General features: G+C 40.1%; 1 protein-coding gene across 1 annotated transcript; it reads left to right on the top strand.

Moving 5' to 3' along the window:
* The first annotated feature begins 34,329 nt into the window (after positions 1 to 34,329).
* On the top strand, positions 34,330 to 68,285 carry LOC126175287 (39S ribosomal protein L21, mitochondrial). The gene is made up of 5 exons (XM_049921951.1): positions 34,330 to 34,657; positions 40,165 to 40,284; positions 63,037 to 63,200; positions 67,083 to 67,239; positions 68,118 to 68,285. The coding sequence occupies exons 1-5, from the start codon at positions 34,567 to 34,569 to the stop codon at positions 68,183 to 68,185; spliced, it is 600 nt and encodes a 199-aa protein (XP_049777908.1). The 5' UTR covers positions 34,330 to 34,566; the 3' UTR covers positions 68,186 to 68,285.
* Positions 68,286 to 72,089: the final 3,804 nt, after the last annotated feature.

Genomic DNA, 72,089 nt, shown 5'->3' with positions numbered 1-72,089 from the left:
ATCCATACATAAGTGTCGCTTCCTTACCTCCGATCAGCACTGTGTAATGTTAAATGAATCATTCACCTTGTGGGATTATATTCATCATTAATCTTTTTTGTGCCAACGGCCTTGCCGCAGTGGTAACACCGGTTCCCGTCATATCAACGAAGTTAAGCGCTGTCGGGCTGGGCTTGCACTTGGATGGGTGACCATCCGGTCTGCCGAGCGCTGTTGGCAAGCAGGGTGCTCTCAGCCCTTGTGAGGCAAACTGAGGAGCTACTTGATTGAAGAGTAGCGCGTCTGGTCTCGTAAACTGACATACGGCCGGGAGAGCAGTGTGCTGACCACGTGCTCCTCCATATCCACATCCGGTGACGCCTGTGGGCTAAGGATGATACGGCGGCGTTGGGCCTTCCAAGGCCTGTTAATATTTCTTGTGTACTGAATAATTAATTGAGCCAAAGTATGCTCATAGTATGTCAAGTTTGGTTCTCTTGGAGTAATAAAACAACTCAAATTGAATGAAGCCTATTTAGGTGCTAATTACCCCTAATCACTTCTTTCCTCATCATGTCCTCTATGTAAACAACTTCAGAGCACTATCTGTTATGACAAAAGTATTGTACTCATAACAGAAAAGGCCGATTACCTATATTAAGAGAATGTAGAGAATCTCGCACATTTATGACATCATATTTATGACTTATAACTATTATTCATGCAGATTAATAGAGTGTTATCCGTTGTGTAAATAAACGTTTTCTCTGCGGGGTACATCTGAAAAGTGAATTTGGCGGACGTACATGCAAAATGAGCGACCACCGACGGCCTTTGCAGCAAATATAGTAAAAATCAAAGAAAGACAGGAGTCATAACACACATCTAAGCGTACAGTCTAATCTGAAGGCAGGCACAGCAACCTTTCACATAAATGATACCACCTAGCAACACCTTCAACAGTGATTAGAGAAAATAAGCTCACGAAACTTGTATCGCTACTAAATTGGTTGAAATTCGGCAGACTTCGGGCCACTACGGGATGTTTGTGCTCGTTGTCATCTTTAGCTACGTAATAATATCGTGCACTGCAACAATAAAGAAGGCGTTGCAAAAATAGTGTTGATTCGTGTACGGTATTGTTTTGTGGTTACTATTACTATTACTCAGAAAAATATCCAGTATGAGGAGAGCTGGAGATCAGTATCCAAGTATCACAGGAATCATTAGTGGAAGCATATCAACTTTTCTGTTTGTCGGCACAGGAAAAAAACTGCCGAGATGTTGCTTCATTGCTGTGCACACATTATCAGATTTGATATCTTTCGAGACATTTGCTTAAACATTAGCAAAATTAAAGCTGCCAGTATTTGGTATCCCTAAAGCTGAAATTACAGTAAGTTATATCTCCAAGAAGAATATTCCCGTACAGTTTAATAATACCATCGGCAATATTGAATTAAAGCCCGCGTCATTTACGAAGTTTCAGCAGTTCTGCGCATCCCCCTCTATTGACTGATGTCAGCCAATAAGATTCGTTCTCTTTCCGAGCGGCTAGTAGCGAATTACAGCTAGACGACAAGAATCTCTCCCCTGCATGGTACAGTGTTACCGCATTACACAACAGCCAAATTTTTCATTCAGCTGTAGGCGTTATCTTTTTCGTGTAACAATATAGTTGCGAATATGTATCTGTAAATGTTTTAGTGCGATTAAAGAAAAAATATCAGATGACGGCAATAAACTTGAAGTGCTTCACAAGCAGGTGAGGAGGATTATTTACAGCACTAATAACCTTTTCAAATGTGAAAGTGGGACTCTCACTGTTGATATTTGACTGCAGAAGCATGTCGTGTTGGTAAGAGAAATGTAGAGAGAATAGTAAACGAATATGTTACAAATTTAGCACTGGAGGGCAGCGTGGAGGGTAAAACTCGCAGAGGGAGACGAAGAGATGAATACACTAAGCAGATTCAGAAGGATGTAGGATGCAGTAAGTACTGGGGGATGAAGAAGTTTGCACAGGATAGGGTAGCATGGAGAGCTGCATCAAACCAGTCTCAGGACTGAAGACCACCACAACAACAACAACAACAACAACATGTCAGAGCTGTAGAAACTTTGGCCCGGAAAGCATCGAAATCGCAAGAAACCTGTATAGTCCAGTAATGGGGTACTTTTTGCTTGCAAAAAACGAAGTAGAAGAATTAATTTTTTTATCTTGTGCCCATAGTTGACGGTATGTTGAATTCGAGATTTCGACCGCCAAAACCATTGGGACAACTTTTTGTGGCCAAAAAAAAACCAAAAAAATTGGCGCTTTTTTCAGGTTTTCGCCCATTACTATGCATCTTATTGAATATTTTGCTATTACTAAAATGACTGAGAATTAAATTTTGCGTTGAAAGACCTACTTAAGTGCCAAAATCGACATCTCGTTTCTCAGTTTTTGGCACTATTAGAGGTTCAAACACCTGAAAGCCAAAGTAATTCCATTTCGTTGTTCTTTGTTTTCTTCATTCATGTGTATTTTTATTAATTTTTATCAATGCCTTAGTTGGTAACAGTGGGTTCCCAGATAAAACTCAAGTACACAGTAATGGCCGATATGTGTATACGTATGACTAACATAAAAATTTGTACAAATGAACAAATAGAACGGTATGGCAATATTAAAAAACGAAATTTAAATATCAGGGATTCACATTTTATCAAATTTCAATTCCATCGACGTCGTTTGGGAGACTACAGCAAGTCCCTGTCCAATATCCGATTTTCAGGGTCCATTGCGCCACCGTCACCAACTTCTTCGACCTGGAATACCTCTTCGATCTCTTCCTCATCCTCGTGTAGCTTCTGGGGCGTTGTCGCAAGATATGCCACAAGTGTTTGCACCCCGAGGAGCGGTTCAGTCCAGACTTGTGACATCCATATACTGAGTACATCCTATTTTGCATCTTCAGTGGCGCGTGCGGGGCCGCATCTTTTGTCATATCACGGGAAACAAGCCTGACAAGTTTTTCTTCCAGCCTCACTGGTGTGGATTAGTTTTCTTCCCCAGCCAAGGTAGTACTTGATGGCAGGATCGCAATGAGTGCCACCTAGTTTATTTTGTGAGCACGTAATTTAAAAACTCATGTCCGTGAGATAAACTGCCTTTCATGTTCATCGTCTGCATTAAAGTTTGCTCTTTTGTCATATCAGACCATGCACCACATCAAGATTTATCACTTCGCCTAACAGTGAAATAGCCTGCAGTTGTAAATTTGTTGAATTCAGCTGCTTCTATGCAGTCTTCCAATGTGAGCATCTCTTGTAAGTAGAGATGAACACTTTCAGTGTACAAGAAATGACTTGCAACGTGTAAGTATGATAGTTTTTCATTAATGATGTTTCAATGCAGATTCCAGTTTCCATTGCGCTCAGCCTCAATGAACTGTTCTGTGAAAATAACCACATGATAATATTTCACCCATAATTTAGCTGTTTTGCCTCATGCTTTAATGCTGCAAATCGCATTTTCATACTTGGTTATCACATTGATGTAATCTTCGTTTTCATGCCATTTGAATACTGATGGTCTGTTATGGGAAAGCAACAATTTCTCAATTATTTTCATTTCATCTTCTTTGAACTCAGTCTCCTGAAAGATGTAATATGACAATACCACAAGAACCAGTGTATGAGCTTTTACTGCTCTAGAGTACGCATGCTCACTCTAAACTTTACCCAAACTGTTTTCAGCAAATACTGTGGATAGTAAGTCTCTCAAGCCACTTGCTGGCACTGTTACACCGATGCTCTCCAAGAAAGACATTAAAATGTAAATCCCACCTAATCGTACAGTGACATGTTCTAACTCACTGCCATCGCTTCTTACAATATACACTCCTGGAAACTGAAATAAGAACACCGTGAATTCATTGTCCCAGGAAGGGGAAACTTTATTGACACATTCCTGGGGTCAGATACATCACATGATCACACTGACAGAACCACAGGCACATAGACACAGGCAACAGAGCATGCACAATGTCGGCACTAGTACAGTGTATATCCACCTTTCGCAGCAATGCAGGCTGCTATTCTCCCATGGAGACGATCGTAGAGATGCTGGATGTAGTCCTGTGGAACGGCTTGCCATGCCATTTCCACCTGGCGCCTCAGTTGGACCAGCGTTCGTGCTGGACGTGCAGACCGCGTGAGACGACGCTTCATCCAGTCCCAAACATGCTCAATGGGGGACAGATCCGGAGATCTTGCTGGCCAGGGTAGTTGACTTACACCTTCTAGAGCACGTTGGGTGGCACGGGATACATGCGGACGTGCATTGTCCTGTTGGAACAGCACGTTCCCTTGCCGGTCTAGGAATGGTAGAACGATGGGTTCGATGACGGTTTGGATGTACCGTGCACTATTCAGTGTCCCCTCGACGATCACCAGTGGTGTACGGCCAGTGTAGGAGATCGCTCCCCACACCATGATGCCAGGTGTTGGCCCTGTGTGCCTCGGTCGTATGCAGTCCTGATTGTGGCGCTCACCTGCACGACGCCAAACACGCATACTACTATCATTGGCACCAAGGCAGAAGCGACTCTCATCGCTGAAGACGACACGTCTCCATTCGTCCCTCCATTCACGCCTGTCGCGACACCACTGGAGGCGGGCTGCACGATGTTGGGGCGTGAGCGGAAGACGGCCTAACGGTGTGCGGGACCGTAGCCCAGCTTCATGGAGACGGTTGCAAATAGTCCTCGCCGATACCCCAGGAGCAACAGTGTCCCTAATTTGCTGGGAAGTGGCGGTGCGGTCCCCTACGGCACTGCGTAGGATCCTACGGTCTTGGCGTGCATCCGTGCGTCGCTGCGGTCCGGTCCCAGGTCGACGGGCACGTGCACCTTCCGCCGACCACTGGCGACAACATCGATGTACTGTGGAGACCTCACGCCCCACGTGTTGAGCAATTCGGCGGTACGTCCACCCGGCCTCCCGCATGCCCACTATACGCCCTCGCTCAAAGTCCGTCAACTGCACATACGGTTCACGTCCACGCTGTCGCGGCATGCTACCAGTGTTAAAGACTGCGATGGAGCTCCGTATGCCACGGCAAACTGGCTGACACTGACGGCGGCGGTGCACAAATGCAGCGCAGCTAGCGCCATTCGACGGCCAACACCGCGGTTCCTGGTGTGTCCGCTGTGCCGTGCGTGTGTTCATTGCTTGTACAGCTCTCTCGCAGTGTCCGGAGCAAGTATGGTGGGTCTGACACACCGGTGTCAATGTGTTCTTTTTTCCATCTCCAGGAGTGTACATGGCTTTCAGGTAAAGTGACTGATCGAAAGTGACAAAACACCACGTTCGACAATGTTTTATGCATCTTTTCAATCTGTTAGAAGAGATGTATATATCGTGTCATAGAAAGTTGGAGGATAATTTAAGCATGGGAGGCTCATTATTTTTGAACGAACCGACTGCCGGTGATTTCAGACTTCTTCCATGAATACATTCCACTCTGGCACGTCAGTATATTCATTCCGCTTTCTGTAATGCCACCGAATCTCATATCCAGAGAATGCTACCTTCAAGCATTCAGGGTCGTCGGAACTGAGATCCTCTACAATAATACTGTTTAAGCCAAAATCATTCACTTTCTAATAGGTGATCAGCTGAGGTACACCAACTGTAGACAAAAATTCAGAAGTTGAACGTCTTCTTTCGCGATCAATGTTCTTGTCAGACTCCATAGCTCTTTAGGGAGTGAGTGCCATGATTCATCCCATGCGATGTATCATAGACCTGCGCACGGATGTCCTCAAGAAGTATATCTGCAGCAGCGTGTACAATTCTCAATCCTAGAATGCTATAGCTTACTTTGAAAGAAACTATCAGACAGTACATAGCAATAGTCTGGTTTCTGTTCGCACGAGATAAAAAACACAACTAGTGACAGTATGGGGTTTGTTCACAATACTGAACACTCACTCAAAACATCACTGTAGAAGAGACAAGGCGGCACATGGGGGGGGGGGGGGGGGGGGGAAGACTGCACCTCTTTTTTTCCCTTTATATATATTTTAATACCTTGTACAAAAGGTAGGCCGGCAGCGGCCTATCAACGCTGCTCTTCGGCCACAGAAAGCCAAACAACAGATAATATGTAGACAGATACACAGAAAATATGAATATGAAACAACAGGTGACACACATAATGATAAAAACGAAGACGTTCGAACCGATGACACTGAATTGCATAAGCAACTGCAAACGTACACGAAGGCACAATGAATACACTGTCGAACAGTGAAGGACACTGAAGAGACACAGTTCCACTGGAACGTAGAAACACTGCACAGAAAACACTGACGATGATCTTTGACACACTGCACACACTATTGCACGAAAAAAGGGGGGCTGCCACAGGGAATAGGGGAAGGTAGGAGGGAGGTGGGGAGGACGCCAGTGGGAGAGAGGAAGTGAAGGGGAGGGGAGAGGGGAGAGTTGGGTATGGAAGCCTGGGGGGTGGAGAGGGAGAGAGGAGGGAAAGGAAATTAGGAGGGAGAGGAGGGAAAGAGGGAGCCCTGGAGGAAAAGCTCAGGAGGAGGAAGATAAGGATCAAATCCAGTAGGAGGGGTAGATGGAGAGGACGAGGGCATCATCCAGGAGGGGGAGTTGGTGGAAGCTACCTTGGGCAAGGGTATGGAGGGTGGTAAGATGGAGAACTGGTGAGATGCAGGAGTACAGGCGTGGCAGCAGATTGGGGTGGGAAAGGACGGTAGAGACAAACGGGTGAGGGCGATCAAGTTTACGGGAGGTGTAAAGGATCCATATCTATTCAAGGAAGAGGAAGTGTGGGAAAGGGATTAAGTTGTAGAGGAGCTGCATGGGGGATGGGAGGCGGATGTGATAGGCGAGGCAGAGTGCGTGGCGTTCCAGGATTTGTAGGGACTTGTAGTAGGTAGGAGGGGTGGAGATCCAGGCGGGATGGGAATAACAGAGGATGGAGCAGATGAGAGATTTATAGGTGTGGAGGACAGTGGAGGGGCCCAAACCCAATGTGCGGCCAGAGAGGAGTTTGAGGAGGCAGAGTCGGGAGTGTGCCTTGGCTTGGATTGTCCGGAGATAACTATCTACCTGTGTCATGGTACAGCCTTTCCTAACATTAAGGAATTTACAACTTTAAACATAGTTGCCCAGAGTAATTTGTGGAAAGAATAAGCAAGATTTGTATGTATATCGCCCTTCAAGTTAGAATCTCAAGCAACTGAATGGAATAAAGTTAAATAATTGTTTTTCTAAGTGATAATTTTGTCTGATCAGTAATGAGATTTAAGTTTGCCTTAGCATAAGGATCTGTTACTGTGGAGTTTTTCAGTAGAATCAATTTTGCATTGGATAAGCAGAGCCGGTGTTTATTTATTAGTTAATGAGGTAATAATGAAATAATAAATCAATGAGTAATGTTAGGGTCTATATGGTTAGGGAGCCTGTATATGCAGTAGGGATATTTTTTGAGAATGCACACCACTGGCTAACAAGGTAAGAAAGGTAAATAAAATAATGGAGCTGATGGACATGATTAATCAAAAACATAAATGTGTACAAAGAAATGTGGTGTAACTGTATTGATGATCTAATTGTGAACTAGGCAACATTGAGTACTGTTTATATTGTGCAATTCATGACACTGCAGCTGGAATGAGAGATTAACAAAAAGAACAGTATTTACAAGTTACGTAATACTGCATCTTTGGATCAATATGTTATCTGAAAACTTCTGTTTGTGTTCTGAGGAATTATGAGCTTAAAGAAGTGGTAATACTGAAATAAAGAACAGTAAGTTTACTGATTAACTGATGTGAATATTCTGACAGATCAATTATTTTTTGACATTTAGTGATTTTGTGAGGATTTAATTTTCTGTTTCAATGAGAGCAGTGCTCAGATTGGAGTAGAGAAGTGGGGCAATGATCTGGTACAACTTCCATCCCCTTAATTTTGAGTTGAGTTGTAAGTAAGTTAGTAAATCTATGCTACTGCACGTCTTGAGCTTTTACTAGAGGTAATGTGCATATTTTAGAAACTAAGGTGATATTTTCCAAGTGGGAAAGAAACAAAAGACTTTCAAGTTCAACCAGTTTCAGACAGTTATGACTTTGAGTAATGTTTTGTAGTTTAATGTGTACTTGATTTTAAAAAATTTTCTAGTCACCACCTTTCGTACTATAGTAAATTTTAGTGCTAATTATTGTATTGTTATGAGAACTATCTCTTTATTTATGATGTAATGACTATCATTTGCTATTAGTGTTAAACATTATTTTCTTGTACTTAAGTTAGAAGTAAAAGTAAGTGTACTAAAGTAGGGTATTTTGTCTGACTTTTTCATGTACTGTGGAGGAGGAGAACCACCTCCAAGGGAAGTAATAGCAATGTGTTTCCTTACTAACTGCCACTTGGACCTGTAGAAGGCGTGGACAACTTGGTGAGAAAATGTGTAAATCCTCACTGAAAAGAGTAAAAGTGCTTGTGAAAAATACTAAACATTGAGCAAGTGAAATTTTCTGTCAGAAAAGAGAACAGTAATGTGCAGTGTAATTTAACTTTTTGCAACCCATGAGAATTTTATTTTTTTTAGCAAGACAGGACTTCTACAAAGTGATATGTATCTTTCAATATAGTCCTTGATTACACAAAAAGGACATCACTTATCATGAAGATACCTAATTTTTATAAAAGTATAACCTGTGGATATTGTGTGCAAATGTACATTACACTGTATGTATATATTTTGTATGGGGATTTTCATATGGCTTGTCCATACTAGTATAAAGTTTGAAAAACATATGTGCTGTGGTTTTGATAAGATTTCTCATGCAATATTTGTTTTGGTGTAGATTTTTAACCCACTGTCTGGGGTCACTCATGGTCATTGAATTGCCCAGTTACCTATTTGTAATATCTATCTGGTGATGGGGTGATGTGATGAAGTGAGCCGGAATAATTTTGCTCACCCTCTTGTTTTGCCATCTGCCTCCTTAAAGTTCATTTTTTCAGTTCTGACTAATTACCATTAACATATGCGAGTATAACCTGCATTTTCATAAAAGAGAACGGTTGGCCCTTAGTCTTAAAGAATATAACATCAGATTTAATTTTGTGCTTAGTTTTATGTATGTAATTGATTTTCTACTTTATTTTGACTGTGCCTAGATAGTATCTTTTGTTATAGGGTGAAATCAGTAATTCTTTCATAACTTAAATTCTATTGTTGACATATGAACAAATATAAATTCTATAATAATTATAGACATTTGCAAGATGAAACACTAGCATTCTTTAAGTATTTTTTGGCTCTATTTGAAAACATGTTAGCAAAGCCAGCCCTTAATTAATTCCAAAGCAATTAACAGTTTTGTCAAAAGTATTGTTTGCATAACTATATGTGTTAATTTCATGATTTAAACAAATAATTTGGCTTATCCTTGTAGTGGAAGAAACCATTAAAAAGATCCAAGTTTTCGATGTATTCAGTTAATTTAATGAGTTAACTTTTAATTGTAATTTCTGTAAATTTAACCTCTAACAATGTGTAATTTCAGTACCTATTATCGTGAGGATATATAAGGGCAGAAATTGTGGTCCCGGGACAGTCATTTCACGGCCGAGTTTCAGATGAGGAACCTGTATCACCATTTATTACCAGATCTTCGTCATTCACCAGCCATGGCTGGACAGACTGCGTCAAAATTACAATCAAGTGATTTACAATATAATGAATTACAGAATAACATCTAAACTTTATACAGGTAATGTATATAGACTATGCCATGTTCACTGTGTCCATTTGCTTTCTTCACAGTCAAAGAATTCTTGGACCAAGTATAGTGGGCGTTGTTTTAGACCTTCAGCAATTTGTTTCTTGAAGTTGTCCAGTGGCTGGGTCTGCAGTTCAACAGGTAGTTTGTTGTACATCCTCGGGTATTATGTTTATGGATGTTATGCCTCTTGCTGTAGGCGTCTAGGATTTCCCTTATGTGGATGAGGCATAATAATACATAGTGGTTACAATCATTATTCCCACTGTTCTGAATAACGGTCTGCAGTGTTCCTGGCTGCTGCTCGATGTAACAATTCTCATTACCTTCTTTTGCTGTAGCAGCACATCCTTGCAGTCTACCGAATGACACCATAGCTGTAATCCATACAGAATGTGGCTATGGAACAAAGCATATTAGACAGTTATCAGAAACTGGTCTGTAATCACTTTTATTAATCTTTGTAGGAGGTATATTACATGAGAGAGTTTCTTGCATACATGCACAGTGTTTCCATTCCATGAGAGTTTGTGGCCTATGGTGAAGCCTAACAGTTTCACAGATTCTATATGGTCAGAGTATGTGTTTGTTCCAAGGCTGCATACCATACGCTGGGTTTTTTCTTCGTTTACTTTCATCTTGCTGACGATGAACCATTTTTTAGCGTTTTCGAGCTGTACATCAGACTTCATAAGTGCTTTGGCAGAATTTTCCCCTTTGGCAATGAGAGTGGTGTTGTCCGCAAATTGTAGTGTCCCACCAACTCTACTTAGATCATTTACAAAAATGAGGAAGAGGAGTGGGGCTATGACCGAACGTTGTATGCCATGTTCTACCTTCTGTTCCTGGGACGTTGCTCCTTGGATTGAAACAATTTGCCTTCTGTTTTCCAAGTAAGACTGTACCTCCCAAAATATAGCATTTTAATTTTTTGAGCAAGATCTTGTGGGGGATGCAGTCGAAAGCTTTGCTTAGATTGCACAGTGTGAGTGCTACAAAGTCTCTCTCCTCAAATGCCTGCATTACTTCTCTTAATAAGTCTTATGCTGCTAGGACTTTCCCTTCTGGAACCCATGTTATGCGTCTTTGAAGAGATTGTTTTCTTCAAAATAAGTTAGGATCTGATCTTTCATGATCGATTCAAACACTTTTCCTAGTATAGGAATGATTGATATTGATCTAAAACTTGACACATTATCTGGGTTTCCTTTTTTGTGAACTGGTACTGTCCTTGCAAGTTTCAAGAAATCTGATAAAACTCCTGCAGATAGGCAATTGGTTATAGCTGTTGCTAATGGATGTGCTATTTCTCCAATAATTTTCTTTAGGACAGTACAGGGCATCCCATAGATATCTTGACTCTCAGAAGTTTTGTAAAATTTTACTATTTTCATTATGTCATTTGCATGTACTTTTTCCATGTTTCAAATTTACTGTGAGTATTATTTGGTAAGTAAACAACATGATCTATAACAGAGTCTGGGGTTTCAACAACAGTGTGTTCTATAAATTTGATAAAGTAGTCATTGAAGTCATCAGGACTGCAGGCATTAGAAGAAGAAGTAGGCTTCTTCCTATGTCCAGTTACTAGAGTCCAGGGTGCTTTGCACGGATTATAGTCTTCTCTTATGAATCTATCATTACCCCTCCTTTTAGCTTCTTCTACTTTTTTTCTGTAAAATCTCTTGGCCTCTTAGTAATTGCTGTGCAACAGTTGTTTACTATTTGGATCTGTGGCTGCTTTGGCACAGTCATTCCACATTAGAACAATGATTTTTAGGTTGGCTAGCTCAGGTGTGTACCATGTTTTTGCATTTTCATTTTCTGTTTTCCTTGTCCTTTACTTGTGTGGCTTTTCTTTGATATCAGTGGGAAAATCTCTTCAAATTTGGTTTTTAGTGTCTGGAAAGAACATTTAAGGCATCAATGTGTTTTACTTCTGTAATTAATTGCTGCCAGTTTATATAGGACAGTGAGGCATTGAAAGTGTCTAGTGTTTCTTTTGCCACTATTCTTCTGTGAAACACATAATTCGATTGCCATGTATTTGTCTGTTGGTTACCCAGAGTTTTCGTTTGTAGTTTCATGACTAATGCACTGTGGTCTGCTATCACTACATCAACTACATTTATTTTGTAACTACAGGTATCTATATTTGTAATAATGGTGTCGAGGCAGGCAGCACCTATAGTTGGAAGTCTGTTTGCTACAAAGAGACCATAACTATTTACTAAATTCAAGAATGCTCTCTCTTTTGGAGTATTTTCACCTATGTGTACATTAAGATCGCCACAAAGTGCAATTTTTGGCTTAAGGTGTGTTCTGTGACGTAAACAACTTTCCAAGTTAGTAATAAAGTTTTCGAAATTTCCATTTGGTGAACGGTACACTGAAACAATAATCATATTCGTGTCTACTAGTTCTTAGCTAGCCAGTTCTAAATCCATATCTGAGCAGTAATTTCTCAGGTCCACATACCTAATGTTGAGATTTTCATTGGCATACACAGACACGCCTCCATGAGTGGTAGTTTCTCGATACCATGTGCTCACCATCTTTAGGTATTCAATGCATTTGTAGTTTTCACCCTCTTCTTTGTCAACCAGTCCTCACATACACATATCACCTCTGGCTTTGCATCTTCTATAAATATAGATAACAGATCACATTTTGTTCGTAGACATTGAACGTTTACACTAGCTAAAACTATGGGTACATTATTTTGATTCCAGTTTTGTTGACCTGCAGTTGCAATAGTAGGTTAGATCAACAACATTGCATCCGTGAAATAAGTGTAACACAATTAGGCTGTGTGTTAAAACAACGACAGTGTTTGCTCCATATGTACCTTTCTATTCTACAAGAACTGTGAACTTTGTGATAGGTTTTTACTGTTCATAGGTGTTCAATAGTAAACTATTGCAGATGTATGTGGAGGTTTGCCTGCAAACTAGTAATGAGGCTTATCGACTGTTAAACAATAATGCGCTGGCCATTTATAACTGTATATTTTTGGGGGGTTGTGAACAGAGAAAGTAAACTCTGTGAACGCAGCTGTGCACCTGTCGTTTACATTATTTAAAGTAGTCAGTGTTGTGCTTCTACTCTCCATCTTACAGCCAGTATCACAACTGAGTACGTCGACACCGAGGACAACAAACGAAGAAATAAAGAAGGCGAACCGCCACAACTTCAAATACCATTTCTGCTTTGTGCAGACTTCAACGTGCAAAACTGTGTGTGGGGTTGTGAAATAAATGCCTTAGATGGCATAGATTTGCTTACACTTCTCGATAATCTCTGTTTATCACTTCTAAGTCATGGTTTTCCTACCATGATACATAACTCATACAGAGTACAGACGATCGTCAGCTGTTGATTTGACATTGTTCTCTGCTGACTTCCATTGTGTAACTGAATGGACGGCCAGACATGATGCTTTTGGCTCGGATCATTTCCCACTGGAAATTGCGATAGATTCTCCTATAAATCCAACTGGTTTTATATATCCAGACAACTGGCATATGAATGAAGCTGATTGGCTAAAGTATACTGTTACATGATACAAAGAAAAGGAAGGCACTAGCTGCCACTAGGCATTGAAATACACCAACGGAAAAGTTGAAAGGTTGCAGTGATATATATACTGCTGCAGTCCAGGAGAAGTGGCACTCCTTTAACAATTTATTAGGTCGGAAAGCTGCCCATCAACAGCTTTTTTCAATTATTGAAGAAGCTGCAAAAACCTCAATTCCAAGAAAAAAAGAAAGTCATTTTGAAGCAACAGCTCCCTGTCTGGTAGACAAAAGAGTGCTCTAGAGCTATAGAACAGCGAAAACTTGCGTACTGTTACTTTCGGAAACTAAGAACGGTAGAAAACTTCGTTGCATATCGGAAAATAGTTGCGATAGTCTGAAGACTGCTAACAGACTGTAAAAAGGACAGCTGAAAAAAGTCGTGAATCCTTAAATAATAATGTTAGCACCGCTAATGTATGGAAAAAATTGAAGTTTTTTTTTTAAAAAAACAAGAAGTCAACTAGTCGTCAGCTATTTAATGATGTCTGGTCTGAAGACTTTGTGAACTTAATATCGCCAGCTTCTGTAGCTGAGCAGCAATTTTGTCCCCAAAACACAGAGAACACATTCCTCCTCTAGTGATAACATTTTCATATTAAGAAATGATGAAGAACAGTAAAAAGGTGGCAAATGCCTCGCCTGACCAGGACGGCATCCAGTAGCATATGACGTAGCACTCAGAAAACTGCTACAGACATTCAACCAAATTTGGATGAATGATATACTGATAGTAAATCTGACTCAAATAATGCTACCTATACTGAAAGAAAGAAGAGGAGCGAACTACGTCATATCGACCTATTTCTCTGTCTTTCTACATGGTGAAGGGCCAGGTTAAAAATCGCTTGGAATGATGGTTGGAATCGAACCAGATTCTGCCGTCGAGTCAGTATGAGTGCAAGAAAGACAAGATACCTTAAATATTTTATTTCTTACATCTATGAGGCCACCACAAGGATACAGAATGTCACAGCTGTCTTTCTTGATTTAGTTGGTGCATGAGACAATGTTCGTAACATTTGTTGCTATGGAAGTTAGAAACCGCTGGAATGACGCCACATCTGATTTATGGAACAAGCACTTTTTCGCTGAAAGACGTGTACGGTTTAACTTCCAGAATGAATTCATTGGATCACGTCTATTTACAACAGTTCTCCAACAAAGAGCAATCATCAGCCCCATACTCTTTGTACTCTATTCTACAAAGGCGGAGAGAATTACCTCTCCTCCTGTAGCAATTCTCCAGTATGCAGATATTGTTTGTATGTATGTATCGACCAAGAGTCTGAATTAGGCAGCATGTGAACTGTCAAAGGCAATGGTGTACTGAATCAAACTTTCCATAACTGTGGGTTGCGAATATCTCTGGTAAGATTCGGTAATAGTACCTTTGAGGAAATGTACTACACCAAGCTGTTTGCTCAGTGTCCCCCTCTGCCACTAAAATACCAATAAAATCCCAGCTAGTTTCCTTGGCATTCTCTTTGATTATAGGTTGAGTTGGCGACCTCACATTCAAACTGTCGTCAGTACGTAAGAAATTGAATTGAACATTATCACATCAGTGACTAGAGCATGGAGGGGGATTCATGCCAACATTCTGTTGGCAGGCTGTTTGCTCAATGTCCCCCTCTGCCAATAAAATCCCGGCTAGGTTTCTTGGTGTTCTCGTTGGTTATAGATTGAGTTGGGGGCATCACATTCAAACTGTCATTAGTACGTAAGAAATTGCATTGAACCATATCACATCAGTGACTAGAGAATGGAGGGGGGGGGGGGAGGGTGGATTCGCTCCAACATTCTGCTGACTTTATATCATGCAACGATATGTTCCTGTGTAGATTGGAGATGTATCAGAATGTTGCTAAAATGAACATAGCGCTGTTGAACAAACTGCAGTACAAAGGCCTATGCAACTGCCTCAGAGCTATCCTTTCCTTCGCTCCTCCTCCACTAAACCCATTCTTCGAGAAGCAATAAGAAATTTCTTTACTTCTTTGCAGGACACAGCTGTGTGATTGTTATGTTTTACACAGTTTCTTATGTATGAACGGTACAAACACTGGAAATACCAGCAAACTAAAATTCACTGAACTGAAGTCCTTCCAACATCCCTATGTGATTATCATGGCTCTTCTCAATTCATTCCTGTCAAAATGTTGAGTGTTTCGCTCCTGGAAAAGAACACTGGCAGTTTTCACTTATGTCGTACCTGGTGGAGAAGTGGGCATGCTATACTCAAATTTGTACTGAAGGCTCAGAAATGCATTGGAACCTTATATGGGATATGCTTTCTTCTGCCCGCAAACTGAGGAAGAAGGGAAGTTTCAACAACCAGGCGATGCTTCCTTATTTCTCGTTGAAACTTTCGCTGTTCTGCAGGCAGTACAACATCTAAGCTCTCTCCAGATCCCCAAAACAGTAGTAAACAATGACTCGCAAAAAGTTCTGAAATCTATTAGGTGCCGGAATTGGAACAAAGGAACATGCAGGTATACCGTCCAACTGGCACAGCACTACTATTAAGCCATCAAGACTGTTCATGTTATAGAAGTCGTCTGGATTAAATCACATTCTGGCACTGGATATGTAGGATTTAGTGAGATGTACACCGATCCAGAATTGAAGACACATACAGCTTGTCAATAAACACTCTTAATACACCCAGAGTTTACAAAATATAATGTTGCTAGGTCATAAGACAACGCGCCAAACAGAATATAAAGACCTTATAAAAACAAAATACAGTATTTCCCCTTGTAACAGTCAATTTTTGCTGTGATCTGTGATTTCCCGGTCAATCTTGGTCGTCGTCCCCCCCCCCCCCCCCCCCCACTCCCCGCAATCTTGTTTCTTTCAAAAATGTTGAAATGTGTGTGAAATCTTACGGGACTTAACTGCTAAGGTCATCAGTCCCTAAGCTTACACACTACTTAACCTAAATTATCCTAAGGACAAACATACACACCCATGCTTGTTTCTTTGCCCCAGGAATGTCAGCTTGCCCTCGTCACAGTCAGTGGACGTCCTGGTGTAGATGACGGCGGTGTCCACTGCTGCTCATTTGTATATTCGACGTCCGTGTCTGGCGAATTTGTCATCTGAGATGAAGTGGTAAACGGGGTGACCCCATCCCGTAGACATGCTAGACATACGTTGGCCTCTGGTTGACTCTGTGTCGATTGTATCCTGTGTAAAAGTGCTTGATTGACCCCATCTACATTCTAAAAAGTTTTTACCGTGTTTGAAGCCATTTTACTATTTTTCGAGCGTGACTGTCTCAAGAAATATGTAAAGGTTTTTTAAATTACCGCTACCAGTCACAAACTTTGTCAACTATTGAAATACTTATTTATTTCGAGGGAATACCTATCTTCAGGCTAAATGGCATTACAAAAACAACTTTACAATAAGGTCATACTGATATTACTTAGTCTTTTCGTAAATGCTGTGGTCATCTTTGTCCTTCTGGCGTGGCAGTCTCGTTGTGATGCGCTGATGTCTTTCCATTTCCATGGCTCTCTTGGTTGCTGTTCACAAATAGCAGTAACTTGGAAATACGATCACAAACAGTTCTGTTTCACTATCCCGTTACTTATGGGATGGTAATTGGTGTTTCCAATGTGTGAGCAACCATGTAGGCAAAGCAAACCCTGGAATAATGATACCTCAATCGATGATAATCGTCTTGTGAGACAATCTACAATTGTGAGAAAGTAACAGTAATTGTCTGAATCCATGATAATCGTCTGCAGAGACCTGAATCATGAAATCCAGCCATTAACCAGCATCATTGCCACTGTAACTGCAGTAATGTCTGCAATAGGATACACCTCCGTCCATCTTGTGAGACAATCTACAATTGTGAGAAAGTAACAGTAATTGTCTGAATCTTGCAACAGCCCTACCATGTCAACATAATGTGCAAGAATCACGCCGTAGGCTTAATTATAGTGCCCCTAGGTGCTGATACATGCCTGCCTACTTTGCATTGCTGCCAACGTTGACACAGTTGACTCCACTTTCTACAATCCTCCTTTATCCTCCACCAAATCACTTTCTTTGTCAATAGTCGCACCATGGCAAGCATTCCTCGATAAAACAAATTATGAAACGCTGAAAGTGTTTAGGGACGAAGAGTCGAAGCGTATTACGAAATTTGCCACACCACAAAGATATGCCTATTTCCTGAACATGCGTCTTCACTTATTCCAGACTGGACTGCCATTGTTCATGCAGGAAACAAACCTCAGGGTTCAGTCGTTGGGCCTTAACAAGACTATCCCACTGTAGAGACATATGTTTGCACAGCATCTGGACAGAAAGTCTGCGACCACATTTCTGCTTCCACTAATTTCACGCACTTCTGTTATAAATTTGACACAAACGCTACATGTCTGCATTGTCTAGAAGACCCGTTGGAGAATCCTTTTGCGAAGGATGCCATTAGTGGAGAATGGTCAGCGTATATGGAGAAATGAGTCTCAAAGACGTTGAACGGCAGCTTACGTGGTATACAAATCTCTGTTGATGGTGCTCCAGTTCTTCTGCTAATGGTTGTCACGTGCCATCTATGAACTGCTTTAGTACCACCCCCACTACCACTTGACTAGCAACAACCATGAGCGCCGTAGGCGCGCTATGGTGTGGATGTGCAAGCAGTATAGTCCATGCTGCGTGTCCAAACTGAACTTTGCATCATAATCAGAATAACACAGGTCCCGCAGTATGGTATTTATCTGCCGATACTGGGCAAGCGACTTTCAAGTACAACATCTGACCTGTACGGGCATATACATAATGTATATATGAGTACAGGTCGTAGACACATGGTTGACGACATATGGAAGTTTGGGTCGTATAAGGCGACCGCACGCGATAAGCGGTAAATCCGGGTTCGAATCCCAGTCCGGTATAGATTTTCATTGTCGTCATTCCATTCTACAGCAGATGGTTCTCCTTATTCGCAATTGCGAATTCATTTAATGTCTGTCGAAAGCTGCCAGATACTCAATTTGCCGTTTTATCTCTCTTGTTCTGCCCAATTATTTTAATTTAGGAGTGTAGTCAGTGCCTCTAGCATTGCAGCAGCGCGGCAGGTGCCGATAGTGGTAACTCTTCATACCAAGAAAACTTCTCAAATCTCATGTTTTAGGAAGACACATATTATGGATAGCATACATGTGTCCCAACAAGAATGTGATTCTGCCCAGTAAATTTCAAAGCCTAGGAACTTGACACAGCTCTTTCCAAGAATGCATTTATTTTGGTTGACTACCACTCCATATTCCTGTAGACGCTGAAAAACTTGGAGCAGGTGGAGCTCGTGCTAAGTAATGGACTCCGAGAAAGCCAGCATGTCAAAAATGGTTCAGATGGCTCTGAGCATATGGGACTTAATTTCTGAGGTCATCAGTCCCCTAGAACTTAGAACTACTTAAACCTAACTAACCTAAGGACATCACACACATTCATGCCCGAGGCAGGATTCGAGCCTGCGACCGTAGCGGTTGCGCGGTTCCAGACTGAAGCGTCTAGAACCGCTCGGCCACTCCAGCCGGCGCCAGCATGTCATTTACATCATAAAAGAGGAATTCGAGGCCCCTGGACACTTGATGAATGTAGCATGCCAGGTCTGGGTGGCATTCTTTAACCCAGTGGCATATAATGGTACTTGAAAGATCCCGTTGGCCTGTTGAGGGCCGTCTTTCCAACATCAGTCGTCCCACAGGAATTTTTAAATGAGTTCAGGTGCAGTTAGTGACGCTAAAAACTTTATCTGTCATCAAGAGGTTGACACGAGATATAGGATACCTGTCAGGTACCATTCTACAGTTTAGCGCAAGGGAATCGCCACACAATTGCCAAATATGATTATGTTTTTGTACCATATGTAACAGAGAAACCCACTGGTTCTGAGATGGCCTCATCACACATTCCTGAATGGGCTTGTCAGTGTCGTTCATTGTCGCTGTGAACTTTTTAGGTGTGAGCCATCACGGTTTGTCTGCCACTGGTGGGCCTGGCTTGCTGCACATGAGGTGAGATGTAGATGAAGTGCATCATGTTGTGTTAGAGCTTGCTGTTTGCCTCTGTCATTAACCCTTGAGTGGGTGCATCTATGCATAAAGTGAGCCAACCACAAACAGCCTCTGTCATTAACCCTTGAGTGGGTTATGCATAAAGTGAGTCAACCACAAACAGCATTGTCTTCTACCATTCCATTGTTATTGAGCCTACATCTATTCCTTCATTATCACTTCAGTTACACAGTGATAAATTTTGTTGTCATAAATGAACAGCAGTAACAGGTGAAAAAAGTTACCATCCATGTAATAAAATTACCCAGATTCGAAGTTAACAGCACAATACCACACAGAAGCAGTCGTCTGCGAGAAAATTAGAGTCGTAACGCCTGTACATGGTAAGAGAGTGATATAATGTAAGTTATTTTTATTGTTTAATTAAACAATGATTTAACTCATATTATGCACGTTTATGTCATCGTTGTTTAATTAAACTAAGATTAAAGTGTGCTTTTGCTCATACATGTTTACCTTGCTAACGAAAAGAAGCTATTCTTTACATGTGCACAAGGTACGCCACATGCCCATGTTATAAAAACGGCATGTCCACTTGAGGGTTAATGTAATGCCAGGAAACTCGTCTAAAATATAACTTAAATCTCCTCCATACTCAGCAGTGCGGTCTCCACAGCTGTCTGCAGTGTTCCACTGTTGAGGTGCATGACCAATATGAAATGGAGTAAAATACATGGGGTCACTGACATCTGCTGCCAAAAAATCTCACTCGAATTGTCTGTTTAAGCCTCTGCTTAATTTCATGGTCTTCTTGCTATATGCTTCAATGACTGATTTGTTCACCACCATAAGATGTAGTGGAACCACTATACTGTTCAGTTCAAAACGACTTATCAGTAGCAAATTTAGGTCTGAACCTATTTCCATCAAACATTCTGTTTCTAAATCTGTGTATACCACAAAGAGCCACTGAGATACGCTGAGTGCACTCTAAAACCACTACTTTGAGGATACTGACCATGCTCATTAGGACTACTGGCCATGTCACGGAAACGATATCGTAACTCCTCAAAGCTGAGGTTCTCGCAGCCAGAAGTAAACACAGGCTCAAACTTATGACGTTGCACACCCGCATTTTGCTGTGCAGAAAAAAAGTCTTGTCCTGTTATTCAGTAGACTAGGGCTGAAAACCTCTTCCATTTCAGAAACCTGAGCCCTTCCAGAATTTGGCCAGTTCACCTGTTTAGTGCTCTGTGCAGGACACTGTAACAGTTCCTCTGTGTAAATTCTCTTGCGAGCCCTAGTGCACACTGAGGAGATTTCCAGTTATAGGCGTCTCCTGCATACTTGGCGTGGTAGTCGTAGCGTGGGAAGACGTGAAGAGGTGATTAAAAATTGCAGAATGATGGCTTGTAGTGCCCTTTATAGGTCGCCGAAACAGTTTCAGCAAGGAACTGCTCACTTGCATGCTCTGTCTCCAAAACGCTGGTGAAACCAACAACAATAATCATTATCCTTATTTACCCTGCCTTTATATTGCTTGTTCGGGGGCCTACGTCCTCCACTAATTTCCGGGTCCTGCTAATGTTGCCTATTCTGTAGTGCCACGACTTGTGCACTAAGTACTTGAATGCTGTTGGCCAGCTGCTCTATGGAATTCACCAGATCATACAACTGAATGCCTGGTCTGGGGCTGGTTCTTGTAACTGCTCCTGAAATGCTGGGTCTGGGCTTGCCAACCATGTCGATTCTAGTAGCTACAGTACCACCATCATTACTCTGCAAACAAGCAGCAATGGCTTCTACTTTTTCTCCGAACATCGTTAGAGGCAATTCCATGTCTGTGGCTGGTATCATTCTCATGTTATCAGCAAGCCTTCTTACGAAAGCATTCTCAGTGACCTCTCAGGCAACTGATCTGAGCCTGCCAGTGAACGAACCTCTAACAGGAGTTGTTTGGCTGACTTGCTTCCCAAGCGCTCATCTGTTAAGAACCTCTGTAACATAGACTCCGGAATAAGTGTGACCTGCTTCATTAAGCAGTTTTTTACTGTCTCATAACTCTTTGCATGTAAAACCACCTCCACCTGCACAGTCTGTGATTCATTTAAATGTGCAATGGCAGTGAAATTGTGTTGTGTTGTTGTGAACATGTTGGCAGAAAATGTGTGAAGCTGAGTTCTGGTCTAAATGTTCAGTACACTGGCTGTTTGACTTGATGTGCAGTTTTTCATTTTCAGAAAACGGATGAATCGATGGTTGCTGGACGGTGGGGGTACCAGCTGCAGTGAAGTGCGGTGTTTGCAGTACCTCGTTTGCGTTCTCTGTTTAACGCTGCCATTTCCAAGTTGATCTGTCATTTCTCCAAGTTCCTACTCGAATCACGATTCTAGGATTTCGTGAGTGATGCGTTGATCCAGAATGAAGGCACACACAGTTTGTTAATAAACACTTTTAATATACTCAAAGTTTACACTATACAGTGTCGCTAGGTTACCAGATACATGACAAACAGGATACAAAGAACTTGTAAAAGACAAAATATATCTCGCTGTAATAGTCAATTGTTGCTTGTGATTTCTCAGTCGATCTTCAGGTCGCTACAAATATAATGACAAAATAGATCAACTAGCAAGAGAAGCGATTAGCAGTGTTAGACTTATAGACATAAAATTCAAATACACAGATTACCTCTTGAAATAAAGCGACAAGCGATTCTTTTGTGGCAGGGAGAATGAACTGATAGTCAATAAAACATGGGCTAAAAGCTCACAGGTATGCAGCCTATTGTGCCAAAACAACCATAGTTCGTTAAGTCCAAACACACATGGAAAATAATGTTGTCTGTTGCGCAAATGCATCTCAATCATGGATCTTTCCTTGCTTACTTACATAAAATCAACATATCAGGGATACCCTACTGTCAGTGTGATGACGTCACAGTTTGTGATGTCAGTCATATTCTATTTCAATGCAACCATTATGAGACTGGTAGAGCCAAATACTTCTACATCTACATCCATATTCCGCAAGCCACCTGACGGTGTGTGGCAGAGGGTACCCTGAGTACCTCTATCGGTTCTCCCTTCTATTCCAGTCTCGTATTGTTTGTGGAAAGAAGGATTGTCGGTATGCTTCTGTGTGGGCTCTAATCTCTCTGTTTTAATCCTCATGGTCTCTTCGCGAGATATACGTAGGAGGGAGCAATATACTGCTTGACTCCTCGGTAAAGGTATGTTCCCGAAACTTTAACAAAAGGCCGCACCGAGCTACTGAGCGTCTCTCCTGCAGAGTCTTCCACTGGAGTTTATCTATCATCTCCGTAACGCTTTCGCGATTACTAAATGATCCTGTAACGAAGCGCGCTGCTCTCCGTTGGATCTTCTCTATATCTTCTATCAACCCTATCTGGTACGGATCCCACACTGCCGAGCAGTATTCAAGCAGTGGGCGAACAAGCGTACTGTAACCTACTTCCTTTGTTTTCGGATTGCATTTCCTTAGGATTCTTCCAATGAATCTCAATCTGGCATCTGCTTTACCGCCGATCAACTTTATATGATCATTCCATTTTAAATCACTCCTAATGCGTACTCCCAGATAATTTATGGAATTAACTGCTTCCAGTTCCTGACCTGCTATTTTGTAGCTAAATGGTAAGGGATCTATCTTTCTATGTATTCGCAGCACATTACACTTGTCTACATTAAGATTCAATTGCCATTCCCTGCACCATGCGTCGATTCGCTGCAGATCCCCCTGCATTTCAGTACAATTTTCCATTGTTACAACCTCTCGATACACCACAGCATCATCTGCAAAAAGCCTCAGTGAACTTCCGATGTCATCCACAAGGTCATTTATGTATATTGTGAATAGCAACGGTCCCATGGCACTCCCATGCTGCACACCTGAAATCACTCTTACTTCGAAAGACTTCTCTCCATTGAGAATGACATGCTACGTTCTGTTATCTAGGAACTCTTCAATCCAATCACACAACTGGTCCATATGCTCTTACTCTGTTCATTAAACGACTGTGGGTAACTGTATCGAACGCCTTGCGGAAGTCGAGAAACACGGCATCTATGGCCCTCTGAGTCTCGTGGACGAATAGCGCGAGCTGGGTTTCACACGACCGTCTTTTTCGAAACCCATGCTGATTCCTACAGAGTAGATTTCTAGTCTCTAGAAAAGTCATTATACTCGAACATAATACGTGTTCCAAAATTCTACAACTGATCGACGTTAGAGGTATAGGTCTATAGTTCTGCACATCTGTTCGACGTCCCTTCTTGAAAACAGGGATGACCTGTGCCCTATTCCAATCCTTTGGAACGCTACGCTCTTCTAGAGACCTACAGTACACCGCTGCAAGAAGAGGTGCAAGTTCCTTCACGTACTTTGTGTAAAATCGAACTGGTATCCCATCAGGTCCAGCGGCCTTTCCTCTTTTCAGCGATTTTAATTGTTTCTCTATCCCTCTGTCGTCTATTTCGATATCTACCATTTTGTCATCTGTGCGACAATCTAGAGAAGGAACTACAGTGCAATCTTCCTCTGTGAAACAACTTTGGAAAAAGACATTTAGTATCTCGGCCTTTAGTCTGTCATCCTCTGTTTCAGTACCATTTTGGTCACAGAGTGTCTGGACATTTTGTTTTGATCCACCTACCGTTTTGACATAAGACCAAAATTTCTTAGGATTTTCTGCCAAGTCAGTACATAGAACTTTACTTTCGAATTCATTGAACGCCTCTCGCATAGCCCTCCTAACACTACATTTCGCTTCGCGTAATTTTTGTTTGTCTGCAAGGCTTTGGCTATGTTTATGTTTGCTGTGAAGTTCCCTTTGCTTCCACAGCAGTTTTCTAACTCGGTTGTTGTACCACGGTGGCTCTTTTCCATCTCTTACAATCTTGCTTGGTACATACTCATCTAACGCATATTGTACGATGGTTTTGAACTTTGTCCACTGATCCTCAACACTATCTGTACTCGAGACAAAACTTTTGTGTTGAGCCGTCAGGTACTCTGTAATCTGCTTTTTGTCACTTTTGCTAAACAGAAAAATCTTCCTACCTTTTTTAATATTTCTATTTACGGCTGAAATCATCGATGCAGTAACCGCTTTATGATCGCTGATTCCCTGTTCTGCGTTAACTGTTTCAAATAGTTCGGGTCTGTTTGTCACCAGAAGGTCTAATATACACTCCTGGAAATTGAAATAAGAACACCGTGAATTCATTGTCCCAGGAAGGGGAAACTGTATTGACACATTCCTGGGGTCAGATACATCACATGATCACACTGACAGAACCACAGGCACATAGATACAGGCAACAGAGCATGCACAATGTCGGCACTAGTACAGTGTATATCCACCTTTCGCAGCAATGCAGGCTGCTATTCTCCCATGGAGACGATCGTAGAGATGCTGGATGTAGTCCTGTGGAACGGCTTGCCATGCCATTTCCACCTGGCGCCTCAGTTGGACCAGCGTTCGTGCTGGACGTGCAGACCGCGTGAGACGACGCTTCATCCAGTCCCAAACATGCTCAATGGAGGACAGATCCGGAGATCTTGCTGGCCAGGGTAGTTGACTTACACCTTCTAGAGCACGTTGGGTGGCACGGGATACATGCGGACGTGCATTGTCCTGTTGGAACAGCAAGTTCCCTTGCCGGTCTAGGAATGGTAGAACGATGGGTTCGATGACGGTTTGGATGCACCGTGCACTATTCAGTGTCCCCTCGACGATCACCAGTGGTGTACGGCCAGTGTAGGAGATCGCTCCCCACACCATGATGCCGGGTGTTGGCCCTGTGTGCCTCGGTCGTATGCAGTCCTGATTGTGGCGCTCACCTGCACGGCGCCAAACACGCATACGACCATCATTGGCACCAAGGCAGAAGCGACTCTCATCGCTGAAGACGACACGTCTCCATTCGTCCCTCCATTCACGCCTGTCGCGACACCACTGGAGGTGGGCTGCACGATGTTGGGGCGTGAGCGGAAGACGGCCTAACGGTGTGCGGGACCGTAGCCCAGCTTCATGGAGACGGTTGCGAATGGTCCTCGCCGATACCCCAGGAGCAACAGTGTCCCTAATTTGCTGGGAAGTGGCGGTGCGGTCCCCTACGGCACTGCGTAGGATCCTACGGTCTTGGAGTGCATCCGTGCGTCGCTGCGGTCCGGTCCCAGGTCGACGGGCACGTGCACCTTCCGCCGACCACTGGCGACAACATCGATGTACTGTGGAGACCTCACGCCCCACGTGTTGAGCAATTCGACGGTACGTCCACCCGGCCTCCCGCATGCCCACTATATGCCCTCGCTCAAAGTCCGTCAACTGCACATACGGTTCACGTCCACGCTGTCGCGGCATGCTACCAGTGTTAAAGACTGCGATGGAGCTCCGTATGCCACGGCAAACTGGCTGACACTGACGGCGGCGGTGCACAAATGCTGCGCAGCTAGCGCCATTCGACGGCCAACACCGCGGTTCCTGGTGTGTCCGCTGTGCCGTGCGTGTGATCATTGCTTGTACAGCCCTCTCGCAGTGTCCGGAGCAAGTATGGTGGGTCTGACACACCGGTGTCAATGTGTTCTTTTTTCCATTTCCAGGAGTGTATTATCGCCACGAGTCGGTTCTCTGTTTAACTGCTCAAGGTAGTTTTCAGATAAAGCACTTAAAAAATTTCACTGGATTCTTTGTCCCTGCCACCCGTTATGAACGTTTGTGTCTCCCAGTCTATATCCGGCAAATTAAAATCTCCACCCAGAACTATAACATGGTGGGGAAATCTACTCGAAATATTTTCCAAATTATCCTTCAGGTGCTCAGCCACAACAGCTGCTGAGCCAGGGGGCCTGTAGAGACATCCAATTACCATGTCTAAGCCTGCTTTAACCGTGACCTTCACCCAAATTATTTCACATTTCGGATCTCCGTCAATTTCCTTCGATACTATTGCACTTCTTATTGCTATAAACACGCCTCCCCCTTCACTGTCCAGCCTGTCTCTGCGGTATACATTCCAATCTGAGTTTAGGATTTCATTACTGTTTACGTCTGGTTTCTGCCAACTTTCTGTCCCTAGTACTATGTGGGCGTTGTGACCGTTTATTAATGAGAGCAGTTCTGGGACCTTTCTATAGACGCTCCTGCAGTTTACTATTAGCACATTAATATTGTTATTCCCTGTTGCATTTTGCCTGTTCCTACCTTGCCGCTTCTCAGGAGGCGTCTTGTCGGGCCTAGGGTGGGAAGAAACGGAAACTGCTGCACAATAGGTGTAAAATATATCATAGGAGCATAGATAGACTGTGTGAAAGCATTTGGCTGTCAAGAGAGCAATGCGTGTAGTTTTCAATGACTACCGTAGCAGAATATTGTGAAATGATCTACTTACAGTAGCTCTCGAGATTCTGGCACTACCAACCACTCTGCACTATCCCAGTTCTTGGGAATACAACAAGAAGTACATCTGAAGCCATAGCTAAGTTTATATCTCAGGAAGATAATAAAATCAATAAGGAATGATGACCGTCAGTCTTATTACAAGAACTGAATTACCTGTTTTCATACAAACAAGTGGTTTGCCGTCAATTGTATCTAGCATAACAAGACATCCTGCAAAGAAGTACTAAATGGCTTCTCCGGAAACTACTTGAACAAATTGTCCTGATCACCACTCGTGATGGAAGTATATTGGATTTAGTGCCAAAACATAGACCTGACCTCTTTGAGGGTGTCGACATTGAAACTGATATCAGTGACCATGATGCAGGTATAGAGGACAACTAACACAAGTAGAAAGATATATACATTCAGTGGACTAGATTAAAAATTAGTAGCATCATACCTCATTGAGGAACTTGAAACTTTCAGCACAAGGCAGGAACATGTAGAGGAACTATGGCTCAAGTTTTAAAAAATAGTTGACCATGCACTTGACAGACGTGTACCCAGTAGAATGGTTCATAGTGAGGGTCTGGTATACCATCAGTATAAAGAAACTTCTTAAGAACCGGAAACTGCTACACAATAGGTGTAAAATAAATCATAGGAGCGTAGATAGAGATACACTGTGTGAAAGCATTTGGCTGTCAAGAGAGCAATCCATGTAGTCTTCAATGACTACCGTAGCAGAATATTGTGAAATGATCTTTCAGAAAACCCAAAGAAATTCTGGTCATGTGTAAAGGCTGTTAGTGGCACCAATTTTGGCGTCCAGTCACTGGCGAAGGAACTGAAATTGAGTATAGCAAAGCAAAAGTTGAAATGCTTAATTCTGTCTTCAAATGTTCCTTTATAAAGGAAAACACAGGAGAATTGCCCTACTTTAATCCCTGTACCACTGGAAAGGTGAGTGAAACAGTTGTTAGTGTCGGTGGTGTTGAGAAACAGCTGATATCATTAAAATTGAACAAAGCTCCAGGGTTCAGAGGGATCCCTATCAGACTCTATACTGAATTTGTGGTTGAGTTAGCACCTCTTCCAACTATAGTCTATTGTAGATCCCTTAGGTAAAAAACCATGCCCATTAGTTGGAAGAAACAACAGGTCACACCCATTTACAAGAAGGGTAGTAGAGTTCATCCACAAAACTACTGTCCAATATCCTTGACATCTATTTGTTGTAGAATTTTAGAACATATTCTGAACCCAAACATAATATCTCGAACAGAATGACCTTCTTGGGGCCAACCAATATGGATTCGGAACACATGGATCATGCGAAACCCTACTCGCATTTTTCTCAGATGAATCCCTGAAACCCATCCATCAAGTCAATCAGCTAGATGCATTATATCTCGATTTCCGAAAAGCATTTGACTCAGCAACATGCCTATGCTGCCCGCCTGCTTAGCTGATTGGTTATCTGCTTGCCTCCCATGCAGCGGGCCCGAGTTCGATTCCCGGCCGGGTTGGGGATTTTCTCCGCTTGTGGATTGGGAGTTGTGCTGCCCTGTCATCATTTCATCCTCATCATCAGCACGCAAGTCGCCCAATGTGGCATCGACTGAAATTAAGACTTGCACTCGGCGGCCGAACTTCCCTGGATGGGGCCTCCTGGCCAACAATGCCATATTCTCATTTCATTTTCACCTACGTTTATTCTTAAAATTAGATCGTATAGGGTACCAGAAGAAGTTTGTGACTGGGTTGAGGATTTCTTGGTAAGATGGAAGGAACATGCTATCTTCGATGGAGAGTCATTGACAGATGTAAAGTAACTTGTGTTGGGTCGCTTCCTGTTCATGTTATATATTAATGATCTTGCAGACAATATTAATATTAACCTCAGACTTCATGCAGATGTTGTAGCTATCTACAATAAAATACAGCCTGAACGAATCTGCACAAATATTCAGTCAGACCTTGATAAGATTTCAAAGTGATACAAAGATTGGCAGTTTGCTTTAAATGTTCAGAAATATAAAACTATGCACTTTATATAATGAGAAAAACATAGTATCTTATGAAGATAATCAGGGAGTCACAGTTGGAATCGATAAACTCATACAAGCACCTGGCTAGGGACATTCAATGGAACTATGACATGGGCTCATTTGAGGTTTATGCAGGCAGCAGACTTCAGTTTATTGGTACAATGCTAGAGAAACGCAATCAATTTACAAAGAAGATCGCTTACAAATAACTTGTATGGCCCATCCCAGAATATTGATCAAGTGTCTGGGATCTCTAACAGATAGGACTAACAGGGGATATTGAATGTATACCTAGAAGGGCAGCAAGAATGGTCACAGGTTTGTCTAACCCATAGGAGATGCTGAAAAATCTGAACTGGCAGGCTCTTGAAGGTAGACGCAAACTATTCTGAGCAAAGTACTTACAAAATTTCAAGAACCAACCTAAAACGGTGAATCTAGGAATATATCGCACCCCCCCCCCCCATGAACCATGGACCTTGCCGTTGGTGGGGTGGCTTGCAACAGCCTTGCTGTGCTGCTACTGCGAACGGTTGAAAGCAAGGGGAAACTACAGCCGTAATTTTTCCCGAGGGCATGCAGCTTTACTGTATGGTTAATGATGATGGCGTCCTCTTGGGTAAAATATTCTGGAGGTAAAATAGTCCCCCATTCGGATCTCTGGGCGGGGACTACTCAAGAGGACGTCATTATCAGGAGAAAGAAAACTGGCGTTCTACGGATCGGAGCGTGGAATTTCAGATCCCTTAATCGGGCAGGTAGGTTAGAAAATTTAAAAAGGGAAATGGATAGGTTAAAGATAGATATAGTGAGAATTAGTGAAGTTCGGTGGCAGGAGGAACAAGACATTTGGTCAGGCAAATACGGGTTATAAATACAAAGTCGAATAGGGGTAATGCAGGAGTAGGTTTAATAATGAATAAAAAAAATAGGAGTACGGGTAAGGTACTACAAACAGCATAGTGAATGCACTATTGTGGCCAAGATAGACATGAAGCCCACACCAAATACAGTAGTACAAGTTTATATGCCAACTAGCTCTGCAGATGACGAAGAAATTGAAGAAATGTGTGATGGAATAAAAGAAATTATACAGATAGTGAAGGGAGACGAAAATTTAATAATCATGGGTGACTGGAATTCGGTAGTAGGAAAAGGGAAAGAAGGCAATGTAGTAGGTGACTATGGAATAGGGCTAAGAAATGAAAGAGGAAGCCGCCTGGTAGAATTTTGCACAGAGCACAACTTAATCATAGCTAACACTTGGTTCAAGAATCATAAAAGAAGGTTGTATACATGGAAGAAGCCTGGAGATACTGACAGATTTCAGATAGATTATATAATGGTAAGACAGAGATTTAGGAAGCAGGTTTTAAATTGTGAGACATTTCCAGGGGCAGATGTGGACTCTGACCACAATCTATTGGTTATGAACTGTAGATTAAAACTGAAGAAACTGCAAAAATGTGGGAATTTAAGGAGATGGGACCTGGATAAACTGACTAAACCAGAGGTTGTACAGAGTTTCAGGGAGAGCGTAAGGGAACAAATGGCAGGAGTGGGGGAAAGAAATACAGTAGAAGAAGAATGGGTAGCTTTGAGGGATGAAATGGTGAAGGCAGCAGAGGATCAAATAGGTAAAAAGACGAGGGCTAGAAGAAATCCCTGGGTAACAGGAGAAATATTGAATTTAATTGATGAAAAGAGAAAATATAAAAAATGCAGTAAATGAAGCAGGCAAAAAGGAATACAAACGTCTCAAAAATGAGATCGACAGGAAGTGCAAAATGGCAGGGATGGCTAGATGGTAAATGTAAGGATGTAGAGGCTTAACTCACTAGGGGTAAGATAGATACTGCCTACAGGAAAATTAAAGAGACCTTCGGAGAAAAGAGAACCACTTGTATGAATATCAAGAGCTCAGATGGAAAACCAGTTCTAAGCAAAGAAGGGAAAGCAGAAAGGTGGAAGGAGTATATAGAGGGTCTATACAAGGGCGATGTACTTGAGGACAATATTATGGAATTGGAAGAGGATGAAGATGAAATGGGAGATATGATACTGCGTGAAGAGTTTGACAGAGCACTGAAAGACCTGAGTCGAAACAAGGTCCCAGGAGTAGACAACATTCCATTAGAACTACTGATGGCCTTGGGAGAGCCAGTCCTGATAAAACTCTACCATCTGGTGAACAAGATGTATGAGACAGGCGAAATACCCTCAGACTTCAAGAAGAGTATAATAATTCCAGTCCTATGGAAAGCAGGTGTTGACAGATGTGTAAATTACCGAACTATCAGTTTAATGTCACAGCTGCAAATTACTAACGTGAATTATTTACAGACGAATGGAAAACTAGTAGAAGCCGACCTTGGGGAAGATCAGTTTGGATTCCGTATAAATATTGGAACACGTTAGGCAATACTGACCCTACGGCTTATCTTAGAAGCTAGATTAAGGAAAGGCATACCTACGTTTCTAGCATTTGTAGACTTAGAGAAAGCTTTTGACAATGTTGACTGGAAGACTCTCTTTCAAATTCTGAAGGTGGCAGGGGTAAAATACAGAGAGCGAAAGTCTACTTATAATTTGTACAGAAACCAGATGGCAGTTATAAGAGTTGAGGGGCATGAAAGGGAAGCAGTGGTTGGGAATTGAGTGAGACAGTGTTGTAGCCTCTCCCCAATGTTATTCAATCTGCATATTGAGCAAGCAGTGAAGGAAACAAAAGAAAAATTCGGAGTAGGTATTAAAATCCAAGGAGAAGAAATAAAAACTTTGAGGTTCGCCGATGACATTGTAATTCTGTCAGAGACAGTAAAGGACTTGGAAGAGCGGTTGAACGGAATGGATAGTGTCTTGAAGGGAGGATATAAGATGAACATCAACAAAAGCAAAACGAGGAAATGAGACACTTAAAGTATTAAGGGAGTTTTGCTATTTGGGGAGCAAAATAACTGATGATGGTCGAAGTAGAGAGGATATAAAATGTAGGAAAGCGTTTATGAAGAAGAGAAATTTGTTAACATCGACTATAGATTTAAGTGTCAGGAAGTCGTTTCTGAAAGTATTTGTATAGAGTGTAGCCATGTATGGAAGTGAAACATGAACGATAAATAGTTTAGACAAGAAGAGAATATAAGCTTTCGAAATGTGGTGCTACAGAAGAATGCTGAAGATTAGATCACATAACTAATGAGGAGGTGTTGAATAGGATTGGAGAGAAGAGAAGTTTGTGGCACAACTTGACTAGGAGAAGGGATCGGTTGGTAGGACATGTTCTGAGGCATCAAGGGCTCACCAATTTAGTATTGGAGGGCAGCGTGGAGGGTAAAAATCGTAGAGGGAGACCAAGAGATGAATACACCAAGGAGATTCAGAAGGATGTAGGTTGCAGTAGGTACTGGGAGATGAAGAAGCTTGCGCAGGATAGAGTAGCATGGAGAGCTGCATCAAGCCGGTCTCAGGACTGAGGACTGCAATAACAACATCGCTCACACAGAGATTGTGAGGAGAAGATTGGATTAATGACAGCACTCACAGAAGCACTTACAGGATCATTCTTCCCGCGCTCCGCATGTTAATGGAGTGGGAAGAAACCCTAACAAAACTGGTACAGTGGAACATACCATGGACTGCACGGTGGTTCACATGTAGATATAGAACGCTCATGCACTATGTGTCGCAATAGTATTCTGAAGATACATTTATTAATGTCTCCTCCACAGAGTGTCTGATAAAGGTTAAATGTTACCTTGCTATAACTGTCATTTTTTAAATTGATGGTGACTAAATGGTGTTATGCTAGAAGCAAAAAAGGTTGCAGTTGACATATGGGTAAAAATGGGGATATTTTTACCTCCATGGCAGTATGGCACTTCATTTTTGTATTTTTTAAGGCCTGTCCAACACGCTGATATACGTACAAATGCCTGTGCATGCAATAACCCACTGCAAACATCGTATGTTCTACGACAAAAGTTCCAATCTACGGCTGGCCCGCCATCTGCCGGTGTAGAAAAGAAACTTCAGTGGCAAGCGACTACGCTCTCATACAGTAACATCGAAGTTTGTTTCATTTATTCAGAAATAGAGGAAATTCTATGAAGGTCTGTGTTCGGAATTTATGTTGCAAAAGACAAAACGCCAGAAACAGAAAGGCAGATCGGAATGGCTTATACATTGGCTGCTTAAGCAAAGGCAGTTTTCGCATATAAATTTATTTCACAGGCTGCTGGGCGGACTCAACAACTGACGTAACTGTTTGAGGAAAGATTTAGAAATCTATAAGTTATCTTCTGACACTCATAACCCCAAGTATAATACGTTAAAAAAGCCTTGCATGAGGAGACCAGTCTCGCTGCAAGTTTCGCTGTCGGTGATGGTAAGATTCCTAGTAACAGAAGCTGCAAGGATCCAAAATTTACTACTGGCATTTCGAAACAGGCAGCAAGTGAAATCGTCCCAAACATACGTGAACTATTTGCGCTGTCCTGAAGGATGATTTTATGTAGGCAATTAAAGTACTGCACTCAATTTTGACAAGGTCCAGATAATATTTTGATAGTTTTAGACGGGTTTGAGACACAGGATATTGTTAGAAGTTATATACGTGGCCAGATTTAGTGCAGTTTTAAGTCGAGAATTTCAGTTTCCTGCCTGAAGTCTACGAGCAACTTTTGCCCCAGAAAATGAAATTCTTAGTATATCTGGAAGGTTTTCCTTGTAATACTGTGATTCTGATTTCTGCAAATCACTCTTCCTATGAACCACCCATTATATCTATAAGGAAAAGACGTGCAATAATACTAATGTTCTTGAAGGCACTGTTCCAAGACATTCCATTATCAGCATAACACAATATTCTAACGGCACTCTTCTTTACCACAGATAGGACCTACTTTTCTTTGCTACACTGTCACATCTAATCTTGGATTATGGCACGGGACAATACTGAGTGAAATTATGCTAGTAATTCCCCGGCACCAGTTCAAATAGATTTCGTTACTTTGTTTAGCTCTTTGCAGTAAACGGTCTGCGACAATTTTTTATTATTATGTATTATTTCATTGTTTGCCGTGGGGTCAGCAGCTCGTAATTTATTTGTTAAAGAATGATAAGCAGCTACCTTCTTATCCCTATCGCTATAGCCCCTACTTTTGATTTTCCACAAACATGCGTGATTCCTATGCATTTCGACAAATTCTACAATGAGCTGTCTAGAACACTGACGTTTATCTGCCATTTTAATATTCAATCTGCACACAAACTGACGAGAAACGCATGACTGAACAAACAACTGAATCGAACTCGTATTAGCGACGGACAGCTTGTCTGCGCAGAAGTGATTCGAACTCACAGGTTTCAGCTATTTCGCTAAAACCTCGAACTCCATCTTCCAGCTATGCGCACATCTGCAACCTGCGCAAATCTCCTGTATATGTGCAACGACCTGTCCGCGCAGCTGAAAGTGCACAGACCAGTGATCTCTATACGAATATGGAGATCACTGGCACAGACAAATTGTTGCACGTTGACGGGCCTTTAATCTTTGGTCTGAAATGTTTACAAAACAAAGCATGGGGCACACCGGCACAGTGTAGACTCGTAGAGCACAAATAGTTGTGCGGAGAAGCATTAACCAAATATCTTTAAAAAAATACTCCTTGTGGTTTTCATGTTGATTATTACGTAATGGCATTGGCTGCAATATGTAAAACTTTCGGCCGAATCTCATTTGGTACCCATAAATGGGTTAGTAAAAGTCAGTTTTTCCCCATAGCAGGTTAGTATTAATTATGATAGTATGCTAGTAATTATTGTACTTTTTCAGAACGAATTGTAAAGTTACATTTGATGACAAGAAACATAAACTAAGTAGTGTATTTGCCATATTGAAGCAGTGATTCTGTTGTTAGTTTCATTGCTACGTCTTTCGTAGTAACAAATGTTAGTGTAGAACTTCTCAGCTCTAGCTACATTAGTACGGAACGTTTTACGTAGCATCCATTTGTGTGCCTCCTAATTATTTGTGATAAACGTTTATTTGTGTAACTCGACTTGCATAGCCGATGCCTTTTTTATTGTGAACATTTACCTGGTTTATTTCCATTGAATGCGACGTGCAATACATGTCGTTTACAATGTTTACGAGTTTGTTGTAGGTATGCAACTACAACCTGAAGTACCTGACAGTATAAATTCAAGACTTTGAAATTCCCCTTAGCTGCATAGAAATTGATGGTTGTTGTAAAGTTTCATCACACAACATTAGTGTATATTAAACAGACACATGTTGTTGCAGGTGTATGTATCCTAACTATTTCCTTAGATAAATACCAATGTAATCAGGCAAATACTAGCTATCAGCAAGTGTTACACAACAGCTAGGCCTATTTAACATAATGGAGGAAACAACTGGTTTTACCAAAGTACAGATTTTAATTTTAATTTGTTATGTTACATATGGCTGGCACAGTCATTGCTAGTAGTAAGCAGTACACTCATATATTATATTATTATAGTATACAGATTAAGTAAGAGACTTCATTTGCATTCAGGAAAACTGGGTTCCAGTCACAGAGAACTTGTATGAGGGTGATGAGAAACCTCTTCACCCACGTATATTTATGGTTCACTGTGTAGTTTCTTGTGGTTGAACCCTCACTTGCTGAATACAAATACAGCGTCTCTGCTGAATGCAAATACTGTGTCTGTGGCTTCTGCAGATTAATTTCGAAAACATCAGAATGCTTTCCATCCCATCCCCACTTCAGTGTTAATAGGAATATTAACCATTATCATATGTTCCATTTAGGATGACAGCAGTCGGCAGAATCAGAGATTCTGTAGGTTCCACCCTCAACCTCTGCTAATAACTTACAAAAGAAGATGCAGTGGGTATATTTTTACTAGTGATTTTATATCATAATAGTTAGTTACATATCGTGAGAAGTTGAGGTTTTTGGGTGAGGGCAGACCACTGAGATTTACCAACAATGCGTAAACTACATCCTAGTTTTTAACCATGAACCTCGCATTAAATAAAACTTGCTGAATACACCATACAATTGGTATTGTTTGCTGGCCAGTGTGGCCGAGCGGTTCTAGGTGCTTCAGTCTGGAACTGTGCGACCGTTACGGTCGCAGGTTCGAATCCTGCCTCGGCCACGGATGTGTGTGATGTCCTTAGGTTAGTTTGGTTTAAGTAGTTCTAGTTTCTAGGGGACTGATGACCTCAGATGTTAAGTCCCATAGTGCTCAGAGCCAATTGGTATTGTTTTCTTTGGAACTACTGGATACCCAAAAACAACGTAACCAAAAAAAGCCAATTCAGTTGTAAAATTGTTGTCATTGTAGTCACTAAATCTTCATAGGTAAATTAAACTTGATAACATCCAGCAAACATGAAACACAATATCTGTAAAATTATAGCTAATTCATATTTAAAATTTGTATCGTTACTTTAAGTGAACCTAAACAAGCCAACCACAAAGTGGTGTTATCTTCAAAATAGCAAACCAGTTTTGACATAATGCTGGTATCATTATCTTCACTTAAAATATGTAGCTAAAATTGACTGCATGACAGCAACCAACCAGTAAGCAACAATGTTAACAAAATGTCCAGTTCTGGTGTAAAATTGGTATCATTGCCTTAATCAACGCTTATAACTAAACTGAACTCCACAATACTCACAAATCTCAAAACAGCAGTATAAGGAGACTTAGAACTGATATCATAAACTTCAGTTAACCTATATGGATGCAATGAACCATATGATACCCATCAGTCCTGTTTCTCACAAAATTCTAAGAGCTGAATAAATACATTACATAGCTAACATACCTTTCAGAATCATCATCATAAAAAATTAATCAAGACGTACCCAAAATAAAAATCGAAAATAAACACTATTTAATATGCAAACCAAAACACACACAAAAAATTAAATACATAGCCTATCTAATCACCCCAACCAAGCATCCATAATCCCCCCTCTCAACAAAAAAATCACTGAAATATCAAAACCCACCCTCCTCACCAACAAATATCTAGTTTCCTGTAATACCTATTGTGTAGACTAAAGTTAAAAGAACACTTTATTTGAAATAAATCATAACAAACACAAAAGACTTAAATGCACAAAACTCTCACTGTTCTTCCAACATCCTCATTCCTCAATTCATACAAAAAGAAAACTACATCCCCTCCGCAAAATTCTTATTAAAAGAGACTTTCCTACCACAAGTATACCGAGAGTAAACAGGCGGAAAAAATCAACTAGGGAACAACAAGCAGTGGAGAAGGCATGGGAGCGTAATAACTCCAACAAATAAACTAAGACTGAAGGCTGAGATGTAGTGAATTCAGAACTGTGAATTCAGAATTGTGTTAAAGTATAATGACTTTTCTGGAGACTAGAAATCTACTCTGTAGGAATCAGCATGGGTTTCGAAAAAGACGGTCATGTGAAACCCAGCTCGCGCTATTCGTCCACGAGACTCAGAGGGCCATAGACAAGGGTTCACAGGTAGATGCCGTGTTTCTTGACTTCCGCAAGGCGTTCGATACAGTTCCCCACCGTCGTTTAATGAACAAAGTAAGAGCATATGGACTATCAGACCAATTGTGTGATTGGATTAAGGAGTTCCTAGATAACAGGACGCAGCATGTCATTCTCAATGGAGAGAACTCTTCCGAAGTAAGAGTGATTTCAGGTGTGCCGCAGGGGAGTGTCATAGGACCGTTGCTATTCACAATATACATAAATGACCTTGTGGATGACATCGGAAGTTCACTGAGGCTTTTTGCAGATGATGCTGTGGTGTATCGAGAGGTTGTAACAATGGAAAATTGTACTGAAATGCAGGAGGATCTGCAGCGAATTGACGCATGGTGCAGGGAATGGCAATTGAATCTCAATGTAGACAAGTGTAATGTGCTGCAAATACACAGAAAGATAGATCCTTTATCATTTAGCTACAAAATAGCAGGTCAGGAACTGGAAGCAGTTAATACCATAAATTATCTGGGAGTACGCATTAGGAGTGATTTAAAATGGAATGATCATATAATGTTGATCGTTGGTAAAGCAGATGCCAGACTGAGATTCATTGGAAGAATCCTAAGGAAATGCAATCCGAAAACAAAGGAAGTAGGTTACAGTACGCTTGTTCGCTCACTGCTTGAATACTGCTCAGCAGTGTGGGATCCGTACCAGATAGGGTTGATAGAAGATATAGAGAAGATCCAACGGAGAGTAGCGCGCTTAGTTACAGGATCATTTAGTAATCGCGAAAGCGTTACGGAGATGATAGATAAACTCCAGTGGAAGACTCTGCAGGAGAGACGCTCAGGGGAGTGTTATGGGACCATTGCTTTTCACAATATATATAAATGACCTAGTAGATAGTGTCGGAAGTTCCATGCGGCTTTTCGCGGATGATGCTGTAGTATACAGAGAAGTTGCAGCATTAGAAAATTGTAGCGAAATGCAGGAAGATCTGCAGCGGATAGGCACTTGGTGCAGGGAGTGGCAACTGACCCTTAACATAGACAAATGTAATGTATTGCGAATACATAGAAAGAAGGATCCTTTATTGTATGATTATATGATAGCGGAACAAACACTGGTAGCAGTTACTTCTGTAAAATATCTGGGAGTATGCGTGCGGAACGATTTGAAGTGGAATGATCATATAAAATTAATTGTTGGTAAGGCGGGTACCAGGTTGAGATTCATTGGGAGAGTCCTTAGAAAATGTAGTCCATCAACAAAGGAGGTGGCTTACAAAACACTCGTTCGACCTATACTTGAGTATTGCTCATCAGTGTGGGATCCGTACCAGATCGGGTTGACGGAGGAGATAGAGAAGATCCAAAGAAGAGCGGCGCGTTTCGTCACAGGGTTATTTGGTAACCGTGATAGCGTTACGGAGATGTTTAGCAAACTCAAGTGGCAGACTCTGCAAGAGAGGCGCTCTGCATCGCGGTGTAGCTTGCTCGCCAGGTTTCGAGAGGGTGCGTTTCTGGATGAGGTATCGAATATATTGCTTCCCCCTACTTATACCTCCCGAGGAGATCACGAATGTAAAATTAGAGAGATTAGAGCGCGCACAGAGGCTTTCAGACAGTCGTTCTTCCCGCGAACCATACGCGACTGGAACAGGAAAGGGAGATAATGACAGTGGCACGTAAAGTGCCCTCCGCCACACACCGTTGGGTGGCTTGCGGAGTATAAATGTAGATGTAGATGTAGATGTAGCTCGGTACGGGCTTTTGTCAAAGTTTCGAGAACATACCTTCACCGAAGAGTCAAGCAGTATATTGCTCCCTCCTACGTATATCTCGCAAAGAGACCATGAGGATAAAATCAGAGAGATTAGAGCCCACACAGAAGCATACCGACAATCTTTCTTTCCACGAACAATACGAGACTGGAATAGAAGGGAGAACCGATAGAGGTACTCAAGGTACCCTCCGCCACACACCGTCAGGTGGCTTGCGGAGTATGGATGTAGATGTAGATGTAGATTAACATAGAGAATGATGTATAGCGATATCAATATAGTGGTGCAAGAAATCATGACTGACTACTGAGGCACTGAGCTGATGGTTTTAGGGGGCCACTGTGTGTGTTGATAGGTGCGATGACAGGCGTGTTCTTGTGGCAGCGATGTCAGTGCTCGCAGGTTGCAGCAGTTCCACATAGCGGCTGTCATCAAAGTTTGTGCTTATGGTGGTTTTTCAGTCTTGCCAGGTCAGCATGCTGGACAGTGCCCCATACTTTTGCAAAAATGGTATCATATTGTCATGTATTTCCTAGTTCAAAATCTATGGCAATAATACAGAAATCTCCAAATGCAAATTACAGATACATTGTGCCCATCAGTTTTCCAGAAATGGAAATTTACCAAAAGGGAATGCCACATCATTCAACGCCTACTTCAAAAGACAACTTTCAAATACACCATCAAAATATGATGTCATATGCCTTAACATCATTATGTCATCAGTCTAAGCTGACGCACTGTGTCGAGTGCTCCACTTGACCTGAGTTTGGTTGCATGTTGGTGAAATGAATGAATGAGATTTCAAGATAATAATTATAATTCTTGTTATAGCAATAACAGGAACTATAGTTTGTATTACAGGATGTTACAGTAATGGAGCGGGAATTCATAATGGTTTAAAGTGTTTTGGAACAGTGGTTTGATTTGCTTTTGGCATTTGTACTGTGTAAAATTTATTCTTGTTCTTTATAGCTTTTTTTTTGCAATAATTTTCCAGGTTCAACAACTGTCAAATTTTCATCTTCTGACACTAGGGCGAGGGCACTTACACAACCATCAGAAATAAAGCAAGAAGTTGTTGTCGATTCTACAGAAGCAGAAAATAAATCAACAAGAGGTGAGATTATCACTTCAGTACATGTATGTGCTGTATATTTGAATGATATATGCAGGAAGGGACAGTGAACATGGGGCATTGTGCAGAGATTTTGATGTAGAGCACTAACAGCCTTTTTAACGAGAGCTAATCAGATTGCTTCTGACTGAGACAAAGTCTCATATCAGATCTGTGTCTGTTGCTGCAACTGGGAGATTGGGATGCTCAAATCATGGTCTGCACCTGAGTAGGAAGGAGAATGAAAGATTAGCTGAGCATCTTGCAGAAAGTGCAATTGGGGGTGGGGGCTGCAAGCACACAAAACAAAATCCCTGTGATCACTGGAGTCATAGGGGCACTTTTTTGAGGTGGAGCCAGGTTACACACGACAGGCAATATAGAAGGAAACTAGAGCAAACAGAATCATTATGTAACAATTTCCAGAAAATATAATTAATTTGTTTCATTGGAACATGAAGGGGTTGTAAAGCAAGAACTTTCTAGTAAGCCTTGAAGTTGTGGAAACTTCTGAAATGATAAATGGCATGTGCCCCTCTGAACACCAGATAACCACAAGGATGGAGAAGTTAAATATCAGGGATTACAGAGTAGCATCATTTTGTGTAGAATTAACATGGAAAAAGGAGGAGTTGCAAATTATGTAAAAGTTGGACACAAAGTTAAAAAAAAAAAAAAAAAAAAAAAAAAAAAAATGAAGCAAATACTTTTTGCGTTAATCAGAACCTAGAAGCATGTGCTGGTTGGTTGTTACTGCAGATTACTTCTCTGATAATAGTAATAGTCTGCAGATCCCCTCCAGAAAACTTTCAGCTACTTATGAGAAATCTAGATACATTATTGAGCTATTTGTCAGACAAGAAGAAACAGTTAGTAGTTTGTGGTGATTTCAATGTAGTTTTCTTAAACGATACAGACAGGAAAAGTGAACTAGAATCATTATGTGGGTGTTTTGATATAATTTCACTAGTCAATTTTCCAATTCGTGCAGGAAGGTAGTAGAAAACTGAATGATGACATTTTTATAGGCAGTGCTTGAACTGAAACAATTAATCTGGACCCAGTGGTTAATGGACAATCTGATCATGATACACAGTTAATGTAAATAAACAGTATAGGACCTTACAGCCCTGAGACACATTCATACAAAGCAGAGAGGCCTATTAATGAGAACAGAATACAATGTTTTAAGAGTAAGCTAAAAGGGGTGGTGTGGGATAAAGTAGATGTAGAAAGAGGTGCTAAAATCAAATTCAATTTATTCCATAGTAAATTTGTATTGATATTTGAAATATGCTTTCCTAAAAAGTTATCCAGAAGGCCAATTACAAATAGTCATAGGTAACTAAAAGGACAGAACAAGTCAGGATCTGACATTTGGCGCAAACTAGAATATTATTTTAAGGGAAGCCATTAAAATGTCCTGACTAAAATTAATCATGCTGATAATAAGATTAAAACTGTATGGGATATTGTCAAATGAGAGACGGGACAGCCAAAACTTAATTGACAATGTTGTGACTGATAATTCACAAGTTGCAAGTACTTTTACCAACTACTTTCTAAGTGTAGTAGCAAAAATATGATTAAGCAGTTCATTTTGAGAAGCAAGAAAATATATTAAAAACTGTCATTCCACAAAACTTTAAACAACTAGAAGCAGCACCAACATCCTTCACTGAATTATAAAATTTCTAAGAAGTGAAAGTTAGGGTTTATATTCTTTATTAGTTGTTCAGCATCTGTACATGCAGTAAACTTTGTCAGTACCTTTAGTTATTTATATTACAAAATACACATTTACATTGTTGTATTAGACATTTCTAAAAATTCTCCTAAAGAATAAAATGGGTTAGCCAGCAAGAAGCAGTGCAGTGTTTACAGAGTTCGTTATGTATTTGGATTGCTGTATAGGCATGACTGTTGTTTGTTTTTGCTAGTTTGTTTCATGGTTAGAGCAGAATAGTAATTGTCATTGTATTATAATCATGTTTTTGATTTGTTACACTTAAATCTGGTTGTTCAGTACTTATGTAATTAACACTTTTTTGAATGTGTATAGTAACTGCAATTAAAATCTTATACTTCGTGAATGAAGACTTGCAGTGAGTTTTACCAATTGTTCTTGCCATTACCATAGTTGCCTTCTTCGGAATTACAAGAATTTTATTTATTTTTTGCTATTTCTTCAGAATATTAATTTGTATTTTAAAGTAGATCGAAAAAAGGCAAAATAGGCTGTCCTTACATATTTGAAGGTGACACATGACAATAGTCACTTTTCAAGTTTATTACTCTTGATAATCTGTTACTTGATCTACAAGGGAGTTCCACATTAATTTGTTTTCAAGTGTAATGTCTCAAAATGTTACATTTTGTTCTTCATTTTTGCAGTCTTGGCTTAACTGAACCACATATTCTGCATCTTATTTACATTTACTAGTAACCATTTGCACTGAACCAGGGTGCTGCTCTTTCTTTCACCAATTTGCTTCTTTTGACAAGGTCTTCAGATACCTAGTTTACAGACAGAAAAGCAGTATCATCTGTGTATGTGTATGTCTTTGCATCTGTATTATCTTGTGTGTCATTTATTTCTACTAGTAATAGAAGGGTACCTAATTTGGTCCCTGTGGCACTCCATGTTGAACATCAAGTGTGTTTGATAACTGACCTGAACTCACTGCCTGCTTTCTTTTATTGAGATATGATTCATTAGTTTCAGAGTTTTGCCACAAATTCTATAGTGTTGTAGTTTGCAGAGCAAAACATGATTCTCAACACAGTTGAAGATTGTACTTAGATCACAGTAGGTTAACTGTGAATGAGCATAGTCATCGAATGCTGATAAAATATATCTAAGAGCTTTACAGCATGCATGCATGATCTGTCTTTCGTAACAAAACTGTGATGTACTTAACATCTTGTTTGGTTCTAGGTGCTCATAAATTTGTTTACACATGATTCTCTCAAAGACTTCAGCTAGTACTGGGATTAATGTGGTATTGATGAACTTTCAAACGAAATTCCGAAAAGTTGTTCCAACAGGGGAGCCGGAATATTCTATTTCCTCAATGTTAATTTCAGCAAATACAATGAACATTTTTTTTTTAAACCATTGGACATATGACTCTGAAATCTGGACAATGTTTTCAATGAGCATTTCTCTACAAAGTTATAATGTCATGTTAAGAAATATTTACTGGTTTTTGTTTTACAGTTTTTTTTAATATTGCCAGTTTTTTTTCTCTAAAACTTTGCATTTTTTCTTCTATAACTCTACAATTACACAGTATTTTTTTACAATTTGTTGTAACATTGAAGGAAATGAAGTAAACAATATTATGTATAATTTTGAGCCCTCTACTGTTAATAGTTTTTGAGAAAATGTTCCTTAAGTATGAAAATTTGAAACTTGCAGGAAATGGCTCCCAGAGCTTTTTAATACACTCATGCTCCTTATGATAGATCATCAGCAGCCTCTTCTGTTTCTAGTGTTAGTTTTCTTTTGACAGGTCTCTTCTTCCTGTTTGCTGCATGTTGGAGACTTTTGTCTCTTCTTGCTGCACCTCTTAAGTCTTTCTTCATCAATTAGGTGCATTGTGGAAATGGTGCTGTGCCCTGGTTGGAAACCTAAACCTTTCAGCACTTCACATTTTGTGTTTCCAGCTTTATATGTTGCAACTGCATTATACATTCCAAAGTGCAATGCTTTTATCTGTACACACCCTGTTTTTGGAATCCTAATCCAAATTAAATTGTTCACACTTTCATTGGGACTCCGTGTTTTCCCAAGTAGGCACTCTTCCAATAAATTTGGCTGTGAGAAATCTCTGAATATGGGCTTAATTGCATCAGTTACAGCATTTGGCAAACTGTTTTTGTGGTCATATTCCTTCCCTGATTGGTACTTACACCATGAGTCATCACCTGTGGGACATACTGCATGTTGTGGGTGCTCATTTGTTGATGCAATATGAAAAAATAATACCCATACTGCTTTCCTCATATGCTAGGTGCTTCCTGTATTTTGCCTAATTCCACAACAATAATACCTCTGCAATCTGTCAATTGTTTCATCTGTCAATCTCCCTCTTCCTCCAAGGGTCTTACCATCACTAAGCTTCTGGAATCCTAATGTCTGCTTCAGTTTGTGCTTCTTCACATGTCCAGTGCATTCATGTTTTTTAATGTGAATTTCATTGCAATAAGGTTTTGAGTTCCTCCACAGTTTTGTATCCCTTAGGATCACTATCCCCTAGATAGTTAGTATATCGTACATTATACCACTCCTCTGACCTAGAAAAAATTCTTTTCAGTCCCTCTACTTCCATTGCTCCACTTGTGCCATGAAAATTGCTTCACAACCTTCATTATGTTGCTCCTTGGTATTGCCCTTACATCTACAATGTTTGGAGAGAATAGCATCATCAGTAACATTGCAACTGTCTCCACTGGTAGCTGTCACGACTCCATTTAAAGTTTTATGACCTCTAAGTTGCCGTGATTCATCTAAAGCAATGGTTAAATCTCTACAATTTCCATTATCAGTCACAGTCTCTTCAACTGCTTTCTTCATTGTTGCTTGTGCAACATCTTTAGCAGAAGATCCCACCAATAATCTAAACTTGGTTGGTGGTTTTGGCAAGTTCATAATTCCACATAACATTGTCCCTGTAGCACTGCCCTTTCGTGTCCAATGCAAGCCATACACCAGCCTAACATTTATGTCATACACCTTCTTCCCACTGTTAACCCTATGAGTAATACTATTAGAATTATAAAACAAAACCTCTCCACCAAATTTGCCACTCTTCAATAACATTTTACATGCCAAGCCAATGTGTGAAATTATTTTCAATTTGAGTCCTCTTTCTTTGCAAACTTGGCATAAAACATTATGTTTTAAAATATTAGACAGCAAGGAAATGTTAATTATTTAATTCACATCATTACTGTCACTTTCATAATTTTCAAATTTTTCTTTGCTGTCAAAAAGTTTCTTGCTGGAAGAAGTTTTCTCACACAGATTTGGAGTGTTTGGTGAAGCAGGCGGAACAACATCTCCCTTTGACACAACAAATGATTTTTTCTTCCATTCATTGCATCTTTTCTTATACACTCAATTGCTGAAATGTGGCATATTTATATCCACAAACCAAATACGTAACACAGATATGATGAAAATTCATCAAATATGCAAAATTGCTGAGCCAAGCAACAAACACATAGCAAACTTCACAAGTCAACAAACACAGCATGCCATTTTCGTTTACAGATATGAACATACACCTGTCACAGAGATCAAGGCCTATAATGTTGGAAAACAAAACAATGGCGAATTCCGCAAGAAACGCTGCCTAAAGACTGTGAGTGATGCCGTCAGAGATAACACACCAACTCACTATGGCCATTTATGGAGCACAGCGCATCAACTTTGAAACGATAAAAAACACACTTAGAAGAGTGAAACTTGATTGTTTTAACCAAAAAACTCCTAATAATTTTATAATGAAAAAACCCAAAAAACGTTAATTTTGCCATTTTCATCATTCTGGCTCCCCTTAATAAGCAGTGTCGTAAGCTATATATATATAGGCTTAAACATTCACCCAATGTCCTTACTGACATATTTTTCCAAAATATTCAAAAAAGTATTGTACTCAAGCAGTCTCACACTTACATAGAAACAATTGCAGCTTGGTTTCCAGAAGGGGTACTTGACTGAGAATGCTATTTATACATTCACTCAAAGAGTACAAGCTATAAATAATAAAATATCACAATTTGGTATTTCTTGTGACTGTTCCAAGGAATTTGATTGTGCAGATCATGTTACTCTCTTACAAAAAGTCACATTTTGTGGAATTGATGGCTTTACACATGGTTGGTTTCAATCATACTTGACAAACAGAATGCAAAAGGTTGTGCTGAATAATTCAGACAGTGTTGGAAAGGTAGAAAATTCAGTGACTGGGGTAAAATCATAAAGGGAGTCAATTTTTGGCCCAGTCCTGTTCCTTGTATATATGACTGACATTCCACTTAACATTCAGCGAGAAAAACTGGTACTTCTCACGCACAATACTAGTGTCATAACAAATCCCATTAGAAGGAAAGCAACAGAAGAGTTAGTAAGTGATATTTTCCAAAGAATTATTAAGTGGCTTTCTGTAAATGGACCTTCACTAAAATTTAAAAAAAAATACAACCAATTCTGCACAACAAATAGTCACATCAGTAATTGATGTAACACATGAGCAGGAGGCAGAAGTAGGGTAGAATGTTCCAAATTTTTTGTGTACATGTGATAAAAACTTGGACTGGAAAAGAATATTACTGAGCGTCTCAAACAATTATGTTCATCTGCTTTAGCTCATCGTATAATTTCTAATCTGGGAAACAAACATATCAGCCTCTTGACATACTTTGCATATTTCCACTCAGAAATGTCGTAAGAGAGAATTTTCTGGGGTAACTAGCCACTTACAAAGTGTTGAGTGTGCAAAGCGAGCAGTAAGAATAGGTGTTCATCCAGGGATGTTACGTTGGTATGTCTTCAAGGAGCCATACATTTAACTGTGTGGTCACAATATTTTGTATTCGCTAATGAAATTTGTCATAAATAATCTATCACAATTTGAGAAGAACAGCAAGATCCACACCTACACTATTAGAGGGAAAAATAACTTTTGTTACCCTTATTAAAGCTACCTCTTAGAAAGGCGTTCAATATACAGCAACAAAAATCATTTATCATTGACCCAATAACATAAAATATCTGATAGGTAGGAAAGCAAATTTTAAATCTAGTCTGACACGTTCCACATCATTACGAAATGTTGTATTCATGATCTATGGAACAAGTATTAATTGCCGAGTTTGGAACTCATCCGGTGGCTGGAGAATTGTACACCCCTACCGCAACTGTAGTGGACATGGCATTCTCATATCCTTGATTGATGGCACATCAGTAAACAGATAACACAATTAGATGTGAATATAATTTGCAAACTGGATTTCAGTTTTCATTGATAGTTTCTCTAAAACAAATTGTCCACAGTTACTGTTCACTGAAATTTACAACTCATTTGATATCCGTAATTATTACCAGTTGCTTTATGATAGTGTAAGTGCCAACAATGGAGATAAAACTGGATTAATAATCACAGTGTTTAATGCTTATGTTAAGCAGTGTGTAAACCTGATTTTGCTTCGAAAAATCTGACCTGATTGCATAAATGGATCAAAGACTTAAACAAAGTAACAAATACCCACAAAACTTGAACTCATACGAGGGCAGTTCAATAAGTAATGCAACACATTTTTTTTCTTGGCCAATTTTGGTTGAAAAAACCGGAAATTTCTTGTGGAATATTTTCAAACATTCCCGCTTCGTCTCGTATAGTTTCATTGACTTCCAACAGGTGGCAGCGCTGTACGGAGCTGTTAAAGTGGCGTCTGTAACGTATGTGCGTTGCAAACAACGGGCAGTGATCGAGTTTCTTTTGGCGGAAAACCAGGGCATCTCAGATATTCATAGGCGCTTGCAGAATGTCTACGGTGATCTGGCAGTGGACAAAAGCACGGTGAGTCGTTGGGCAAAGCGTGTGTCATCATCGCCGCAAGGTCAAGCAAGACTGCCTGATCTCCCGTGTGCGGGCCGGCCGTGCACAGCTGTGACTCCTGCAATGGCGGAGCGTGCTACCACACTCGTTCAAGATGATCGACGGATCACCATCAAACAACTCAGTGCTCAACTTGACATCTCTGTTGGTAGTGCTGTCACAATTGTTCACCAGTTGGGATATTCAAAGGTTTGTTCCCGCTGGGTCCCTCGTTGTCTAACCGAACACCATAAAGAGCAAAGGAGAACCATCTGTGCGGAATTGCTTGCTCGTCATGTGGCTGAGGGTGACAATTTCTTGTCAAAGATTGTTACAGGCGATGAAACATGGGTTCATCACTTCGAACCTGAAACAAAACGGCAATCAATGGAGTGGCGCCATACCCACTCCCCTACCAAGAAAAAGTTTAAAGCCATACCCTCAGCCGGTAAAGTCATGGTTACAGTCTTCTGGGACGCTGAAGGGGTTATTCTGTTCGATATCCTTCCCCATGGTCAAACGATCAACTCTGAAGTGTATTGTGCTACTCTTCAGAAATTGAAGAAACGACTTCCTGTTCGTAGGCACAAATATCTGAACGAACTTCTCCTTCTTCATGACAACGCAAGACCTCACACAAGTCTTCGCACCCGAGAGGAGCTCACAAAACTTCAGTGGACTGTTCTTCCTCATGCACCCTACAGCCCCGATCTCGCACCGTCGGATTTCCATATGTTTGGCCCAATGAAGGACGCAATCCGTGGGAGGCACTACGCGGATGATGAAGAAGTTATTGATGCAGTACGACGTTGGCTCCGACATCGACCAGTGGAATGGTACCGTGCAGGCATACAGGCCCTCATTTCAAGGTGGCGTAAGGCCGTAACATTGAATGGAGATTACGTTGAAAAATAGTGTTGTGTAGCTAAAAGATTGGGGAATAACCTGGTGTATTTCAATGCTGAATAAAACAACCCGTTTCAGAAAAAAATGTGTTGCATTACTTATTGAACTGCCCTCGTAAAACTGTGGAAGAAAAGCTGTCCTAAAGATTTACTGGACAGGGTGGCCATAAAGTCCCGTTACCTTCCGTTAATAAACAACTAGAATAAATAATATGAACAACAGTTTCTTACAGGAGTTTTCTTGAGATATGAACCATGTAGAGCTGCTCGTGAGAGGCACAGCACTATTACTGATGAAGATCTATGAGACTGGACCCTCCAAATTGACAATTGAGATGCACATTGCTGATTTCAAGTCTACTTTGACATGGTTAAGCAGAGTCAAAAAATCATACAGTATAGGAAGTCACAAAACAACAAATTTTACTTCAAGTAAAAGTGTAGAGGGATGCCATTAATTTGTAGTTGATGTGAAGAAGAAGCTTGCTGTTATCCCCACATTGGGTGTTTCTAATGCTAATCAGTCAGATTTCTTGAAAGAACCATGAGCAAACTGCACTTTATCATTTCGAGGTGAAAAAAGACAGAATCTTTTGTGCAGTTGATTAATGCAGTGGCACATTCATATACAACAATGACAGTGATAAGTATGAATGGATTACTGTTTCCGCAGCTGTAGATCTATCTTCAGGGGTCTTAGGGTATATTAGCACCAAAAATAAAAAAGGACTGTTTAGTGGGAAAAAATCTTATAATCAACCTATCAAAATCTGAGAAAATACAAAAGAAGAATTTTTCACATTTCAAAACAGTTTATAACTAGTTGGAGAAATGAATTCATTGCTTAACTGGACTCTTGGCCTGGACATAACGATGCCTCTGTTTCTCTGGAGGATGATGAAAACACTATTGATACAATTCAGATTTCAGCCAGAACAACCAATGCAACACACAATAAAGAAGTTTTTCGACTGTGGAAAGTATTTTCAAGAAAATTTTTGGACAGTTTAATTTCCAGTAGCTCCGTGTCATTTGAAGTTAATCTGGAGAACAGAAATCTTAAATTTCAGTCATTTGTGCATTATCATTCTACATTGCCACATTTTACAAATTATTTTAAGTATGCTCAGTATGCAGTACGATGAGTGGAGCAACAGCCAGGACCATGTCTCGCTCCACTGCAATTTTGTCTAAATAAAACTAGTAATTACTGTAACATGCCTGAGAGCATTAATTTTGCTTTTGTTAGATGTCCTTGGCGTATGAAAAATGTTTGTTTTCATCATTCAGGTGATACTTCTCTTTATTGTGATGACTATAGGGAATAAACAAGGAATTGTTTCATTGCTACTAAAATGTACCCCTGACCCCAATTTAGGACATCATAGCAATTGTGATGACTGGTCTAGAAAAGACAGCCCCGAGAAAAAGGGTTATTATAGCAGGAGACCTAAACTGCAGACTAGATGAGCAAGATTACAGAAGTAGGGAACTACTTCAGATGATAGCTGAAGAGGGATTCACACTGGTTAACAAGAGAGAAAACAGCACATACTTCACACACAATGGTAGCAGCACCATAGACATAATCCTTTACAAAGGCAACAATCTCGAAATAATGGACCACAAGGTGATGTATTCCACTGCAGAGACACCTATAAAGAAACACTGTCCAGTGACAACTATCTTCAAAATGAAAGAACCTAAATGTACACAACAGAAAACAAAGCACACGAGAAGAACCTCCAGAAAGATAGTCAAGAATTAAATATTCGAAAATGGAGACAAGCTTACCGTCTTTGAAAACAAAATACAGGAAAAGGACCTAGATGCTGCAGTAACAGCGCTAGGAGACACAAATAAAGCCGCAACCACCACAACCAGTGAGAGAAATGCAAAGATATGGTTCAATCAACAGTGCTACACAAAGAGAAGAGAGTCTTATTAGCTCTCCACGTGGCCAAACGCACACAAAAACAGGACGACCTGATCACATATAGCAGACTCAGTAAAGAATACAAGAACCTCCTAATCAAAAAACGAGACAGTTTCACAGAACTCGAGGCTAGAAGAATGGTGGAAGAAGCAAAAGAAAATCCCTACATAGCTCTAAAGCCACAACAGTCACAGAAAATGGGGAAAATAGGTATGCCAGTCTGGGAAGACCACTTCACCAACATCCTAAATCAACCAAGAGTCAACGAAGCTCACGAAACAACAAGACAATACAAAGACATCAGAAGATTCACGGCAGAGGAAATTACAAACACTATATCAACACGGGAGAATAAGAAGGCAGCAGAGCCGGATGGGATATTCAATGAACACATCAAGGCGGCCCCAGAGGTTTTAATTCCAGCAATCACAGACGTGATGAACTTAGTCTGCACACAGGATGAATCCCGAAGCGATGAAGAACCTAGATTGTCAGAATGCTGTACAAGGAGAAAGGAGAACCACATGACCCAAACTTGCACCAGGGAATTGCACTAGAGAACAACATCCTCGAAATACTGACAAGCCTAATGAATATAAGACTAACAGAAGAAATCAATAACAGGATCCCAGAGGAAAAATTTGGATTCAGGAAAGGCCAAAGCATCCCACACACAGTCAAAAACCTCATAGATAACATAGAGGAGAAAATAAGACTCCTGAAAGGAAAATTCCACACAGTTCTTGTCGATTTCACAAAGGCATTTGACAATCTCAACAGCACCATAACATGCGCCAAACTAGAACAGATGGTGGAACAAAACTATGAACTAAGTGAACACACAACGTCCTGAGCAAAAACACCATCATAATGTCAGACAATGTAACAACCTCACAAGAAATTACACAGACAAATGGGGTGTTACAAGGAGACGCCCTCAGTCCCCTTCTTTTCAATGTAGCCACACACAACGTGGTCCTAGCAATAAGAATTTTAGTTCCGTTCCTCAAGATCTTTATATACATGCAGACGACATGGTGGTGGGATCACATGATGCAAATGAACTACAGGAAGGAGTAAATGCTTGTGGAACATGGGCTGAACACAATGGACTGCAGATAAACACAGAAAAGACTGTACATATGGCCTTCAGGAAAGGAGGATGCCTATCCATGAAGTACAAAATATACCTCAAACAAGAACCTCTACAAACTACGAACAGCTTCAAATATCTGGGCGTAACGGTTCAGACAACAGCACCCTCATACAGAACACAATACAATGAGCAGGAGCCGCAACCAAAGCCATCTCTGACATCAAGTCACTAGGCAAACTATCCCTGGATACAGCCATTGCCCTCTTCAAAGGCACAATCATTCCCATTCTAACATATGGAATAGAGATAACATTGGGAAAGCTAAGCTATGGAGACCTACTATGAATGGAAAAAGTGAAAGCCAGATTCCCAAAGGGAGCCCTCGGAATTTCCAAGTACACCAAGTCAAGACTAGTTAGTGTATGAACTCGCGAGAGAAACCTTTCTAGTAGAGGACCTGAGATGGAAATTTAACTTACCCTACACAGACAACTGGAAGAAACTGTGGCTAGAGAGGGAGAAGAAAAGAAGGAGATATGGCCAGAGTTCTACTCTTCAGAGGTCATGATGAACAGAACCTGGACTGGCACAAACCAGGAGCTGAGACACTTCATAAATTCCATGGCTGCCATCACATAATCTGCAGGGTGAAGACATACCACGACCCACACTCTATATGCATATGTGAGCTCTGTGGAAAACATTGTGACCGATACCACGTACTAATGTGTAGAAACCGTCTGAAATCAATCATAGACCTCTGTGTTAAACAATGTGCGTTATCTTAATATGCACAACTTGTGCTCAATAAAGTTTATTATTATAAAATGTACATTATTCAAAAATCATCATAAGAACTGTGCTGCAGAATTACTATAAAATGATGTGTGTGTAAGAAATACTCATTTCAGTAACATAAAGTCGAGATTGATGGAAGTCATCTGTAATATAACATCAAATATTTCCTCGATTTATTTTCCTCTTCTGGTCACCTTTGTAAGAATTATGTATGCAATAATTTAGTTGTCGATTCGAACTGCCTCTTACTCAAAACATTAATGATACGTGGCATTTTTTGTATGGTTTAGATTCATCAAATTTGCTTGTGTTACTCCAGATATTAGCACTAAGCGGCGCTATCCTCTCTTCTCATGGCCGGTCACGTGTAGGCTGGAAGGATTGTACAAACTGCTGTCCTGTCATAAGTGGTTCTTCATGCAACAGAAATGAGTAACTTCAACAGATTTTATAAAATATGTGCACTGTGTCTTAGCAGCTAAAATTTGGCAGTGCATTTGTTTCACAAAAAATTTCAGCTCAGGTTTTGACACGTCAGATTGGACATAGCATTATAATATATTGTCGTGTGGCTAGGGCCTTTCGCCTGGCGTAGGTCTTTCGAGTTGACGCCACTTCAGCGACCTGCGCGTCGATGGGGATGAAAGGATGATGATTAGGACAACACCCAGTCCCTGAGCGGAGAAAATCTCTGACCCAGTCGAGAATTGAACCCAGGCCCTAAGGATTGACATTCTGTCACGCTGACCACTCAGTTATTGGGGGCGGACGACATTCCATTCATAGACATTGATAAACCAAAACAGTATGATAATTGCTTACTGACTGTGTTGTTCCTCCTTTGGAACTCAATACAGCTGCTATTCTGCATAGCATGGATTCGACAAGTCCTTGGTAGGTTTCTGGAGGTATGTGTGTGGGATTAGTGGTTTGTAGGTGCAGAGCTGGTGGCCAATAGCACTCCAGATATGTACCACCGAGTCAGATCAGGCGAATTTTGTGACCATGGTATGAGCCTGTCTTCATGCTTGAGATTAATACCAGAAGTCTCATGAAGCCCAGGTAGGTGTCCCTCATAGCATAATACTGCTTCCATCATCCTTCGCCCACTGCATAGTGTATGTTTCAAGCAGTGGTTTGCCCGCATAACCTATTTTACACAGGGAGTAAGTCTTTGACCTCTCCATTCTGCGATGAGGCATGGACGTCTGACACCTCGTTGCCTGCTTGTGGTTTCACTGCCCTTCAACAACTTGCCACAGACGTTTACATTGGTAGCATGCATACAGCAGACCAGTTTCGCAGCTTACAAAATGCTTGTTCCTAGGTGCCGGGTAATATGTAACCATCTGGCCTTTGTCAAATTCGCTTATATCAGCGGAGTTCCCCATGTGCAACCAATATTGTCACTAGGATGATTCCTCATTCATCTCTGACCCGCTCATATGCTTTCCTTGCCATGTGTGTTCCTGCAGCACCACCAGACAACATTCAAATTAACATTGGGCATTGGTCATAATGACCTATTTTTTATTGGCTTCTGTCTCGGGTTGTTCGGCTGACATTTGTTTAACAATTTTCCTGAAGGTTTGCCAGCATGAATGGCTGGTATTGTTGAAAAGTTCACCCTCCATTGCTGGTTGCAGTGGCATTTGCTGCAGTCCAAGAATCCAGGATCTGTTTAGCTTGAGGTTTTCTTCATTCTTGTTGAAGCTATTTTCTTGTTTGTGAACTTTTGTGGCTTCCCTGAACAAGTGTGACAGCTCTTTCCCGTAGAAAGAAGCTTCATATCGTGGTCAGTCTCTCACAATACATGCTTCACTAAGTTTGACTTATCTACTGGCCCCAATCTGCAACATCTTTTGTGTACATTGATACTAGCATTGCTGGATTCTCCAGTCATTCCAGCATAGACTTTTCCCCATGTACATAGTATGCTGTATATTCGCGACATTGTGAGTGGGTCTCTTTTGCCTGTTGCTCATCTGAGAGTGTCTTTGATTTTCTCGTTTGGTTTGCACAGTATATGGCCACTTCTGTCCATCATTTTGGGGATGTATGGCAGAAAAGCTGTACCTGACATTTCTTCTCCCAACATGTCACTTCTCCAAGTGCCAGGTTTTGTGACATTTCCTACACAACTGGTGGAGTATACATTGCCCGTCAGATGGCATTCCAGGTGTTGCATCTCATGTCTGAGCTACTGCAGCTCATATATTCGCCTTGCAAGTATCGGTCAGTTTTCAGTACTTTCTGTGTCCCGGATTCCCACCATTCCTTGTAACTGGCACATCTAGTAAGAGTAGCTGTTGGTCCTTTTCTGCTTCCACAGTAAATTTTATGTTGGCATGGAGACTGTTCAGATGTCTTAGGAAGTCACCTAACTGTTCCTCAGCATGGATCCACCTGAACGTGTCACTGCTGTACCTGTACCACATTTTAGGTTTATAGTGTGCCAAGTCCAGTGCCTGTCTTTTAAAATCTTCATAAAGACATTGACAACCAGGGGGATCAGTGGACTGTCCATGGTGATGCCTTCCAGCTTTTCTTAGAAATTGTGATTCCACATAAAGTAGCTTGTTATAAGACATGCATGAAAGGGCTTGTTGATATCCTGTGGGAAAATGGAACTGATACACTGCAGCATTTCATTGAGTGGCACTTTGATAAACAAATATTTCTTTTTGTCTGCTTCATTTACTGCATTTTTATATTTTCTCCTTTTACCAATTGAATTCAATATCTCCTCTGTTATCCAAGGATTTTTACTAGCCCTTGTCTTTTTATCTACTTGATTCTCTGCTTTCACTATTTCATATCTCAAAGCTACCCATTCTTCTTCTACTGTATTTCTTTCCCCCATTCTTGTCGATCGTTTCCTAATGCTCTCTCTGAATCTCTCTACAACCTCTTCTTCTTTCAGTTTGTCCAGGTCCCATCTCCTTAAATTCCCACCTTTTTGCGGTTTTGTCAGTTTTAATCTACAGTTTGTAACCAATAGATTCCTGTCAGTCCACATCTGCCCTTGGAACTGTCTTACAATTTAAAACTGTTTCCTAAATCTCTGTCTAATCATTATATAATCTATATGAAACCTTCCAATGTCTCCAGGCCTCTTCCACGTATACAACCTTCTTTCATGAGTCCTAAACCAAGTGTTAGCTATGATTAAGTTATTCTCTGTGCAAAATTCTACCAGGCGGCTTCCTCTTTCATTCCTTACCCCAATTCCTTATTCACCTACTACTTTTCCTTCTCTTCCTTTTCCTGTTATCGAATTCCAGTCACCCATGACTATTAAATTTTCATCCCCCTTAACTATCTGAATGATTTCTTTTATCTCATCATACATTTATTCAATCTCTTTGTCATCTGCCCAACTAGTTGGCATATAAACTTGTACTACTGTGGTAGGCGTGGGATTCATGTCTATCTTGGCTGCAACGATGCGTTCACTATGGTGTTTGTAGCAGCTTACCCGCACTCCTATTTTTTATTCGTTATTAAACCTACTCCTGCATTACCCCTATTTGATTTTGTGTTTGTAACCCTGTATTCACCTGACCAAAAGTCTTGTTTCACCTGCCACTGAACTTTACTAATTCCCACTATATCTAACTTTAACCTATCCATTTTCCTTTTTAAATTGTCTAACCTACCTACCAAATTAAGGGATCTGACATTCCACACTCCGATCTGTAGAATGCCAGATTTGTTTTTCCTGAAAATGATGTCCTCCTGAGTAGTCCCCACCCAGAGATTTGAATGGGGAACTATTTTACTTCCGGAATATTTTACCCAAGAGGACGCCATGATCATTTAACCATACAGTAAAACTGCATGCCCTCAGGAAAAATTATGGCTGTAGTTTCCCCTTGCTTTCAGCCATTAGCAGTACCAGCACAGCAAGGCTATTTTGGTTAATGTTACAAGGCCAGATCAGTCAATCATCCAAACTGTTGTCCCTGCAACTATTGAAAAGGTTGCTGCCCATCTTCAGGAAGCACACATTTGTCTGGCCTCTCAACAGATACCCCTCTGTTGTGCTTGCACCTATGGTATGGCTATCTGTATCGCTGAGGCATGCAAGTCTCGCCACCAACGGCAAGGTCCATGGTTCATGAGGGGGATGTTTTAGTATTTACAAAATATTTTAGTTTTCTTCGCTGTTTCATTCAGAATACCTAGAATATAAGTAAATTATCCAACAATACAGTGGCAACAGTGAGCAGTAACGCAGAGCAGTTGCTCCTCATTGTTGCAACTTGGCGCATGTACATTCCAGTCCGCCACTGGTTATGTTGTGTCACTCAGGCAGTCTTTGTCTGTGAAACACATTTTCGAACATGTATCGTCAGTGTGGGCTTTCTGATGAAGTGTTACATCTTTTAGAGAATTCTGAAGTTGAATCGGAAATTAACTTCACTGATAAAGATGACGATTATGTACCTGACACAATTGAAGATGAAGACACTGTGAAAAGGGGCAATTAATGGAAGAGGATTCAGATGCTGATGTACGTCAATCATTACCTCTTTCACCATAGCAGGTACAGTTGGAAGCATCTACAAAGATGATTGCAAGGGATGGAACCATGTGGGAGATCGTAAATTATTTATGTTCTGGAAGGCGGTCAGCTGTGAATGTTCTGAAGGAGAGAGGAGGTCCCACTGCTTATGCTTGCCAACGAGTAGACAGCTCTGTCGTCAGTGCCTTCTGTCTTATTTTTGATGAAGCAATGCTGCGTCTCAATAATAAATATACACAATCAGATACTCAATGAGTACTAAAAAACAATGACTGGACTGTGTCACTTGAGGAACTGGAGAAACTGGTAGCCATCATGTATGTTCGGGGAATATTGTGCACAAAAGGTATGTCTGTGGATGATCTCTGGTCTCATTCTTGGGGTTCTGCTTTTATGAAGGACATTGTGCCAAGGGACAGATTCAGGAGCTTCTCAGATTTCACCGTTTTGATGAAAAATCAACCCAGGCTGAACACCTGTCAGCCAACAAATTCGCTCTTGTATCTGAAATTTGGGGAAAGTTCAATGAAAACAGTATTTGCGCTTACCACCCTGGAGAAAATATAACCATTGACGAGCAACTGTTAACAAGCAAAGCAAGATGAAGGTTTACTCAATTCATGTCCAACAAACCAGACAAATAACGCCTGAAATTCTGGTTGGTTGTTGATGTGATGACAAAGTGTATATGTAATGCTTTCCCATACCTTGACAAAGAGGACATGCATAGAGAGAACCGAGCGAGGTGGCGCAGTGGTTAGCACACTGGACTTGCATTCGGGAGGACGACACTTCAATCCCGCATCCGGCCTTCCTGATTTAGGTTTTCCATTATTTCCCTAAATTTTTCCAGGCAAATGCCAGGATGGTTCCTTCGAAAGGGCATGGCCGACTTCCTTCCCTGTCCTTCCCTAATCTGATGGGACTGATGATCTTGCTGTCTGGCCTCGTTCCCCAAACAGCCCCTATAGAGAGAAACAACCACGTGGAGAGAACGTTGTTCTGCATCTCGTAGAGCCATTTGTAAATCAAGGAAGAAATGTGACCACAGACAACTTCTTTACATCTCCTCAACTAGCTAAAAAACTCAAAGAAAAGAAAACTTCATTAGCTGGTACAGTGGACATGATCCGCCATAAAATCCCCAATGAAGTAAGGAAGCCGAATGCTGAAATACACTCCACCACAATATTGCACAATAGCGGCAACACAGACTGTACCTGAACTGTATACCAAGGAAAGAAGAATATAGATGCCATTCTTTTGAGTACGGTGCACACTGAAATAGCAATAAACAAGGAAAGAAAGAAAAAAACCTGAAACCGTAACATTCTACAATGCAACAGAGTACGGGGTGGAAGTCGTTGATCAGATGACCCGTAAATATACTATGAAGGTTGCGTGTAGGAGATTAGGAGATGGCCAATGCATGTCTTCTACAATATACTCGACATGGCAGCAATAAATGCTTGGCTCAACTATAACATAGTAACAAACAGGAATGGAAAGGAAGAAGTTCATTCTTCAACTGGCAAATGAACTCAAGGGAACGAAAGAGCAAGAACATCAGGCAAAGGAAAAGGATATGGGACTTAAATCACCTAGAAAACGGAGTAAGTGCCAAATCGGCCTCTGCAAAGGCAACAAGACCAGCAAAAACTGTGTAAAGTGCTACAAAGCCACGTGCAAAAAATGTGCATGTAAAACAAAAATCACCTGTGCTAAGTGCGTCTAGCAGCTTCAAATGACTTGTGTGAAAAGTAAAACAGAGCTGTTTGTAAAACACATGTGAGAGTAAAATGGGCCAAATAATCTACATGTGTCTAGATGGTTGTATGAGCAGTTAATTTATTAATATCTATAGTTAAGAAACTTGTCAGCAGTAGCAACAATAAATTTGTTTGATATGTTGTTGTTCAAATAAATTAGTAATTGTTATTTATAATTGTAAATAACTGTTATTACTAGAAATAAAGTATGGGTTAACAAACATTAAAAAAAGTACTTGTTTAAGTCAAATATGAAAGTATTTTATGTGCAGTCAAAATGACCTCTTTCCACCATTTTAGAACGCCTGGTGAGAAGATGCCTTGATTAACCAACTTTTTTTATGTGGCATCTGCTGTATCAAGTCTACACTTAACTTTCAGTACTCCATTGGGTCTTATAGGTCCTCTGATCATAATCTTTGATCTTCATTACATCTCATGTCAGCAGGCAGTACCAATATGCTCTCGTTGGCTGATGTATGGCTCTTTATATCTTGTAACTATTCTTCTTTCTTTCAGCCTGCAAGATGGTGGTGCTGCTCAGTGCAGTATCCTGTTGGTTTCAATCCATATTTCCTAAAGTTTTTCACAAGGAAGAGGTCCGGATGGCCTCTTCGATGTTAGCAGTGACATTCTCCGAGGATAAAGTACTGGAGATGATAGTTAAATCCCCTCCTTTTTGAAGGACAGACAGTTTGAGGTCATTGGTCATTCACTCAGGTTGACCACTCTGCATTACATGTCGAGAGATGACTTGTCGATATGCTTTCTGCATCTTTCGTACTTTTTCTGTCGTGGCTTGGTGCGATGATTGTATTTGTTCTGCAAGCTCCCATGAGTGGTGCTGTTGATCTCATCTCAATTGTCTTTCTGCGTGCTGTCACTAAGTTTATAGAAAATGTCTAAAAATTGCTCATCAGTTTCTGTAAAGTCTCTCTATCTTGCATGAATTCGCTTTCAAAGAAGAGCTCATTCTTCTGTCACATATTCAATGTGTCTGGTCTCTGTGGTGATAATTAGGTGCTTACATTTGAGGAACATGAGTGTGATCATAGTGTTTTGGCTCACTTTCCATGCAGGTGACAGTTTACACAAAAAGAGCACTGCACTATTAGAGCATTTGTTGCTGACACTGCAGATTATGGAAACCATTCAAATCTCAAACACAGCAGAAGAATAGAGAATATGATTGAAACAACTTTCAAATTACCGCAGTGAATAGCATTATACCTAAGATCCAAACAAAGATAATTTATGTAACTTGATTAAACTTTCAACACTATGGTTCTGTACTAACTTTCATTGATCCAATATCTAAAAATAATCATGCAAATGAGTCAAAAATGAAATGAACGCACATTCTGTTATGTTTAAGGACATACTTATTGCTATGGTTTCTCTAATTGTATCGTAAAAAATAGGTGGTACATGTGTTAGACATTTTCATCTTATAAACAGGTTGTTTCTGAAAGCATAAATTGTCTTGGTGTATACAAAAAAGAGACAGAAATCAACCTCAAAATTACAGACTCATAACAATATCATAAGTAAAATCTATGGAGCTGAACAAGGCTCCGTGTATGGATCTCTCTTGTTTACTGTATGTAAACAATCTGTCCAATTTATTGCCTTATAAAGCTATGATATACGTTGATAACGCAACTTTCAGCACATCACACAATAATGTGCAAGTTTTTGAACAGATGATCAATTTGATGATGGAAGAGCTAGCTTGATGATTCCACAAAAACAGATTGACTTAAAAAACAATAAAACTGACCACATCGTCTCTTCCTTTACAAATGTTGATAGTAGCCCAAATGGACTCAAGGACTCTGTGACATTGTTACACATTTACCTGGGTAGTAAATAATGCTGGGATGCCCACACTGAAAAGTACAGCAGTAAGGTAGGAAGAGCATGGTATCACCTAAGAAAACAGAAGAATTGTGAGGGTAAATAGCTTATGCTTGTGGCATATTAAGGCGCTTTATATGCACACTTACACTATGAATTACTTTTTTGGGGGAAGTGTTGGACTGAAAGAAGTTTAGCTATAGCAAAAGAAAGCCATTAGATTGTATTTTGCACTTGTTTAAGTAGTACTGTATTGAGCACAAAATACTTAGTTCCCAGAGTATACATACCCAAAATACGTATGTATGTTAAATAGAATTCCCACATCTATGAAAATTAGATCAGCTGTACACTCATATGGCACCAGAAACAGGAAAATCCTGGGACTAGATTCAGTAAAGAAAAAAGAATTCTTTACATGTTGGCAAAGCATTTTGAAAAGGTAGTAGGGCCTCAGTTAAAAGTAACTTTCTGTAACACATTTGAGTTATTGCAAATACTTTATTTGATAGTCTACATAATTTGTTCAACTAAGTTAAGTTATATGAAGGGTAAGAAGATAGTTATTTTTTGTAAACCATTTGTATAATTATGTCAGTATCACAGTTGTTTATACCAAATAGATCTATTTAAATTTGAATTTGTCAACAAGAGAATTATATTTACAGCAGTATAGCAGTAACTTAATTGTGGCTTGGTTAATAGAAGGAGCTGTACTGACTCCGGTGTAGAGTGATGTAGGTTAACTATACTAACCAAACTTGTAGTCTGGGAGCACAACTTAGCCTGCCCTGATATAAGTCCAAAACTAGCTCAATTTATTCAACAATACTGTAATTTGAGACTCGGCAGAGCTGCAGGAGATCTTGTTCTCAGAACTACATATTTAAGTTTCTGTTTTTTTTTTTATTTTTTTATATGGTAATCATTCTCTTTTAACTTTTCCATAATGTACACTGACTGATCTGGAAAGAGATGTTTCAGCTGTGTATGCTATTTTCTTGGGGTTGTCTTTGTTAGAAGTAGATCAGCCAAGCTTACTCTCTGTGCAGCCCTGGAGGAGATGAGGCTTGATTGCTGGATTATTTTCTTATTGTATTGTATTTTATTTTATTTTTATTTTTCTAGCTGTGGCCCTTTATGGGTGTATTACTTTTTCTAATATCTATTGTTTAGTAAAGAAAATAGTGGATAGCAAGATAACAGCATTACTATCCAATAAAAGCACTGGAGGATAAACAGCCAACTAGTTACTAAGGTAACTAATAATTCAGAAAAATGAATTACCTGAAGTAATTACCATTGTGTGTGAAAGTGCACACTGTCAAATGCCCTGCTATCCTGATAATTCTTATCTTGTGAGTTAGTGTCACACTCACAGCAACAGGAAAATTCATCAGAGCTGCAGAAATGTTAACAGAATAATCACTTCAGATGATGGTAAGAGCACTGGGACTTGTGGCAGCTGATTGAACACTGGTTTGATAATGAGGTTGAGAGTTGTGTCTCACATTGCATAGGAAAACTGATTATTCTGTGTGTTTACATGTATCCTAACAGGGTTTTTCCTGCATTGTTTTCCATAAAATTATGAAATGTGGAATCAAAAGCAAAATAATGTACTTACATTAATGTGACTCAGCTCTGAGCCCAGTATGAAAATTTAGGGCCTGGCGCTACTTACTAAATTAATTGTTGGATCAGAGCAGCTAGAATTAATTTTCTATGTGTCATTGTATTCCACTCTTGTATAGTACTCTGAATTAGTCCAAAAATGTGTAACTGTACTGTTATGGTCGTTATGATATCTGTTACCAACTTCAGTGCCTGTGCTTTCACCTACATAACTAAAAGGTGTTTTGGAATAAAAATATTTTAAAGTTGTATTTAGATATTATTTTCTTCTGCTGAATGCATATAAAACTTCCATATAACAGGCCAGCAGTGTAAAAGTAGGTAATCCTTCAGAAATTCCTTAAATTCTGAAACATTCCATTTTATTTGTTGGAGGTAGTACAGAAAGTAATATCAGTTTATAGCCAGTGAAGCAATTCCTACGACTTTAATCCAGTGGCCGTAGAAATTTATCTTTCTTGAATAGAGTTTCAGACGAATAAATATGTTTCAAAGTCACATCAAATAGTTATTTTGTTTATAATTTATCAAAATCTCATAACTGCCCCCCCCACCCCCCCCCCCCCCACCCCACTGACATTATCTGAAAACACTTTTATTTAGTTTTTATGTTATGTATGACAGATGTAATCTCGAGGGTAAATGAGCAGATTGAAACATCAAAACATGGCCGTCTGTTTGCTGTTGTTCATTTATGTGGGAAGCAGTTTAAAGTAACAGATGAAGATATAATTCTGGTTGAAGGATATTGGCCACCAGCCGTAGGCGACAGAATACGTTTAGAAAAGGTAAGTATCACATTAATCATACATGTATAAAGTTTCCTTCTACATTCAGACCAACAAAATTTTGTGACTAAATGTAGAATTTTATTGTGGAGTAATTGATTTGTATTAAAATGTTGTTCTATTCATTGTGTGAAGTGTTTGTTAATATTACTCCAAGGCTTCTGTTTTGATCTTTGACAATGTCACTATAAAATTTGCAATAATATAAATGGTGTACATCCCTCGGGGTCACAATTCTTTTGTTAGTACGTACATGGTGAGTGTGTGGTCCAGCACCTACTTTCTTTCTTGTCCTGCAATCTCCCATCTCCAACTATCTTTCATTTTCTTACTCTCTGCCCAGTGGTGGCAATCTTCGATGTTGACCCAGCTATGTATCTGGGTTCTACTTCCTATCTTTAAGCATTTACCTTACATCACCTTTAGGCTGAAGTAATTTTTGGTGATGTTTTGTGTTTGACCTACTTTTTCTAAATTTTTTCTACAGTGTAGTCCAATTACAGAACACCTCAAAGAGCACCTACTGCCTCCAGTATTGAAGATTCTCTGTGCACAATGACTTTGTAGATACATATGCACTTAAAAGCCAATGCAGTAGCCAATCCAGTGTGGTGGGGTTATTATGTATCCTCTCAATGGAGCCTCTAATAAAGCAGGGATCACACTTCTGATGCCTCATCCGCTAGCTTCCTACACATGACAAGGAGCCGATACCTGTCTCGTTGCAGCATCAGGACTCTGGGCAACAGCTGCTTTGCCAAATGACCTTTTCTGTGGCTGGGTGGCATTGATGGAGAGAGCATTTGATCAGAGTAGGTTGCACATGAAATGTATCAAACTAAACTCATTGGCCATACTGATCAACAAATAGATGTGTGGATAGCTACAACCCATCTGCTTTCCCTAGCCTGTGGGAAGAGGAACAAGCCAGAAAACTGAGAGCAAAACAACTTCACAAAGCTGTTATTTTTTGTAGAACAAATACAGCATACATTTGTAGCAGTAGATGCATTGGAAAAAAATATGAAATGGGTCGTTGTTGATTAAAGCCCCCTCTGTTGTGCAGTCTCTAGTGCTGCTTACATGTGAAAGACTGGACGATACAGCATTGACTATTATTCCACATAAAACTTTGATTATGTTACAGAGAGTTATTTTTCAGAAACCTTATACTCCAGATAGATGAGGAGCTACGTGCTGTGCATTTTATCTGAGAGGTACTAAAAGGGGCAAAAAGATAACCAAATAGGTACAGGTGCTTTCATCCTAGCTCTTGAAGAAAATGTCCTCCCGGAAAAAGTTAATGTTATGATGTACATGTGCGATGCGAAACCTTACGTCCTGTCTCACATGGGGTGTTTTTGATGATTATGTTTTGGATACTTCATCCTGCTACATGGCAGACCCAAAATGTGGAGATCACGTATGTCGTACTTGAAAACAACCACCTTTCTGTGTAAACTGTAAGGAACAAATTTTCCCATGTCCACTCATTTGCCTAGCAATTAAAAAAGAAAATACAAGAATTTTAAAATCTTGAATATGGCAGCAGTCAGCAACTGTAGAATTATGGATACAGTGGGAATCCTACAGCCAACCAATTGCCAGTCAAAAGTTTATTCAAATTTTTACCTACATTTTGACAGATATAAACGGGTCTGCCACAAAAGAAGCAATAACGTGTTACATGGTGTTTGAAAAGAGAAACAAAGTCATAAGGCTAAGTCAACAGTAAAATGATCCATATAAATGCTATAGCATAGCCATAATGCCGAGTCATCGATAAAATGATCCATATAAATGCTATGGCATAGCCACAATGTTTGTCAACAGCAAAAATTATACATGTGAAATCTATGACAGGCATGCGTCATACACACAGAGAACACAAGAGAAGAGCTGGCCTGTGGGAGTGAGCTCTCCTACCCTTTGTTGTGAACTTTGAACAGGGTAAGTGTGGGTGTGCCATGCTGGAAGATCAACATGTGGAAGTTGGATCACCTCTTGGATGAAGCAGCTGTCCTATGTGAAGTGCGAGATCCAGGCCACCTGACACAATGGTGCCTGCTAAGTGAACCTTGTGCTCTGGGTAGCTCTTTGAATGTCAAAAAAAAAAAAAAAAAACTAACTCTCTTACGTGGTAATGGATATTTATTACGCTTCCATTACTACAGTGCAGCATGAAACAAAAATTAGTAAGTCCACATAAAATAAAATAATTGTCCTGAACCACAAGAAAATGAAAATAATTTGCACAATTAATTACCTGTGCATACAGGCTAATTTGAATACAGCCAAGTTGCTGGATAGTAACACAGGTGTGACAATATTGATAGACATTGGCTGAATAAGTACACCACTTCACTCTGGTACTCTCACAAACAGGCTAAGTCAACTTGCACAACAGTAAGAGCAGTCTGATTTGTTATCCAGCAGAGACCATAATTATAGCATCGTTATCTAGGGAAATATCAGTTAAGATTGGAACACTATGTTGGCTGACTCACAAAGAATGAAGGTGAGCTTATGGGCTTTGGTTGTAAATTTCCCAGTTCGCTGATGTCATGTGATCGGTCGGCCGGAGGAACTGCTTTTTTCCATGCTGACAGCAACCTCGCTGGACGTAGACATGACAGGTTTCAATGTTTCCATGTCTTCCATCAATATGTCTGGCAGCATTACTTGCCAATAGTCTAACCAGATATTGACTAATGTCGTATCTGCACCAACTAGGCAGGCACTTTAAATTGGAAGTCCATGGTGTGACAAATTGAAATATTAACAAAAGACTATAATGACCACTCAGACTTGGAATGCTACCATAGATGGTACAGTTTGAGCGGAAAACAAAAGCTATATTAGTACATTTCCGCAAGGCCAGAAAACAAACTCCAGAAATAAGGAGTTAATAGTAAAGTTATGAGGATGATCAAATATGAATCATAGATTCTGTCCATATGCATTACCTGTCTTAGTGTTATTAGTAACCCATATATCTGCATCCAGTGTAGTGTGAATACATTTTGTGCAAAATAAATGCTCCCCAAGCACGTCTGCCCTCTATGTCACCAATGATTCATAAGGCGTGCTGTGCAGGGCGTGTACAATTTTGTGAAACTCACTGTAGTTGCTTCTTGTGATGTAATGGAGTTGATAGACTGGGGAATCACCTGCTCAATCTTCAGTTTACAGACCTGGGAAGGAGGGAAAGTGCATGTACACAATCCAGCAACCTACTTTCCCTTGCGCCTCTACGACACACATCTCCCCTGTCCACCCTGTTACACTCTGGAACACAGTTTATTCCTAAATATGGATCTACTGCACTTACATGAGACACACACATTTAATATTTGTTTTTAACCCACTCCAGTTAATGAAAAACATTGATTTCCTACCATTAGAACAGTATTTTTAAGAATCTGCAGTTTTTCCATCCCCTGAATGTGGAAACGATTAGTCCTAGAGTGAAAAAGGTAGGGCCCCTTTTTTTTGTAGAAAATTTAATTTAGTTTAATTTTGTACTGGAAAACATTTTCGTTTGAAACTGAGGTTTTAGAGTTATTTGAGAAAAACATAAAAGAAGTGACATTTCAACCCACCACCATTCCAGTGCTCACACCCCACCAGTCAGGATTTTTAGTGTGTTGTTCAAGACACACTCTCCTAGCACTGTGCACACTGTGCAAAAATTTGTGACTACATGATTTTTTCCCCTAATTGACCTTTTCTGGTCTTCATTGTCTATGCTGTTGGGAAAAGTTAGATTTCAGTATGTTTTGTGGCATTTACTTTCTCAGATTTTTGTAACTGTTCAAATAATCAATTTTTTAAAAGTTCAACCAACTGCTAGTTTTGTAAATTTTCTTTTTTCCTTTCAAGGTTATGCTGGTGGGAGGTGCTGATTTTACACTCATTGGTCGGCCACTTCTATCACCTAATCTGGTTAATGTTGAGGCAACTGTTATTGAAAAAACATTGTCACATACAAAGACACATTTCAGAAAAAGAAGAAGAAAACAGTACATGAGAATAAATTGTGAGTACTGATCACCATATTGTGTTTTAGAAGTGAAGTTCATTCTTTTTTGTATCAAGAGAAAAATCCTCAGCTAGAAAGATTAAAATTTTACCAATCATTGTAAAAAGTTTTTCTGTCACACCATATTTAAGAATAGGAAGACACATTGTTAATGTTTTATTGCTAGAGAGTAGGTTCATTTTTTCCCCTTCAATTTACTAATCTTGGTAAAACCTGCAGTGCAGTCAGTACATCCTGGGTCAGAATACTCTTGTATTGTAACTTCATCCATAGGAGCAACGTTAATAAATGTGTAAAATAAATGTGATTCAGTGATTCGGAAGAGAACTGTGGGGAAAAATAATGGCTCTTACTAGTGGTTTCTAAGTAGTTTCTAATTTATAAAGTGCTTTAAGTTTAGAAATTAGGTAATTACTAATATAATATGCAACCAATGAAAGTGATGGTATACAATTTGTTTGACTGTGAAACATGCTTTGCAGATCATTTGTGTGGCTAATACATATGGGATAACGGCTTTTAAGGTAAACTTTTCTCCTTGGTTTTAATGTATATACTCATGAGACCTCTTTTGACCTAATTTTATCTTTGTCCCCTATTTTTCTTACTCTTCTCCTTTTTGTTATTTCTACCTCTTATTAGCACTCACATTCCCTGGTTCATGCCAGTCTTTTTGTGGTGAGTTGCATGTTATATTAATAAAATCGATTACTGATGTATGAAGAATTTTCTGGGCTAGTTGTTATTGAGATAAGTTTACAGTGTTCTGTTAGAAAAATGTTGAATTCCAGAGTGGAAGAACAACTCCTTCATCAAGCTCAGTGTTAATTTTTGCCTTTTTCATACAGTATTCTGATAAAGATTTTCTTTTTCAGTCTATCGCAGCCCTTTCACAATGTTGCGCATCAACTGCATCACACTTGAGGAAAAGTTGCATCATTGACAACTGGAAATAAATGTGTAGTAATAGAAATTTGTAAACTACAGTGATTTCTGTCAGATTTTTGTGCATTTTATTAATAAAACATATTTGTTTCATAGTACTTTAATTTATACATGCCATTTTGTTATGTGTCTTATATTCATTATACAGCTAGACAATGCAAAAAGACATTTGGACTCATATTAAAAGGAGCTGTGTTCAAGAACGGAACAAGTTATCATTGCTTATATGTAACACAGTTTCGAAATAATTTCTGTACCCATTCCCTGTAAGATGGTACAGTCATTGGCGGAATGTGAAAAGCAGGAAAGAAAATAGTATGAAACTATATATTGCAACAGTATTTATCAGCTATATTACAGCAAAAGGAACACAGATTGCAAGACATTATAATTAAATGCATGTATTTTAAATGAATGAAAATATTCAATGTAGCACAAGTGAATTATTACCCTGAATAATACTGCAGCTTAGAATTTAAAAAGGTAGATTCATGTCAGTCTGACATCCTGTATATAATAAATAAATTTTTCCTGCTACAGGGGACTTTTTTGCAGCTTTTGTCAAACAATCTAAATTATTAATATGAATATAATAGAGGGAAACATTCCACATGGGAAAAAGATATATATACCTGTCCTTTTTTCCCCCTAAGGTAAGTCTTTCCGCTCCCGGGATTGGAATGACTCCTTACCCTCTCCCTTAAAACTCCCATCCTTTTGTCTTTCTCTTTCCTTCCCTCTTTCCTGATGAAGCAACCTTGGGTTGCGAAAGCATGAAATTTGTGTGTGTGTTTGTGTGTTTTTATTGTGTCTGTGTACCAGCACTTTATCGTTTGGTAAGTCGCAGCATCTTTGTTTTTTATATAAATCTAAATTATTACTGTTGGGTTCAAATTAATGATATGAATATAATAGAGGGAAACATTCCACGTGGGAAAAATATATCCAAAAAGAAAGATGATGAGACTTACCAAACAAAAGTGCTGGCAGGTCGATAGACACACAAACAAACACAAACATACACACAAAATTCTAGCTTTCGCAACCAACGGTTGCCTCGTCGGGAAAGAGGGAAGGAGAAGGAAAGACAAAAGGATATGGGTTTTAGGGAGAGGGTAAGGAGTCATTCCAATCCCGGGAGCGGAAAGACTTACTGCTTGTGTCTGTGTATGTGTGGATGGATATGTGTGTGTGTGCAAGTGTATACCTGTCCTTTTTTCCCCCTAAGGTAAGTCTTTCCGCTCCCGGGATTGGAATGACTCCTTACCCTCTCCCTAAAACCCATATCCTTTTGTCTTTCCTTCTCCTTCCCTCTTTCCTGACGAGGCAACCGTTGGTTGCGAAAGCTAGAATTTTGTGTGTATGTTTGTGTTTGTTTGTGTGTCTATCGACCTGCCAGCGCTTTTGTTTGGTAAGTCTCATCATCTTTCTTTTTGGATATAAATTATTACTGTGACAAACAAAGTTACAATTAGAAGGGACATAGTTGACACTCGTAAATATGGTCAATTAACAATGCAAAATAATTGGTTATAGGAAAAATACTAAGTTTGAAAAAAGTAGACCATGAGGCACTGAAGGACGGTGGGTGCTGATGTTAGCTGTGAAGAAGTGTGAAGCTATTCCCAGAAAGTCAGCACCTGGTGATACAAGTATGAAAATATACAGTAGTATGTGAAATTCTTAATGCATCGCTCTATATTTTTCACAATTTACTTAGTTGGAGTTATATGTAGGTGGGAATACCTCCAAGTTTTTAGTACTAATTTAATTTACAATTTATGTATATATGTGTCTTTCTTAACAATGGTGTCTTTTTGTGAAGTGAGGTTTCCATTTGATAAGCATATCCCAGACATTAACAGCACTGTTCACTGTCAAGTTTTCTACAGAAATTTATCTGCTGATGATTAAATGCTGTCATTCTTACTACTCTAGAGTCTCAACTGTGATAGTGAAATACAGTTTTTGATTGTACTGAGGTAAGTGACATAATGCAAATTCTTGTTGAAAAATTTAACCCGTGTAAGTGGTGGGGGAAATTTTTTAAAAAGTCTCATGGATTGTTCATTACCAGAGCAGCTTACAGTAGTTCAAAAAACGTTGTCTTTCCTGAAACAGTGAAGTCTCTATTCCAGTTCAAGGTGTATTAATTACTACTTAAACAAGGATGTGATCGCGCAGATGTACAAACCACAACCTCAATACTTTCTCTCCCATCTGCTTCACCTGGTACTCCTCAACTGAATATACCACCATCCTGGATGTTGACCCCCACCTCTCTGATGGTTCCATTTCGGTTATTAAGAGCTTACTAACCAGCAACTGTACCTACATTTTGACAGCTGTCACCTCTTTCACAAAAAATCGTTCTCATACAGCCAGGCCATCTGTGGGTGGCATATCTGCAGTGATGAGAATTTCCTTGCCCAGAATGCTGAAGGTTCCACAATGTTCTTCACAGACTATCCCCAAAACCTTGTCCTCAAACAGATTTCCTGTCCAGTATCACCTTAGACTGGAACAACTTAATCATACCTATTGCCAGGACTTTGGTTATGCATTGTTACCTCCCAATTCAGATGATACAGTTGCTGAAAGGTACAGAGAAAACTGGAGTTTGATTTCAAACACGTACCCGACTCATACGATTATAGTTGGTGGTGACTTTAATTTATCCTCGATGTGGTGGCAAAAATACATGTTTAATTCCAGAGTATGCATAAAACATCATCCGAAATTGTGCTAAACGCATTCACTGAAAATTATTTCGAGCAATAAGTTCATGAGTCCATGCAAATAGTAAACGGTTGTGAAAACACACTTAACCTCTGAGCAACAAATAATCCTGAGTTAATAATGAGCATCAAAACCAATACAGGGATTAGTGAACATAGGGTTGTCGTAGCGACACTGACTATTGTAACTCCCAAATCCTCCAAAAATAAATGAAAAATATACTTATTCAAAAAAGCAGATGAAAATTTACTTGACGCCTTTCTGAGAGACAATCTTCATTCCTTCCAAATTAATAATATAGGTGTAGACCAGATGTGGCTTGAATTCAGAGAAATAGTATAGGCAACAGTGGAGAGATTTATACCAAATAAATTAACAAACAACAGAGGTGATCATCCTTGGTTCACAAAACGGGTCAGAACACTGTTGCAGAAACAATGAAACAAACATGCCAAATTTAAACAGACACAAAATCCCAAAGATTGGCGATCTTTAAGCTTGAAATTTAGCGTGGACTTCCATGCGAGATGCTTATAACAATTTCCACAAGGAAACTTTGTCTCAAAACCTGGCAAAAAATTCAAAGAAATTCTGGTTGTATGTGCAGTATGTTGGCGCAAGAAACAATCAATGCCTTCTCTGCACACTAGCAATGGAGATACTATCGCAGAGAGTGCTGCCAAAGCAGAGTTACTAAACACAGCCTTCCAAAATGCCTTCACAAAAGAAGACGAAGTAAATGTTCCAGAGTTGGAATCAAGAACTGGTGCCAGCATGAGTAACATAGAAGTAGATATCCTTTGAATAATGAAGCATCTTAAATCACTTAATAAAAGCAAGTCTTCTGGTCCAGACTGTATATCAATTAGATTCCTTTCAGAGTATGCTCATGTATTAGCTCCATACTTAACAATCATATCCAACCATTCGCTCGACGAAAGATCTGTACCCAAAGACTGGAAAATTTCACAGGTCACACCAGTATTCAAGAAAGGTATTAGGAGTAATCCACTTAATTATAGGCCCATATTGTTCATGTTGATATGCAGCAGGATTTTGGAACATATATTGTGTTTGAAAATTATGAATTACCTCGAAGAAAACAGTCTATTGACACACAGTCAACATGGGTTTAGAAAACATTGTTCTTGTGAAACACAACT

The sequence above is a fragment of the Schistocerca cancellata genome, chromosome 3 (assembly GCF_023864275.1).
Source record: "Schistocerca cancellata isolate TAMUIC-IGC-003103 chromosome 3, iqSchCanc2.1, whole genome shotgun sequence".
NCBI lineage: Eukaryota > Metazoa > Arthropoda > Insecta > Orthoptera > Acrididae > Schistocerca > Schistocerca cancellata.
The sequence above is the reverse complement of the archived record's forward strand: the minus strand, read 5'-3'. Positions and strand labels throughout refer to the sequence as shown.

What these genes read in the sequence shown, in the direction of transcription:
- LOC126175287 (XM_049921951.1), top strand. Translation starts at nt 34,567, where the DNA reads ATGGCATTGGCTGCAATATGTAAAACTTTCGGCCGAATCTCATTTGGT. An exon ending in TCAGTTTTTCCCCATAGCAG is followed by an intron (nt 34,658 to 40,164) that starts GTTAGTATTAAT and finishes ATAATTTTCCAG; the next exon opens with GTTCAACAACTGTCAAATTT. An exon ending in ACAGTACATGAGAATAAATT is followed by an intron (nt 67,240 to 68,117) that starts GTGAGTACTGAT and finishes TTTCTTTTTCAG; the next exon opens with TCTATCGCAGCCCTTTCACA.